At 38.6% G+C, this 72,089-nt stretch overlaps 2 protein-coding genes and 1 long non-coding RNA gene across 3 annotated transcripts; all 3 read right to left on the bottom strand.

Moving 5' to 3' along the window:
* Positions 1–24,887: 24,887 nt before the first annotated feature.
* On the bottom strand, positions 24,888–37,482 carry LOC124282057 (platelet endothelial aggregation receptor 1-like). Its single transcript, XM_046718026.1, has 8 exons — positions 37,408–37,482; positions 36,877–36,987; positions 35,974–36,213; positions 35,498–35,678; positions 34,433–34,570; positions 33,724–33,861; positions 32,089–32,255; positions 24,888–24,974 (listed from the first exon to the last, which is right to left on the bottom strand). The coding sequence occupies exons 4-8, from the start codon at positions 35,664–35,666 to the stop codon at positions 24,888–24,890; spliced, it is 699 nt and encodes a 232-aa protein (XP_046573982.1). The 5' UTR covers positions 35,667–35,678; positions 35,974–36,213; positions 36,877–36,987; positions 37,408–37,482.
* A 3,731-nt stretch (positions 37,483–41,213) lies between these two features.
* Positions 41,214–55,142, bottom strand: LOC124282070. Its single transcript, XR_006900041.1, has 3 exons — positions 55,131–55,142; positions 48,300–48,301; positions 41,214–41,333 (listed from the first exon to the last, which is right to left on the bottom strand). It is a non-coding gene; the product is annotated as an uncharacterized LOC124282070 (long non-coding RNA).
* A 6,046-nt stretch (positions 55,143–61,188) lies between these two features.
* On the bottom strand, positions 61,189–65,410 carry LOC124282056. Its single transcript, XM_046718025.1, has 4 exons — positions 65,215–65,410; positions 63,944–64,081; positions 63,102–63,216; positions 61,189–61,772 (listed from the first exon to the last, which is right to left on the bottom strand). The coding sequence occupies exons 1-4, from the start codon at positions 65,408–65,410 to the stop codon at positions 61,619–61,621; spliced, it is 603 nt and encodes a 200-aa protein (XP_046573981.1). The 3' UTR covers positions 61,189–61,618.
* Positions 65,411–72,089: the final 6,679 nt, after the last annotated feature.

The following is a 72,089-nucleotide window of genomic DNA, read 5'->3' as shown; positions in this document are numbered from 1 at the left end:
TGCAATATTAATTAATTGTAATGGTTAAAAGGATTTCTATTTCATAATTTTGAATGCTACATTTCATTTTTAAAGAGTTGCCAATTTTATGTCAACCTTAATAAGAAGGGTGATAACTTCAAATTGGGGTGGTCAAAATCACCATGTGGTTTGTGCTGCATGCACATGTTGGACATGGGGAAGAATCATGTGAGGTCTAAAGTAATGGTAAGCCAAAATTATTCACTAGTTTGTCAATTCATTAAGAGGAATTTGTTTGTAAATGCATTTTCTTAACTTGTACCATACATGATAAGATAAATTTTCATAATTTATGTTTTATGGCTGTTTTAGACTTGACTTGTGGAAATTGACTTTGACTTTGTTTCCAAGCATTCTTTTGGCTTAAAGTTGGATGAAAGATGTTTGAAACGTTAAACTTCCTGTTTATTCAATGCTATTGCATTGTTTTTGTGTAAGTTTCAAGCTTGTATGTGCTGCAATTTAAATTGTCCAATATATATGCCATTATGTTGTAGATGTGTAAATTTAGGGAACATGATATACTTAATTAAGTTCTTTCTATTTATTACAGTCAGTCTAATGTTTGAAACTTAAGACTCAAGAAAAAAATGAAGAAACAAGAATTTCATGTTGTTATCAAGACCGAGTTTTTACAATTGCACATGTGTTATCCTCGATGAGGGTACTTTTTAGCAGAGATTTAATACATATATGAGCCATATTTGGTTAATGAACATATGTTTAATGAATGTTGTATGTTCGTAGCTATAGCTTCTCTTTTGACCGGAAACCTATCGCATTAATTGATTATGTCCACATTTTTCACGTGCATGCAGAGAATGCAATTGTATAACTTGTAAATATTGTTTTTGCTTATATGTTTACCACAATAATCGTATTGACCAAATGATATATAAATATATATCCACTTAAACATTACTGAATTGTTATGCAATGACAATTTTTAATTGTATATCTGGGAACACGTACGCGGGTTGAATTGTAAGAGAACGAACGATTGTGTAGACATGATTATACGAACCAGTTCGTATATGTCAAAAGTGAGCTATCGGCCCATCGGAATATCCCATGTACTGCATCTCTACTGTAATTTTTCGTGAGCCCTGTAAAATAATAAGGGTTATCATATGCTTTGATGTTGATATATTCAGAGCAAAAACAAATTAATCACCTTTGATGACCATGCTGAGTTTACGATTTCATGACAATGATTTAACGATATAAAGATGACCTCAGTTTGAAATCGCAAGCTAAGAAGTAAGCATAATATCCTGTGAAATGATTGCAATGGAACTTTAATGTCGTACAACTATAAAAGCGATATGATAAAATTGGATTGTATCGAAGTATGGAACAGTATATGAGGAGAATCTATTTGAGAAATAATTCCATTAAGACATTCTAATATTTTCAGCTGTGATGTCTGTTTGGTTGGACTTAACGCATCACTCAGAAACTGAATCAATAATGATTAGTAAATAATTTCTTTAATAGCCCAAAACCAATACAACTATAGATAAAACTATGAATTAACGTACCAATGTATGTCGTATCAGTCGTGGGAACCAATGTGTTTAGAAATGCGTCTTCTCCAGAGTCTCGGATGGTGGTCAGCTGACTGTTTTTCGTCTGGCACATCTTTTGTGCCCTGAACCATGATACGTTCTTTGGATTTGACAGAGCAAGATGGCATCGCCCCTTGTAATACTTCCAGCCCCTGCTCTCCTCACAAACTAAATTACAATAAGCAAAGGTTATAACGATTTCAAAGGGACACGGCTTTTTGTTTGCAAGAACTGTAGTTAAAAAGCATTTCAACTAAAATATACAGCAAATGGCACGTTCGTGAAAATTGTAATACTCGTCACTTGGTAATAAGCGTATACTTTATAATGTAATGTGGCATTATTTTTAATGTAGAGTAAATGATGACAGAAGGACATATATGTCTTTCCTCTTCAAATCCAATGAAAGGTCTCGACACAGACAGGTTAGGCCTGCGCAAAGAGATTGGGGTGTGCCACACCAAGGGTTCCGAGAACAATTGTGAGTACTTACTCTAGCCACTCGCTCAATAACGTTCAATTACATTCATTGGGTTTATCAAGAAGGAACAGTACAGCAGTTTTTAAGCATAAATTTGACTCAGATTGTATATGATCCTGTTCCAAATTGTCATTTTTCCATCACACAATGTGCGATCTTTGTAGAACCATGGAGGAACATCGCCTGTGTCTATTAGAGAATTGAACCTGTCAGGTAATGGTGTTTGGACACAAGGAAACAGTTTCCAATACCAGTTTCGAATCCCATAAGGCACTGTGCTGTATTATATTTGGACATTTTGATAACACTTTTCAGGTTATCTGGTGAGATATAACTCTAAAATGCAAAAAACGGCCCAGTTTTGTCATGCATTGCATGATCGTAATCACGGACCCGTGACGTCTCAAGGTTGCAGTCGCCGGGTACAGACCACATCTGTTTTCTAGTTCCGGTTACTTTTACTTGAAACCAGTTTTTCTTCAATGTTTTAGTCGTAGCGTTAGATGTTTTTTCATTTGTGAAGTTGATCCAGAGTTCAGGCGACAGCACAGAACAGTTTTAAAGAAATAACTACATTAAGGCATTCAATTTGATTTTAAAGAAATAGCTCCATTAAGTAAATCAATTTCATTTTGTTTCTTGTTGTTTTTTTTCGAAAGATAAATACTACATATCCTCATAAATAGATTTAAATAAAATGAAAACAGGATTTTCAGAAAGATCTTCAATTATTTTAATTATGTTTTACAGATTTAATTTTAAAATGCAACATAGAGCATTCGGGTGATCCTTGCACAGTCAGGCTGGTAAAGCTCATCATCAGCTCAGGGCTTTTCTCCTCTCTTAAAACAATCCCAGACAGCGAATGGGACTTCTCCCAGGAAGCGCTGCATAGTCAACCCCACCAAGAACTTTCTGGAGAATATGTAGACTCGCCAATACTGCAGCCTTCTGCATTACCATGAGTGTCAGAAGGGCTGTGCTCCTGGTGGAGGCCCTGGCACTCTCCTGATCTGCGGCAAGAGATTTACCAAACCAAGGGCGCTGAGAACGGGGAGCCTGACAACAGCGTAGTTAGGATACAAGTGAGACTAGCATGTTTTTGCTGATTCCTGTCAATCACGTTGCTGTCAACACGGACAGAAAGTTCAACGATATAAATACATTCATTGGCTTTGTCGAAAAGGACAAGATCAGAGTTGTTGGCTGGAATTCGTTGAAACTGTATATAGGTCCATCCAAAGAAGTTTAAAAGCATCATTTTCCCTGAAATCAACCTGAAATTTCCGATTCTTTCCAACAACATTGGCATGGTTAAAATAGCTGTGCAATGACTTTCATCATGAATCTTGACATGCACCACCAGAAGATTATCCGATAAATATATATTGGCAAAAATACACAATAACAAAATCTATCATAAGGTGCCTCCACATGCAATCGAATTCCGACCTCCCGAATTGATTGGCATACATCAGCAATTAAGAGAGGGTGGTGGGCTCTGTTATCAGACAATCAGACTTAGTCCTTCTGATCAGGCGGCCAAGACTGGATATCTGCATATTTTGACTTGGCCATTTAGAATTAGAATGTATATGAAAAGCAAGATGTCAATTTCCTTATTGTGACTAACACACTTAAGAGGAAGTCCTGAAACTCATAACGAGATCTTAGCCAACATCCTGCTATCTTGATCCGATTCCTACAAGACTCCTACTGCAAAACTTGGATATTCTTCTACCGGTGATTGTCTCCCTTATCAATGCTTGTCTCCAATCAGGACTGATGCTGTCAGTTCTGAAAACAGCAATTGTAAAGCCTCTTTTGAAGAAACTATCTTTGGACTCTGACAATTTAAAAAACTACAGGCCTGTTTCAAATTTGTCATTCCTTTTCAAAACTTGTGGAAAGAGCTGCTGCTGAACGTCTCTCCTCGCACCTCGATCAGCATGGATTATTTGATGAGTTTCAGTCAGCCTATAGAAAGCACCACAGCACGGAGACAGCTCTGGTGAAGGTCCTCAATGACTTGAGGCTTGGTGTGGACAGAGGCCCTACTCGTGTTGCTCGATCTGAGTTCAGCATTAGATACAATTGATCACAATTGCTTGATTTCGAAACTTCGGACTGAATATCACATCGATGGACAGGCCCTAGCGTGGTTTCACTCATACCTCACAGAGAGGCAGCAATCTGTCCTCATTGATGGAAGTTTATCTAATCTCCAGGAACCGTGATGTGGAGTACCACAAGCTCGGTACTAGGCCCTGTGTTTTCTACTATGTACATAAAACCCATTGCCAGCGTTGTTCAAGATCATGATATTCTTCGCCATCAATATGCAGCTGATTCACAACTGATGAAGAGTGTCACTTCCGCTGCAGAAGTCCAAGAACAAGTTGAACGACTCTAAAACTGAATGTTTCCAAAGCAAAACGGAAACATACAACATACTTGAACTCTCTCACTTTTGGACAGTTCACCATTCTCTTATCAGAATCCGTCAGAGATCTTGGGGTCATCATTGATCCAGAGCTTAGTCTCAAAGGGCACGTCAACCGTCTTGTCAAAACGGCATATTTTCAACTCAGGAACATCTGGAGCATCAGAAAATATCTGACAGTAGACTCCACCAAACTTGTGGTTCTTTCCCTCGTCATCTCGAGACTGGACTTTTGTAATAATGTCTTCTTTGGTGTTCCTCTTTTCCTTACAAATAAGCTCCAGCGAGTGCAGAACACCGCCTCCAGAATCATCTCAAAAAGTCCGAAACGAGACCATATAACACCAATTCTAACGGATCTACGATGGCTTCCAGTCTCTCACAGAATAACATTGATGGTCCTTTGCCTAACCTACAAGTGCATCAACAATCAAGCTCCTTCCTATCTCTAGGAGTTACTCAACCACTATGTCCCTAGCCGTACTCTGCGTTCTAAATCAAAGCAACTACCTCAGTGTGCCTAAAGTCAGAACAACAATTTAAGGTCAACGTGCATTTGCCTTTGCCGCCGCCTCATGTTGGAACCTCATGTTGCAGGAACTCTCCAACTTTCAGATCTTTTCAGAGATCCCTGAATCTCGCGCGCTTTGAATGCATTTAACATAACTAGCAACTGTTCAACATATCAAGTGTATGTTTGCTCCTTCATCAAACCCATCTTTATCCTTTCAGACAAGCTTTTTATAGAGGTCATTTTCAATCCTGTCTTGGTGATCCACGTAACATTATGGGTGTAATCAACTTGACATTTGCACTCAGAAACTTTACACTCTCAATGACATTTCCACAGAGAAGTGAATTGGACCAAGGCAAGCAGTTTCAAACAGTAACTAAATGCGGTGGCCAGGGTTATGCAAGGTGTAACTGTTCTAAAAGCGGGAAACAGTGTTCGACAAATAAGTGTATATGTTATAAGTTATAAGTTATAATTTACTTCAATGTGTGTTACTGTTCTAAAAGTGGGCAGCAGTGAGCCACACGTGTGTTACAATTTGGGTTTATTGTGTAACAGCAGATGCTACTACTTCATGTCTGTAATTTACTTTGTAAATATTGATTTGAATTTTTGTGTTACGAAGCCTATTCTATTCTTTTTACATCATAACATCATGTGTTTTTAATACTGTTTAAAATAGAGTCATTTGTGCTTCAATTAATGAATATGTGCGATATTCGCCACTTATTCATTCAAACAAAACGAAACCCATGCTAATTTTGTCTTGTCAATAATCCCTGTTCAACAATCAGTCAATCTGTACAATAATTGGTTTAATTAATCAGGCAATTTACACGACGCCTGGAAATTTTAGACATTGTATACAATGACTGAGTGAATCAGGCAATGTACACATTGACTGGTTATTTCAGTCAATGTACACATTGCCTGAATGTAGACATTGACTGTAACATATATTCTCCCAACTCCCCTGCAAGTCTCAAAACGTTCGTTTAGCGCAAGCCTACACGCACCGACCAGTACATCCACAACAACTCCTGTCATAACACCCAGATCAAGCAAGCCATCGTAGCCATCTGCCATCCAGACTCCCTCAGATATGAACTACAACATCTATAAGGACATCTGTCAACAAATACCCTGTGGACCTTGTCACCAAGACCATCAACAAGACCCTTAACACCACAAAGAACAGCCCTAATCAGAGTGACATTTCCCTACTTTGGACCCGGGACCGCCTCCGTGGTGTAATGGTTAGAGCGTCCGCCCGGAGAGCGGAAGGTCGCGGGTTCGATCACCGACCGCGTCATACCGAAAGACGTTAAAATATGGTACTTGTTGGACCCTGCCTGGCGCTCGGCATTAATGGGTACAACAAGGACTGGTCGGCTCGGAGTCAGTATAATGTGTCTGAGTGGGGTATTCATACTTCACTGCGGCATGGTATCTCAGTTGGCTAGCACTATCAAACCAGCTTCAGTCTGGGCCAGTACAAGCAGCCGCACATACACATGCACATGCATGCACGTCGTCATATGAGCGAAATATTCTCAAGCACGACGTTAAACCCAATTTCACCTCACCTCACCTCACTTTGGACCCATCAGCCGCAAGATCTCCCGCCTCACCAAGAACAAAACAAGCATTAACGTCCCATGTTCTAGTGGCAAGACCCTCAAGAATCTACTCAGAGCCAACGGCAGAGGATCCAGCACTGCAAACCCTACCCCAAGAGGATGCATCTACCAGATTCGATGTACACACTTATCCGATACACATTCATCAGGCCACTTGCCTCGTGTTTGTATTGCATATCCACTGCTCTCCACTCCTCATGTTTGTACTGTATCACTGGCCTACTCGTGTTTGTATCCTACCACATCAATTACTATGTTGGTTTACTGTTTCCCTGGCCTCATATGTGTATTACACGTTTTCTTTGTGGTGCTTCAATGAATGTGTATACATATCCCCCTTATACTCCCTTCCATTCACCTGATGAGCAAGCATACACTCCAAAACGTCGTGTTATTCACAATAAAGAAGTTGAAAACCCTAAAACGTCCAACTATTTTGTCAAATCAATTACTCCAAAGGCACAGAAAAGGACTGGCACAGCAAACTCAGAGCTCCAGATGTTCTTTTAGCACGACTCATACTCAGCCCGGAATTTCTCTTGAATTTCGGCTTTCTGGAGCTTGTCTAGAACTTGCATACCCAAGATAGGTGTAGGCCTCATCTTCCATAAGATGCTCAATAACCCCTCCCCCTTGTAATTTGACCGAGCCATCATTAATTACCTCGCCACGTTTCAAATAAAGAGTATTACATTTGTCGAATCTAAATGTCATCATAAGAAAAGGAAAAAAAAGGTATCTCCTTTAGCAAGGAGCGCGTTGTCATCTTTGTAAAGGAGATGAGTAAGTGGTGTTGGGAATATGTGCTGAGTGGTCCGATTTGGTAACCCGCCTCTGTACTGAGCAGAAAGCTCAAAGGATTTATAAAAGCAAAGGACTGAAGGAACACCACTGGAATATTTCCCTTCAAATTGGAATTGATGCCAAAGACTGCACCTGCCTTTGCGAGCACATCTCGAGTTGAGTCAACTAGCAGCTCATAAAAGATTTCAGTAAATCAAGGAGCCAAGTGGTCAAGGAGCCAACTTAAACAAACATTTCAATAGAAAGCTTCCCCACAGAAATTGAAGCTATATCACATCGAAGCAGTATAATCTTGTATTTTATACATCTTATGCAAATATTGTCTAGTGTGTCCCATTAGCGATCTGGCCTGGTGTTTGTATATTCTATACTGGACAAAGCAAGTTAGGGATATTGGTATTTTTATCATTGATATTTTATCAGTATGTCAATGAATAAATAGATCATTATTCATAACTTTAAACTTTACATATCCCTAACTTTTTGGTCCAGTATATGTTCTTTTTACCATTGTCATCTTAATCGATATCTACATTCACGTGAAATTAAAATAAACTATGTTGTCTGTCTGTCAGTATAACACTATAGAGCTGCAATAGTCATGACTTCAATTTAAAAGCAGACTTACATAATACAAACGTTCTACAAAATGATGACATCTACATGTAAATTAACAATTCCTTGCAAATAGTCTCTCTTTAAGAAACGATCGTCTTTTTAATACCTTTAGAAATAACGATACCTGTTCCTAATGTCTGTTAACTGTTCCAAACATAAATTATGCTGATTGTGTCGATGTTACTGTGAATATGTATTGCATAGATCACGTAACATTAGCACTATGGTCACTATAACGACTGGCTTCGTCCAATTTTGTTATCAGGTATTTCAGATGTATCATTTCATTTTAATACCAGTAGGTGTCTGACACACTATATCATGTTTACATCGAAGACGCCTGAAACAAAGTGACTTATTTCACGAACATTATACCCACGTGTATATTTTAATCGAAATGCTTACAACAAACCATGGTTATAACGAACTTAAAGTTGTGTTTAGAATTCGTTACAGCCGTAGTTTATTGTATGTCCATAGAAGTTTAATGTCATCGTACATGTACCTTGGCAGATGGTCTGTAAAAAGAGCAGGACGTCAGTCTCCAGTGAGGCACTGTCTCGAACCCGAAATATAGATGTCGCATTCAAGATGCTCGTCTCCTGCTCCAGTGGAACCTCGTCGGAGTCATAACTGAGCACGATAGCTAGTAAGTGTACATCATTGCTTGAAGCCACCAAAGTCTTAATCTTAGTAAGTCTTCCATCATCATATCTTGACAAGTCATATTTAATCATGAATATTATTACTAGCTTAGCATCTCGTTTTCGTTCCTCCATAATGTTTTCTACAGCGAAACGTTTTCTATAATTCTTATCATTTTTACAGATTTTATCGAGATAAGGAAAGTATCCTGAGAAAGAGTTAGTATTGATAAATGTCGTCATTATTTCAAGGTGGTTTCTCCAAAGCAGCATCGCTGTTACTCTAAGATACTTATGAGAAAATGCTTTGACGAATTGATCAAATATACGCAGCATTTGTGAGAAATGGCTGCAGTCTATTGACACATCGAAAATAAGAATAATGTCCATGGATGGTCTGCATGGTCCGATCCGAAATCTTTCCTCTGTAAAATACATTAGAAATTGATACTAGCATATCATCATGCTGACGTTTTGAAACAGTTAATTGCGGTTAAATAAGATAACTATTTTAAAAACACATTATCATATTTTTTACTTAACAAAATTAAAAAGGAGACTTGTGTAAGCAAGAAACATGAATGAAGATCCATGGAACAAATCGTTGACTGACTGACTGACTGACTGAGTTTAGTTTTACGCCGCTTTTAGCAATATTCCAGCAATATCACGGCGGGGGACACCAGGAATGGGCTTCACACATCGTGCCCATGTGGGGACTCGAACCCGGGTCTTCGGCGTGACGAGCCAACGCTTTAACCACTAGGCTACCCCACCGCCCCAACAAATCGTTGAGGGACACTTAGAAGTGGAATGCATAAGGAGAGCAAAAAATATGGACGTCAATTTCTTTATTGAAGATATGCATTTTACATGTTTTCTGATTTCTTTGAAGTGTGTCAATGTATGTGTGTGTATGTAAGTAAATAGGTAAGTACGTACGTACGTTCGTACGAATGTATGTATGTCCCCCTGATACTCCCTACCATTCACCTGATGAAAAAGTAAGCATACGCTCCGAAACGTCATTTTGTTCACAATAGAGAAGTTGACATCCATAAATCTTGCTTTCCTGAAGGTCCATGGGTTCCAAATTGTGTATAGCTTGTCCAATCGATTTATGGAAACACCATTAATGAGCTCTACACAGACGATATCACTGCATATAACACATTGAGTTTCTAAAGCTGATTCTCTCCACTTGCATGTATGAGATTCACTGGTACGTTGCCTAGCAAACAATGTTTGTTTGTTTATTATTTAACGACACACTCGGCAATGAGCCAGCTAAATGACGGCGGTCAAATAATCAAATGTGGAACAGACAATTCAGTGATTCAGATCATGAGCATCGATCTACACAACTGTGATACGATGACATGCCTAAAACTCGATAATGTTAGTTTCCTCTTTCGACAAGCATAAAGACCAATTCTTACCCAGATCGACACGGGTTAGCAGAGAATTAACAGGAGTGCACACAATTAGTCAAATGCCAAGACCGTTATTATTATGCCTTGTCACTCTATGTGGCTTAATCGACTAGAATATACAGCAAGTGTCCCGTTCAAGACAATCGGGATACTCAACACTTCGTTATTACCATGTTCTGCATAAACAGTTATAACCATGTTCTTCATAAACATAGTTTACTGTACGTGTAATTCCGGTAATGTCGATAAGTTTGAGATTGAAAATTCACCTAGTAAAAACACAATAATACTAGTAGGTATCTATTTTTTTCGGTCCCTCCCACTTGCTGTATATTTTAATCGAAATGCTTACAACAAACCATGGTTATAACGAACTAAACGTTGTGTTTAGAACTTCGGTATAGCCGTAGTTTATTGTATATTCATAGATGTTTAATGTCATCGGACATGTACCTGGGCAGATGGTCTGTAAGAAGTGCATGACGTCAGTCTCCAGTGAGGCACTGTCTCGAACCCGAAATGTAGATGTCATATTCAAGATGTTCACTTCCTTCCCCAGTGGAATCTCGTCGGAGTCATAACTGTGTACGATAGCCAGTAAGTGTACATCATTGCCTGAAGCCACATGAGTCTTAATCCCATCAAGTCTTTCATCATCATATCTTGACAAATCGTTTTCAATCACGAATATTACTACGTTCATAGCACCCCGTTTTCGCCTATTCAGAGTAGTGTTCGTAGAAAACGCTTTAAAATAGAATTCCACGTTTTCACATTGGTCTATTGGAAGAGAAAAGAAATTTTCTAACTTGTCAGCATTTCTGTAAGGCATGAATCTTGTAAGACTGTTTCTCCAAAATCCCATCACTGCTACTCTCACATGGTTTCGGTGAAATCCTTTGACGAATCGAACATACAGATGTGCCAGTTGTGAGAAATGGCTGCAGTCTATTGACATATCCAGAATAAAAATAATGTCAGCGTACATTCCGCAAGGTCTGATCCAAAGACTATTACCTGTGAAATACATAAGAAATAGAGATCATAATCATCATGCTGACGTTTTGAAACAGTTATTTGCGATCACACCAGAAGATTAGATAACTGTATTTAAAAACGCATTGCTATATGTTTTACATAACAAAATCAAAAAGGAAACTTGTGTCAGCAGAAAAAATGAATGAAAGTCCACGGGTTTCCAAATTGTGTGTAACTGACTTTTGGAAACACCAGTAATTGTCTCTACACAGGTGATTTCATTGCATATTCAAACACATTGAGTTTTCTAAAGCTGATTCTCTTCACTTGCATGTATGAGATCCACTGGTACGTTGTCTAGCAAACAATGTTTGTTTGTTTCTTTATTGTTTAAGGTTGCACTCAACAACATTCCAGCAAAATGACGGTGGTTTGTAGGTAAATAATCGAAACTAGACCAGAGAATCCAATGAGCCGACGACATCATGAGCATCGAAATCTACGCAACTGGGAAACGATGAAATGTGTCAACCAAGTCACCGAGCCTGACTATGCGATCCTGTTAGACACCTCTCACAAGCATGGGCTGCTTAAGACTATACGATCCTGTTAGATACCTCGCACGACAAGCATAGGCTGCTTAAGACTATACGATCCTGTTAGATACCTCTCACGACAAGCATGGGCCACTTAAGACTATACGATCCTGTTAGGTACCTCTCACGAAAAGCATGGGTTGCTTAAGACTATACGATCCTGTTAGATACCTCTCACGACAAGCATAAGCCGCTTAAGACTATACGATCCTGTTAGTTACCTCCAACGACAAGCATGGGCCGCTTAAGACTATACGATCCTGTTAGATACATCTCACGACAAGCAAGGGCTGCTTAAGACTACACGATCCTGTTAGATACCTTTCACCGCAAGCATGGGCCGCTTAAGACTATACGATCCTGTTAGATACCTCTCACGAAAAGCATGGGTTGCTTAAGACTATACGATCCTGCTAGATATAACTCACGACAAGCATGGGCTGCTTAAGACTATACGATCCTGTTAGATACCACTCACGACAAGCATAGGCTGCTTAAGACTATACAATCCTGTTAGATACCTCTCACGACAAGCATTGGCTGCTTAAGACTATACGTTCCTGTTAGATACCTCTCACGACAAGCATAGGCTGCTTAAGACTATACGTTCCTGTTAGATACCTCTCACGACAAGCATAGGCTGCTTAAAACTATACGTTCCTGTTAGATACCACTCACGACAAGCATGGGCCGCTTAAGACTATCCGATCCTGTTAGATACTAATCACGACAAGCATTGGCTGCTTAAGACTATACGATCCTGTTAGATACCTCTCACGACAAGCATGGGCTGCTTAAGACGATACGTTCCTGTTAGATACCTCTCACGACAAGCATAGGCTGCTTAAAACTATACGTTCCTGTTAGATACCACTCACGACAAGCATGGGCCGCTTAAGACTATCCGATCCTGTTAGATACCTCTTACGACAAGCGTGGGCTGCTTAAGACTATACGATCCTGTTATATACCTCTCACGACAAGCATAGGCTGCTTAAAACTATACGTTCCTGTTAGATACCACTCACGACAAGCATGGGCCGCTTAAGACTATCCGATCCTGTTAGATACTAATCACGACAAGCATGGGCTGCTTAAGACTATACGATGCTGTTAGATACCTCTCACGACAAGCATTGGCTGCTTAAGACTATACGTTCCTGTTAGATACATCTCACGACAAGCATAGGCTGCTTAAAACTATACGTTCCTGTTAGATACCACTCACGACAAGCATGGGCCGCTTAAGACTATCCGATCCTGTTAGATACCTCTTACGACAAGCGTGGGCTGCTTAAGACTATACGATCCTGTTAGATACCTCTTACGACAAGCATGGGCCGCTTAAGACTATACGATCCGGTTATATACCTCTCACGAAAAGCATGGGCTGCTTAAGACTATACGATCCGGTTAGATACCTCTCACGAAAAGCATGGGCTGCTTAAGACTATACGATCCGGTTAGATACCTCTCAAGACAAGCATGGGCCGCTTAAGACTATACGATCCTGTTAGATACTAATCACGACAAGCATGGGCTGCTTAAGACTCTACGATGCTGTTAGATACCTCTCACGACAAGCATTGGCTGCTTAAGACTATACGTTCCTGTTAGATACCTCTCACGACAAGCATAGGCTGCTTAAAACTATACGTTCCTGTTAGATACCACTCACGACAAGCATGGGCCGCTTAAGACTATACGATCCTGTTAGATACCTCTTACGACAAGCATGGGCTGCTTAAGACTATACGATCCTGTTAGATACCTCTCACGACAAGCATGGGCCGCTTAAGACTATACGATCCTGTTAGATACCTCTCACGAAAAGCATGGGCTGCTTAAGACTATACGATCCTGTTAGATACCTCTCAAGACAAGCATGGGCCGCTTAAGACTCTACGATCCTGTTAGATACCTCTTACGACAAGCATGGGCTGCTTAAGACTATACGATCCTGTTAGATACCTCTCACGACAAGCATGGGCTGCTTAAGACTATACGATCCTGTTAGATACCTCTCACGACAAGCATGGGCTGCTTAAGACTATACAATCCTGTTAGATACCTCTCACGACAAGCTTGGGCTGCATAGAGGATGCGATCCTGTTAGATACCACTCACGACAAGCATGGGCCGCTTAAGACTACACGATCCTATTAGATACCACTCATGACAAGCCTGGGCTGCTTAAGACTATACGATCCTGTTAGATACCTCTCACGACAAGCATGGGCTGCATAGACGATACGATCCTGTTAGATACTTCTCACGACAAGCATGGGCTGCTTAAGACTATACAATCCTGTTAGATACCTCTCACGACAAGCATGGGTTACTTTAGACCAATTCTAACCCTGATCTTCACGCGTTAGCAGAAAATTACTGTGAGAACTATTATCACTATTATGTCTCGTCTCTTTATAAGGATAGCACCGTATTGCAAAAACCTTGACATTCCAAGGCTTCCAGTAATTTGTAAAAAAAATATGTTGAATAGCTTTATTTATTTTAGTTGTAATAGTTCTGTTTTGCCTGAGGGTTATAGGTCGGGGAATTCGGGTATCCTTAATCTTGTTAACAATTGCCTGTGACTCTTTCTGTACGTATCTAACACATTCCCGTTAGGTTATCCAGAAACACCTAAACTCTAAAACCATGTCGGAACATTTATCATACTAAGTAGACTGATGCCTGGCCTTCATCTCGCCTGCGTTTCAGTGTTTCAGTTGATATAACATACCTTTTCATGATTTTGTTTTGAAAATCTAGATTTGAATGTGTAATCTATATTCAGGGCCTATTGTTTTCTAAAAACTCTTTCTGTCACAAAATGCATGCAAGGGAATCCTGGGTATTATAACTGAAAACAGAAAGTTTGCATGGGTTGGGAAAACCATACAACAAAAAGATGATTTGACTCTAAAGTTGAACTTTACAGGCATATCTGTATATGCAAATACCCGATTGCCTCCCATTGTTTTCCCCTGGTTTGCTCACTCATTTACCCAGCTGAACGAGAAATAAAGAAAGATACCTCTCCCTTTATGTCAAACAATATTGCCACAACTCAAACCTTGTATACCTTTAAAAACTTTTGAGGTGCAATCGAGCATGCACTTTTTGTCATAAAGTGCGCAGAAATTGTTTGAAGACTGGCACAACATTCAAGGCCATAGAAAAGCTTTCAAAAAGATGTGTGTACTTTATAATAAAGAGCCACTCTGATGCAGTTCCCTATTTGACTGGTCATATACATGTTGAGATTTTTTTCATGTGCAGAATTGCCTAGCATTTGTATTTTCTGGATAAGACGGGTGTCCCCAGAACCAGCCCTCTCCACAGTACCATTCCAACCCCTCTGCTGGTACCGTAAATCAGACGACGTGGTCACCACCATAGCCCACCAGAACAACCCCACGGAACTCCTGAAGAATCTCAATATCCAGCACCACAGAATCCAGTTCACCATGGAGACCAAAATATCGTGTCCCTCCAAAACCCAGATGATGGACTAATAACATCAGTGTATTGCAAGCCCCTACACTCAGACCACTACAACAAGAACTCCTGTCACCACCACCCAGATAAAACAAGTTCCATCATCCATCAGAGTCACCATACCACAATGCACTGTCACACATCAGATGTCTCGCCTCATCAAGATGTCACCTTCTCTCAGCAAAGCAAGACACCTTCTCTAGCGGCAAGACTCTGAAGACCCAAGACCCATCTGCGAGCCAATGGCAGAGGCCCAAACAGCGCTAGCCTCAACTCCAGACAATGTATATCCAGATCCCCTGCAACTGTGGCCACCAATACATCGGAGAAACCCGAAGACCCCTTAACACCAGACTCAAAGAACACATGTCCTCTGTCGACAAACTAGATTTGAAATCCGGCATTTCTGCACACATCCTCAAGAACCAGGATCATCACATCATGTTGGAAGCCACCAACGTCCTGTCCACCAACAACAACTGGCGACAAAGAAAACTGCAAGAAGCCATAGACATCAGGAGACACTAGTCAGCCATGAACCGCGACCAGGGAGCCCTGCTCCTGGGATTTCTTTTTTCATAATTGTTTGATTGTTGTCCTTATTGCTTATTATTTTGTCCTGGCTTCCAGTTGTTTGTTCAGGCCTCATTTTGTCAATCTTTATTCGTTTATCAATTAATGCTATTATCTGCTACCTCCCACCTGCCCTTTGTCTATTCCCGATAGACCCGTGAAAGTCCGGGATAGAATAAACCTTCAGTAACCCATGCGTGTCGTAAGAGGCGACTAACGGGATCCGGTGGTCAGGCTCGCTGGCTTGGTTGACACATGTCATCGGTTCACAACTGCGTAGATCGATGCTCATGCTGTTGACCACAGGATTGTCCGGTCCAGTCTCGATTATTTACAGACCGCCGCCATATACCTGAAATATTGCTGAGTGCGGCGTAAAACTAAACTCACTCACTCATTCCCGATAAGTTAATTCCTGCTTCAACTGTCTACTGTTCATTACCTATCACAACTAATTAACTGTTAAGTGTTGGCGTCCATTCAGCGCTAATTAACTGTCAACTGGATTCCATTTGTTCCATTGTTTAGCCTCTATTTTTGTTGTCTTAATACTTTTGTTGTTCTTACATGTACATATATTTGCCTCATACTATTCATTCACCTGATGAAGGAATGAGGGTATTCTCCGAAACGTTGTGTTCCTCATAATGAAGACGTTGACATCCATAAAAAAGTATTGTAAAATTATTGTCCTCCTCAAAGGGTATGTTAGTCCCAAAACATTCAAAGTACAGTTAATCTCACCACTTTTTTAATCCTACGATATGTGTTTTTGTAATGAATGGCTAGTTTTGTCTAAATTCCTAACAGTTCTTTTAGTACATATTCTATTGTTGGGAATTATAGCCTGTTTTTTAATATCTTTTAAACATGCTGATACACTACTAGTTTTATTGTTCTTCGACAATAGGTTTTATGCCTCGCTTTGTAGAAAAAATACTATTCAAAAAAAGAAACGCATAACACAGAAATCTGTTGCGAAAATGTTGTATTTAAAACATGTATAACTCCTCCACAAATAGAGCTTTGTAAATGAGTTTTTACACTAGTTTAGAAGAAGTTAATGTCTTTTCAACCAAGTGGCTAATTTTAGTTAACGGTGACGTTGAGCGCGATGGCGACGATGTAGCACGGTCCCAGCGTCGGGTCTTTTGGTTCTCAGTCCAATCTCTCTAAACCTGTTCCGTACCGTTTGACCGGATATCCTCCGAAGTCCAGGCACCCTGACTGCTGTGCTCTCACCCATAGCAGTACGATCGCGCAAATGTAGTACCCAGATGTACCGATCTTGGGCTGCAGTGGTGATTCGAGGTCTGCCTGTACGGGGACGGTCATTTGTTATACCTGTTTGGTTGTAACGGGCCGAAAGCCGTGATATCGTGCTCATACTAACATTCAGACGCCTGGCAACAGAAGATTGATTATCTCCAGCGTGCATTCTTTCAATGGCGATGTCAAGACGAGGCGTAGTGATTTGACCTTGAAACTTCCTCAAAACGAATGTCAATTTCCGAAAGTAATCTGGATCTCTAAAGCCAGACAGTGCATGCTCTTTGCTTCACAATTTCAACTGGAAGGTGATTTCTATTGCGTTGTGGCGATGCCTTTTTATTCCTTGTAAGAAATCTCTTCAAAATCAACATTTTCAGGTAAAGTCGATTTTTGACTTGTAAAATTGTGTAAAATCATGTTATGAACACTTGTTACATATTTTGACGATTGTTTGAACACAATAGGTAATTAATAAATACAAAATGCCTATGCGTTTCTTTTTGGGGATAGTATATATATTATGTGTTCTCCCTTTACGAAAACCACAGTTTAATAGTTTTATGTATTTTGCAAAAATACTTGAGCATTTATTTCAATTTGGAAATATACTTCAGCTCGGAAACATTTATGAAAATCTCAAACGAAAAATCGAAAAATTATTTCCTACTTTGGGCTGTCCTCTCTGAGCGATATTCGATCAGTATCAAACGATCATCAGGTAACATTCTAAATTGGCCTTCAAAATGAAAACGATCATAAAACATGAGATGGCGCGATGTGTAAAAATACCATCGACCTCATGCTGACAAACAAAAGCATAAAACGGGTTCAAATCTTATATTCCGTTACTAAAGTAGATGCCTACACAAGATCGCTGATTTGATATGAACTGGATGCACATGAAAAAGAAACAGGATCAATGTTTTATCGTTTCTATTTGCTCGTTGGATATGTTCAATGTCCTAAAGAATTCAAACGAAGTTTCAAGCAGAACATGGAATATATGAAGCAAATACAATATTTTGAATTAACATCTGGTCCTTTCGGAATGATAGGGTTTCGTGTCAACAGAACAAGGTGATGTGGTAAAACATAGTGAGTGAGTGAGTGAGTGAGTTAAGATTTAACGTCACATCGGCAATATTTCAGCCATATCGTGACGAGGTAAAATATACAACAGCGTTTGAAAAACAGTTTAAATTTACCATTTGTCTTGGACTCGGTCACAGGAATCGCACAAAAGGTGCATGCAAGGATTATCCCCAACGTCCACATCCTGACTACTTTTGGTCACCACTACCACCCGGCACCAGCGGTTCAACTGCTCTGTCTGGCTGGTGTGGTAGCAGATACATATTGACGCTAAAATATTACTTCCCTTAAAATGACCAATGGACGTATTAGTGGATGTTTACATAAACGAAGATATTATTCAAGAGTATGGAAGGTGAGATGCTTTTCAATTTTGCCAACCAACAAATGACGTGAATCAGCGATACCATGTGATGATACATAATAAAACCCAAAAGACTACTTATGGTGATTTCGATGCTAACATATCACTTCTATGAGTACAAAATGACATTATAAGGCTATCCCTGTTTTGATGTTTCAATCGGCACTAAATATGTACAGCTTTAAAAACGTGTGTCCTGGAGTGAAAAAAATATATGACGGTTGCACAATGTTTCTATTCCGACGCAATGCGACTAGATCTTAGGAATAAATGTAATTGTTAAAGTGAGTGAGTGAGTTAAAGTTTGTAGTGACAGCGGCAGTATTTCAGCCATATTTCAGCCATAAAAATAGTTAGAAAATGCATGATAAATATATCATGACGACTGACTGACTGACTGACTGAGTTTGGTTTTACGCCGCTTTTAGCAATATTCCAGCAACATAACGGCGGGGAACACCAGAAATGGGCTTCACACATTGTACCCTAGTGGGGATTCGACATTCCAAACAAACACAGAGGCCGAAATGTCAACTTGAGACTGAGACCGAGAGAGTTGCATTCCGGAAGCGACGTTGGTTGCAGGTGAGTTTTAAGATGTAGTTGTTTTGGAGCAACATAAACACTCCAGTAGCTAGCTATATAAAGCAATAGTTGATGAACAAGTACGTCATAATTTCCGATCATGTCCTATTTTCGATCAGAGATATATTTTCACAGCCACTGTCACTGTTACTCAGTAGGGCCAAGTCATCTATTTCCCGAGACGGGTGTGTTGCGGTGTGAGTGTGTGTGGAGGTATTAGGATGGGGGCGTGCATGGACAAATGAGAACTTGCAACATATGGATGCAGTGGTAAGAGAGAGCACATAATTATTAAAACATAATTAAAAATAAGTCATATCAGATAATTATCCACCAGGGACTGGTCCCCTACCATGTTAAAGTGGTATGTGAATTGTGTGTGTGTGTGTGTGTGTGTGCGTGCGTGCGTGCGCATGTGCTTGTGTGTGTTAGGGCATGATTAAAATGTTGACTCTCACTCTTTCTCTCTTTAAGGCAATGTACAATAAATATAATGAAAATGACTGCTCTCCACTGGCATAAAACTTAGGTATTAATGGACCCCTTGTAAAAACATCATGGCAGCTGTATATATAGGTAGCTTTTGACCCACTTTCAAAAATGGGAAAACAGGGAAATATGTTCATTCAGATAATGCATTTCTTTTGAGTTTTGTTTTTGGCAAATGTAAAAATGCTACTTTAATGCTATTTTTTAGAATGTACATGGCAGCATTTCTCATCAATGAATACAGCCTAAATATCTAGAAGACTGGAGAACCCAAGTGGGCAATCAGCTACCCCATAGGCCTAAACCAAGAGGCCAAACCAGTGAACAAGAAACCAACATGTGGTAAATATAATTCAGACAATCAATAATCTTTTGTTGAACTGGAACTGTTCCTAATACTGCATATTTTTCCCTAACTAATGAGTCAACACTAAGTTTTGTTTGCAAAGACACTGGTTTTTAATCCTCATATCTATTTTCCCTCTCAGCACTTGTTAAGACAAAAGTACTTACATTTTAAGTGCAGATTTTAAGAAAATTATTATTATGGTTGCCAAAACAAAATATACTGAAATTGTGTTACAAAATGTCTCTAAATGAATGTAAAATATATTCACAGGGTATGTGGAATTCCTAGTCAGGGCCATTCTCTAGAGAAGAAACATGTTTCCTTCCTACAGACTTGCAGGACATAACAACCTATTTTTCCAGGATATTCTGCCAGACACTTTCATATATAGCCAATAAACAGGAACTGTTGAATTCACTGACATTAAGATATTAAAGGAAATCATGTTATGTGTCTAGGGTGTGAACTGAAACCAGTTGTGCCTGATGTCTTAAGGTCTATTGTATTCGTCTGTTTGAATTTTGGGACTTGTTCAGATGGTAAATGTTTCCAAATTGCAGTCACCACTGTGTCACATGGTCTTATTGGAGAGCAGTCTTGTTTTCTTTTTTTACCAGTCCATCCAGTTAATTTACACGCAAGCCTTTGCCTTCATGATGTCGGTGTACACATTGTATTCATTATTTTGTCATAAACAGTTTATATGCAAATAAATTATTTGCTTTAATTTTTGTGTGCTGGTTTCTGGATTTGATCGATGGTCTTTCTTTGGAACTGATCACACTTTACACATTACTACCAGAACACAATGAAGACTTTTCTTTTTCACTAGCTGGCAGTTAAAGGAAAGATAAGGATTTGTCAGTTCTATTTTTTCACATATATATTTATTTATTATATCTATTATCAGCTGTTAAGGAGGTTGCAGGTCCTTATCAATTTACCTTTTATGTACATCTTCCAGATTTATATGACTAAGTATCACGACATATAACCTATGCTTTACACGTGTATGGAGATAGAAAACTGATGTTTGATGCACGATATCAAAGACGATACCAAGGGCGGCTACAGCTTTTTGAGGAGGGGTGTGTGGGGTGGGGATGGTGCACACTACTGAGAAAAGGAGGGGTGCACACTTAACTTACACCCGAGTTTCAAAAAACATACACTAACGTCCTACAATAACAAACCTTCAACGCACATAAACCATACTAAAACTTTAGGGGCGCGCATTCAGTTATCTAATCAGTTTTTTAGTGTTTACCATGAACATGTATACCGATAGCTCAACAAGTGACTTGCCGTTATCATGATTGCATTCAGTACCAGCCTACAGTAAGTCTATTCAAAACATAGTCGGGATCGTACCACGGCTGTATGTTGTCAACTGGTGGAATCGTCGTCAATATTCATGTCGGTCTTGCCGCTAGAAATACTTTCAAATTGAAAATGTTGTATGTATGTGATATTATCTGTATATAGTATGCCATCCAAATCAAGGTTTCACTTCGAGGATTGATTTATTTGCTAAACTAGAAGCAGACCTCAGTAAGCGAACAGGCTCGGTACCACTGTATTTTCCGTGTGTTCATGTAGCGACTCTCGGGTATGACGTCACGCGACCACGTGACCATCTACCTCATTATCTTGCGAAATCGCAAAATGCTTTCGAGGGAGGTGCGTTTTAGATTCCTTATACAAGCTGTATAATGAAATATTTCCGTTTTTAACTGTATTTTGTGGATATTATATATACCAAGGGGTTCATTAAGAGCGAAACTAAACAATGTGAAGTGACCTTTTTAAAAATCCTTTAAAACTTCATGAACTATACAACAAAAGTTGTGAAAAACATTTTCTGGCATTGTTGTTTCCCTATCTTCCTGTATGTGTTGGACAGATGCGACACACCCACAAGATATAGATAGATTAGGAGTGGTCCTCTGGCCAATATACATCCCTTAATGTAACTTCCTTATATGATGGAAATATGCAGCGTGAATAATGTAACAGTCTAATGTCAGTCTGGTGACAACTCTAATGGATGAAATTATATTGTAATGTACGAATGGACTGTTTCGCTATGATGAAGTGAGTGAGGTTGTAAGTTGGGTTTACGACTGCTTCGAAAAGAATTTCATTTACCTAATGAATTCACAAACACAAACACAAACAAAAATACAAACCTCACACAAAAAATAAACATGTTTATAAACCAAATCAAAACAAAAATCAGTGTGTGCAATGGTGAGTGAGTGAGTGAGTGAGTGAGTGAGTGAGCTTTTAGCTATATCCTAGCAGCAGCACGTGGAAGGACACTTGACACATTCTACCCATTTGGGGAATCGAACCAGGGTCTTCAGCGAGACGAGTGGACACTTTGTGGTTTTCCTACCGCCCCATCTCTTCTGACAACAGACGGTCTGAAAATTGTTTCTCTCATTAATTAATGTAAGAAATGCGGTGTACTATCAGTATCAAACTTCACATGTCTGTATTCTTGGTTCCTGTGTCAAGCGTCATTATATCTACTTGGGCCTAATGCATTACGGACAATATTGTCGACCTGTTCTTATTTGTAGGACTGAAAATCACGTTCATTACCACACATTATAAGTTAACGAATCACACATTTTTCTGTGCCGTGTGTTGCAGATTAGTCCCATGAATAAGTGGGCTGTTGTTTTACGTCTGTTGAATAGAATACTGTAATGTTTTAAGGCACCGGGAGATAATGATGCTTTCCGATGAATTTAAGCGTAAGTTAAATCAATTATGACTTTTATTTAAAACTCAAACTCCCCTACACTTTCATAACTGTCTTTAGGATACGTTTATGCATGCTATTAGTTTTAGAAGTGAAAGCGTAATTTATCAGGGATTCTTTATGAAAACACTGAATATGTCTTATTAGTCAGACACAGTGTTCACATTACACTTCGGTTTGTTTTGGTTTGGTTGGTTGGTTGTTGTTTAACGCCGCACTCAGCAACATTCCAGCTATATGGCGGCGGTCTGTAAATAATCGAGTCTGGACCAGACAGTCGATGGAATACCAAAATGACAATCTGCGACATAGCCAGTCATACTATTTTCACCTCGACGATTTGAGTCCTTGTTCTAGATATCAACCGCTGTTTTGACTGGCCTAAATGCTATATACAACTATTAAAGTTGGTTCCAGCTATATGTCTGTAAATAATCGAGGCTGGACCAGACAATCCAGTGATCAGCATCATGAGCATCGATCTACATAATTGGGATACGATGACATGTGTCAACCAAATCAGTGAGCCTGCCAACTCAATCCCGTTAGTCGCTTACTACGACAAGCATTGGTTCCTGAAGACCAGTTCTATCACGGATATTAGCTAATTACGTGGTGAGCATAGTATAGTTGCATATCTAGTTTGAGGACAATGAAAGAAAGGAAAGCAAATGCCATCTGAAATGATATCATTAGAAATAATATGTGAATTTGGGTATATATTCAAGAAGCTGAATCCACAAAATGTTGGAAAATGACAAAAGAACACATAATCCCCACTTCTGGGAAAGTCAACAGAAGGTAATCTGTACAAGAAATTCTAACTTCAGATTCAGGTAGTTCGATGATCAATAATAATCAAACAGTGAAGAAGTTTAAAAATGGCATAAGAACACATAATGACATTCTTCACAGTTCCATCGTTGTCAGAACAGGTTTGATTCGGACATCATTTAGGCAAGCTATGCATAAAGATACAGATATCCAAAACAACTTTTCAGTTGTTTGATTAATGTTACATCATCCAAGTCCACAGTAGGCATTCAAAAAGTTTAATGGAAGAGAGGAAAAGGATCGTCATTTACAAAACTTGTACCAAATGTTTCTAGACCTTGCTTTGCATGCTTTCAGCGTCTTCACATTTAGATAGTGATTCATACACACATGCTCATCATATAAACGGGGTCGTGCTATCGTCCTCGCTGGGCAGAGCTTTCTTATCACTATGTAAACACATTTGTCGCTGTTATGCTACAAAGCGAAAGCAAGTCTTAGCCCAGATAAAACCTACACTTGATACAAAATTTTGGAGAGTAAAGACTGCATGCCTTGGTTAAGAATACATGATTATTGTGAATTCATTCAGCATTCATTGAAGTTGTTTCAGAGTCCTTATCACACGGATGAATTCATATATCTTGCGCCTTTTCTGTTATCAGCTATCTCTGTATAACAGGGTTCTGGCATTTCTTCCACTGTTGCCTGATCTAGAGGGGCGTACGGATCTCCACGTGTCGTTCCTAACGCTTTTATTTTCTTCCGCAGCCTGGAAGAAAATGATAAATTCGTCATTTCCATGCGTCTTTGCAATGGTAGAAGGTTGAACAGAAGGGAATAACTAGACAATCTACTTCTAGTTGAATAGATTGATCTACTTTAGCAACAACTAGAAATCGTTACAGCTGTTGCAAAATATAAAGACGCCACCTGAACTGTCGTCGAGGATTTGATTTTGAATGGCAACTGTTTCAGATTATTTGTATATAGTCTGAACTAGTAGGTCGTAACAAAAATATATATGGGGATTCAAGGACTGAATAGGTTCGCCAAAACAAATGAATGACGATAAAGTGAGTGAGTTGAGTTTTACGCCGCACTCAGCAATATTCCAGCTATATGGCGGGAATGACGATAGAAATGACCAGAGTGGCTAAAGTTATTCGATTTTTGCTGTCTCTCCAATTACGTGTCATCACTCCCTGGCTGCTCGCAACATTTTTTCTAATGCCCCTCACACGTATACATTTTCTGAAAATTTAAGTCTGTCTATCGGCCCACAAATTGTTTAGTCCATACGTGCTGAATTAAATGTTTCGCTGATTAATAATAGGTTTTAATTGGATATATATTGGAAAGTTGAGAGTGAGATTTAATTATACAAAAATTGAGAATGGAACTGGTTTTGTCGTTCAAATGTCATTTCCATAAATGGCATATACCGGCTACATGTCGATGTCTTGTTTGTAGACAAACAGTGAAAAGACAATGGATACATTTTGGGACAGTTTAGAGATGGGGCGTTTGCTGTGCACGTCAGAATGTTGAATAAACTCAATACGTATTGTAGATGTTGAAAGTAACACAAAAGAACATTTTAACAAACCTATTCAATAAATCCTAAGTACTAATAACAGGCCGATATAAGCTGTTGCTCACCTTCTGATGCAAAGAGAAGCCACCAGCACAATGATCAATATGACAGCTCCACATGATACTGCAACTGCTAACGTTATGAGATAAGAACATGGTTGATCATTATTTACAGCGGGGTGTTGGTAATTAACTGAAATGGAAACATATAACAGTGTTACATGCAAACTACTTCAAAAGACACAACAAACGGCAGAAATCGTGCAATGTGTTTATGAATTTGCCGCCTTGATTCATCGTTAAGTGCAATACTATCGGACAAAGGAAAACCTAAAATCATTGGAAATAGGAACTGTGAGTCACTGAAGGCATAACATTGTCGTATTCAAGTTGGGAAATTCAATCAAATGTGCACTCAGGAGGAACAGTCATAAAATACGAGAATGGTTAGTGAGTGAGTGAGTGAGTTTAGTTTTACGCTGCACTCACCAATATTCAAGCTATATCCGGGCGGTATGTAAATAATCGAGTCTGGACCAGACAATCCAGTGATCAACAGCATGAGCATCGATCTGCGCATCAGGGAACTGATGACGTGTCAACCAAGTAAGCGAGCCTGACCATCCGATCCCGTTGTCGCCTCTTACGACAAGCATAGTCGCCTTTTGTGGCAAGCATGGGTTGCTGAAGAACTATTCTATCCCGGATCTTCACGGGTCAGGATGGTTTAGTGTTATCTTCATTTGAAACTGTTCTTCACTGAGAAACTGCAATCGTAAATATAACATAAGTGATATATTCCAAAATATGAATTGAACAAAGTCTTTAACACATGTGTGATTGTCAGTGGCAGTCTCATCCTGATGATGAGACGTAAAATCTCTGTGGCTCACACCTATCTGATCTGTTCACTGCTCGGGAGTGGGCTAGATCTCAGGCCTTGTCGTGTAGCTTGTAGAGGTACATCTCTCCCATCTGAACGCCTGGTTCTGTCCTGTTGGTCAGAGCTCTCTTTTGGTTCCTCGATGAGTTTATTTCCTTCGTAATAGTAGCTGGTGTCTGGGTTATTTGATCTTAACCTGTTAAGTTCTTGCCTTTGATGTGGTGTGAGATCGTTGGCAATACCGATTCCTTTCTCACGCAAGCATCTCTCAATTTTACTGAAAGCCATTTATCCTCCCAGTGGCAGATTCTCACTATGATGGGTGTGGTCTTGTCCTGTCTGGGAGAGGATACCCTGTGAGCTCTCTCTATGTCTCTGGCTGATAATGGCTGGAGTGTCTTCACCTCCCTGGCACTGTTCAGGTTTTACTCTCAGTATATGCCTCCTTCCCTGTTTCTGATATGCCATACAACACCATGTTGTTTCTTCTGTTTCGTTGTTCTTGGTCCTCCAATCTGGATTCAAGATTACCCAGATAACTTTCCATTTAAACGGTTTTATCGTTAATGGCGTCAATATTCAGCCTCATGATTTCTTGTTCTACTTTGTTCTTCATTACATCTGTCTTCAACTTCGTTATGTCATCTTGTATTGATTTTATGTCCTCTTTAACTGAACTAATATGTATGTATGTATATAAAGTTTTAGGGCGACCTTGGGCCTTAAAAGGCCTATATGCGCCCAACACTTAACAAACTGTTATATTTTTGTTCAGTTAAATAACATCGTACTTACCCGTTTTAACGAGGAAGTCTAAAACAACTCTTTGTATGCAACCATACATTAAATTATTGCCAAGTATTGCGTTCATTGAAAAGGTATTTTGGGTTTTGTTAAGTACAGTGTCTTTAAGAGCCTTACGTGGGTTTTCATGAGCTGGACATTCAATGAGGTAGTGCTGAACTGTTTCTGGGCACTGTAAGTTACAGCTTTCACACAGAGGAGATAAGTCTTTATCTAAAATACTTCTATATGCCTTTAATCCACAATGTCCCAGCCTGAGACGAGTTAAAACAACTTCATCTCTGCGACAACGCCGACGAATTTTAAAATGTTTGTTTACTACAGGACAAGTAGAGTACATGTGTCTACCTGTAGTTTCATTATCCCATTTATTTTGCCAAGATGTATTTATTGAAGACGAAATGACAAACCAGTAATCTCTTGGAATGGGCTTAATTGAATGAATATCTGGCTGTGGTCTGTTGCAAGCCATCTTAGCAATTGTGTCAACTACTTCGTTTCCAGCTACACCAACATGTGCAGGAATCCAAACAATATCACAGCTGATGTACATGGAGTTTAAAACAGTATCAAGATACAAGATGTCGTATAGTATGTCACTGCGTGGACCTTGTACACCTGATTGAATTGCTTGTACAGCTGACAACGAATCAGTAAAAATTATTGCTTCGTGTTCATTATCTTTTACCCATTTTAAAGCTTGAATCTGAACTAATATATTTTGATACTAGTAATCGTTCTTCGGATTCCCTAATTTGGGTAATAATGCCCTTCTTGAGATCATCAAATTCCTTGCCAGAGGGACCAGGGTTTAACTCAACATCCCCTGCCCTGTGTATCATAGATGGTACATAAGCACTACGAGATAATGTAGATGTGACTAGACCGTCCGGTTTTCGATACGTAAACAAACATACCGTTGGTGACGAAACATTGCAAAAATCACCTTGGGCACACAAAGATGGTGGATGAATCAGTGTTGGTACTCTGTCTCGGGTCCACAGTGCTGTTAGGGCATCCTAGAACAGCCAGTGCCAGCAGCAGAGATCCACACAACACAAACCTGTACCCGTCCGCCATACCTGACGTCCATGTCGACATCGGGATGTAGGGCTCAACTGTTCCAATCTGTTTTGTACCTTTGGGGTGCATAGATCTGCCATTTCTGCTCCTCAAAACTTCCAGGGGAACCCCCATGTTTTACTTCTCCACTGTTCCGGTGGTTTCTCTTCTTTTTGAAAGATACTATTGACAATTTTTATCAGAGCTCAACATCAACTGTGTGTACTAGCAAGGGAGATAATTGATGACTTTTATGCATGCATGTATTTTCATTGAAGGTGAAAATGCACTGCATCTAAATATTATTGGTAATAACTAGCATGTACGTACGTGTATGACAGTTTGCGCCGCTGAATCCAGGAGTGCATCCACTAGAGCAGTGTCCAGTGATCTTGTCACATACTTCCTTGTTGTCCAGACAGTGACATTGTTTGTCACAGTCGTCACCAAACCAGCCGTCACTGCAAACTATATAATTAATTTGGTATAGGTCACTCCTGCGTGTGCGTTCAACACTGAAATACACATTGAAATTATATTCAAAGAGACACACCCCCATTTTGTTTACAACTGCTTGATCGTGTATCACATCACCCAGGATCTGTTTGATATATCTTGTACATATAGTGTAAGCGTTTTGTTAATTATGCTCCGGAACGACATCCACCCTTTCTTGAGACCAAATTGTTTCCATGAAAATTTAGAACATTTAACATGCCTAGAGACTGTAAATAGCAAAATGCACCACTTCAGGTTCTGCTAGATATATCAATCAATTTTATAACAATATTAAACGGTATTTAAGTTATGCTCCGGAAACGACATATATGCCCGGACAGACGAACAGGCTGACAGCCAGATGGACGCATTTTATGCTGGGGGGATAAAAATCAAACAAACCATTTCAGTTTTAGAGAACCCACAAGATGTTAATTCCGCTTTCTCAAATACGTTTTGTGGATATAGAAATGTTCCTTCCCTGATAGTATTAAAGAATATGGTTGATCTTTGAGCCTGGGGTTGGGTGGTACATTTGCTGGATCAAGCAAAATATCTCTCTTTGTACTCATTTATATTCAGCTTTGAAATCTATATGCCTTCTGGTTGCAGAGTCAAGCTATAAGTTAATAGCATTGATGGCTGATTTTGGCAGATTGCTTCCCCACTTACTGGCCACACGTGGCATTATTTGATGTCACTTTCTTTCAACAAACAATCAATGTACTGATATTTACACACAAAAAGTTATGTCATTTGAGGCTTTGTAAATCTGTCGAACAATACAACTGTTAATGAAATATGAACTTGTGAAAGTAGTTGGCATCACCTTAAGAAAAACAGTAAGATGAACATTTTTTTGGAATTAACAGATTTTTGCAGTTTTGGATGTTATCCCTGATGTTTGGATGTAATTGGGTACATACCAAATATCTGCACCTAACACAGAGTGAGAAACTCCTGTGGCGTCCGTATGGTTAACAGAGGTTCCTGACAGTGGCTGTCTGCAGGTGACGTCCGTTATGTAATCAGGTCGTCCACTTGGTGACCAATCGTAGCAGATCTGGTTGTCCACCAGGATCTCCATGCCATTATTTCGATCTAGCCCTGTAATTGCATGTATTTCATGATAAATGTCAGTGATGAACGGTATTGCCTAACTGGTAGTTATTTAGATGTTAGGTTTTGCTAAAGTCACAACGTATGTACCTAATTTGCAATTCCAGTTGAATCATTGGATGGTCTAAAGCATTCGTATCAGATCTTGCATTTATCATAATTCATTAAATGTTGATATAGACGAAACAACACTCACATGTTTTGCGAAGATAGAGTTTCATGTGGTGTATTTTATCATGGCTGCTTGTATTGAGAAATACAGTCCATGATGGTGTCATGTCTCCACCGTCAGTGTGAGTACACGGAGTGTCTTGACTTAATTGATTTGAAATGATCCCATCCACCGCATACTTTGCTTTACAGTCCATTGGCTGCGGGGTTACAGAAACTTCTTTGTAATCAGAGGACTGAGTTGTACGTCTTTTCAGTGCAACGTTTTCTGATAAAACAAAATCGTTAGAATAGATATGATATACATTAACATATGCATTGTTCAAATCTTAACTTGAATTTGTGGCATAAAGATAAAGCAACAAGTCATGCGAATATGGTTACGAGGGTAGAAGGAAGTGTTTCATAAACAGAAAACAAAACGAATATGACAGTAGTAATACAGATTACATTCAACATTAAGTTCTGATGCCGGCACACTTCCCTGGGCTCTTTTCCCCATTCGATTCCATGTAATAATTCATATCGAAACGATTGTACAATACTATCAGAACGTATTGCACTGGATATGTTTACGTGTAAGTCAAAAGGAATCCAAATGTAAATTCGAAAGAGAGAATGAGTGTGATTAAAGAAGGCAAACTGTATTAATTGATGATCTCGTGATGTCATGAGAACGTAAGTAACAACAAATAACGTTAGCACTTGTGCCTGACAGTGCATTCACTGCTGACTGATATCAAACTGACTCCACTTAACTAGAAATGCTGAACAGATTGACAGTGAGCCAGAGAACCTAAATCTACACATACAGACGTCTGTCGGTATAATGACTCCAGGTAATAAGAAAAACTGAATTGTAATCAAAATCCATGTCAGTAAATTTACATAAAAAAGATTTGTAAGATGGCACAGAGTCAGATCTTGTCTCCAGAAAATACGAAATGTGTATAAGGACACTGCTTGACTTCATTGTTGAGTTTGTCTCAATTAGCTTTTCCGTTTAACAATGAATAGTAAACAAACTAGGCATTGTCAGCACTGACTACTGTATTCGGAAAGTTTTATATTTTTTATATACTTGCTTGCTTGTTTCATGGTGGGATTGTCAGGGGATAAACAGAATACTCGTCCTCTTTCAGGGTTTTCTTCAGCTCAGGAATATCCTTGAAATACATTGTACCTTGTATATTGGATTTTCTGATTCAGTAAGTTACATGTACGTACGTGTCTGACAATTTGCGCCGCTGAATCCATCAATGCATCCAGTAGAGCAGTGTCCAGTCATCTTAACACATACGTCCATTTTGCCCAGACAGTGACATCGTTTGTCACAGTCGTCACCAAACCAGCCGTCGCTGCAAACTATATAACTGAGATAGTATTGATCCTTGGACTGATATTTCGAAAAGGAGAGTGTCATATATATTTTATCATTTTAGGTAACAATACACTGCTCCTGCTTTCATTGGTGATTCTGGGTAGATAAATTACATGTACGTACGTGTATGACAATTTGCACCGGTAAATCCAGAACGGCATCCACTAGAGCAGTGCCCAGTAATCTTGTCACATAGTTCCTTGTTATCCAGACAGTGACATTGTTTGTCACAGTCGTCACCAAACCAGCCGTCACTGCAAACTATATAATAATGAGTGAGTTGGGTTTTACACCGCTTGTAGCAATATTCCAGCTAAATCATAACAGGAGACACCAGAAATGGGCTTCACACATTGTACTCATGTGGGGAATCGGGTCATCGACGACACGAGCGAACGCTTTAACGACTAGGCTAACCCAAAGGCCCCGCAAACTATAAAAGAATGATTGTATTGGACTCATACATGTACGTTAAACACTGAAATACACACTGAGCAATATGTTCAAAGAGGCACAAGTCCAGTCTCTCTCTCCCTCAGTCGCGTGTCATATAAATGCTGAGAGCCCGTTGGACCAGCGTGGGTAAAACATCGGTGGCACAGTCTTGTTTCAATGTTGTTCCAACGTTTGATCACTGTCTATTTTATTCCTCAGTACCCGCAGTTAGCCTCAAATGTTTGTACCAATCCACCAATGCCATCCCACAGCATGCAATACATTCTTCAAGATGAATTGACGTTGAACTATATCCATGAAACAAGTTCGATTAAATGCCCCCTCCCTTACTTTGGTTCCCCTGAATATACAAAAAGGACATTTTTCCCTTGATGAACCCAAGCGCTGCACACGACACTCACTGGGAATTGGATTGATAAATTACGTGAAAGTAAATATGACGAACAATATAGCTTTTAAATAAATATGAATTTGTAGTACATGTAGTTGGCAAAATCTTAACAAGAAGAAAAAGATGAACATGACATGGGCATTTAGAGACTTCTGCACTCCTGGCTGCTATCGCTGATGTTTGGATGTAACTGGATACATACCAAATATCTGTACCTCACACAGAGTGAGAAACTCCTGTGGTGTCCGTATGGTAACAGAGGTTCCTGATAGTGGCTGTCGGCAAGTGACATCCGTTATGTTATCAGGTCGTTCAGTTGGTGACCAATCGTAGCAGATCTGGTTGTCCACCAGAATCTCCATGCCATCATTCCGTCTTGGCGCTGTAATCGTATACATTTCGTAGATTTAAGATACATTTTGGTGAGAAACAGTATTGCTTAATCGTGAGTTATTTGCATATTTCACTTTGCAAACGTCAGAGAGGTTGTTTTTCTTCAATGTCAATTTTACTTGAATAATTTGATGATATAAAGATATGTATCAGTTTAGATTTTGTATTTATCATGTCAGGAAATGTTGGTATAGTCGCTTCAATACGCACATATTTTGCTGAGGTACAGTTTCATGCGGTGTATTTTAACCGGCTCGCTTGTATTGAGAAATACTGTCCATGATGGAGTCGTGTCTCCATGGTCAGTGTGAGCACATGGACTGCTCCTGGCGAGATTTGAAACTCTTCCATCCACCGCGTAGTCCGCTGTCAGGTTAAGTAGCCGGGCGTTTTCGTGAGGTCCATAGTAGACAGATGTCTGAACTGCAGTTCTTTTCAGTGCAACGTTTTCTGATGAAAACATTTAGTTAGAATATATATTTTAAGTGATTTGAATGCCCATTGTCAATCTAGACGTAATGTACATTAACAGATGCTTTTGTTCAAGCGTTAACATGAAGTAGTGGTATAAAATATTAAGCAGCTTAAGAATGACCACGTATATATGGTTATCATGGTAGGAAGATAAACAAAAACCAAAAATGAACAAAACACTAATAAAACAAACTACATACAATACTGAGTCACAGTGCACAGTTCCCCGGGCACTCTTACCCCATCCGATTCCATGTAATACATCATATTCAAACGATTGTACTGCATGTAACAGTTTTCGCACTGGATACATTTAAAATGTAAGTGACAATCACAAGACAAGCGAATCAAAATATGACTTAAAAGAAACTTGCATTTTGAAAGAGAATTAGTGGTTAAAGAAAGGAAATTGTAATCAGTTGACGATCTCATAATGTCATAGGAAAGAATCAAATAACAAATGCACGTTAGCACTTGGTCTTCAAGTTGACTCCAATTAACTAGAAACACTGAAAACGTTAGAGAGTGGGCGAGAGAACATAAACTTACACATACAACAGCCCGTGGGTATGCAGACTCCATTAAAATAGAAACACTGAACACTAGTCACAACCCATGTGAGTAAATGTACATGGAGGTGATTTGCGAGGAGGTACAAAGTCAGATCTCGTATCCAGATTTTAAGAAAATACGAAATTCGTATAGGAACATCGTTGCATGTAATTCCTGAGTTAGTTCAATGTATTTTTCTGTTCACCAGTGCATACTAAACAAACTAGGTATTGTCAGCAGTGATTACTGTATTCGGATAGTTTCAGGTACATATACTTATTTGTTTGTTTTTCATAGTGAGATTCTCAGGTGATAAAACTAAAGATTTTACTCATATTCTGTCAGGATTTTCTTCACTGCTAGATTGTCGTTGAACTGCACTGCACCCGTGTTTATTGGATGTTCTGATTCAATAAGTTACATGTACGTACGTGTTTGACAAATTGCGCCGGTGAATCCAGGAGTGCATCCACTAGAGCATTGTCCAGCCATCTTGGCACATGCTTCCTTGTTGTCCAGACAGTGACATCGCTTGTCACAGTTGTCACCAAACCAGCCGTCACTGCAAACTATATAACAGAGACAGTATTGATCCCTTCGTATTTGTACCTTAAACACCGAAACACATGCTGATATAGTGTTAAGGACGCGTAAATCCATGGTCCGCCTTCACGCGAGTATATCATGACTAAAACTCAAAAATAGTACTTTTTACATGTGAGTGACTGAGTGAGTGAGTTAAAATTTAACGTCACATCGGCAATATTTCAGCGATATCGTGACGAGAACAATTAATTTTATACATAGTAAGTAATGGTAAACTGTAAAAACCTGTCAACGAAGGACAGTAAAATAACTAGATTGTCACAGATTCGAATTTAAAACTAGTAATTAAATCTAAAACATTTCAACTATAGGGGACAGCACAATATGAAAATAGGCTATAGATCGCCAACAACTGAAGGTAGATCACCATACTAGGGACCATGGGGACTTACAGTACCTTTGCTACGTGCATTTTTAAAAATGTACTTATGGTACTTAAGGGAGTTTTTCCTATGTCATCTTGTCGTTGTACATGTAGTATAAATAAAGGGCACTTCATTGGTGATTCTGGGTAAATAAATAACATGTACGTACGTGTCTGACAGTTTGCGCCGGTGAATTCAGGAGTGCATCCACTAGAGCAGTATCCAGTGATCTTGTCACATACTTCCTTGTTGTCCAGACAGTGACATTGTTTGTCACAGTCATCACCAAACCAGCCGTCACTGCAAACTATATTGAAAAAGTGGTTTTGGTCGCATCATGTGTGTACGTTAAATGCTGAAATGCTCACTGGAATAATTTTCGAAGAGACGCACATTCACTGCCCAATCACTCGCGTGTTGTATACCTCTGCTGTGAGTCCATGGTGTACAGCCATTGCTTCTCGTCAAGTTGGTCCCTATCTGTGATTTGTGTGATTGTGCATAGCATCTCATTTCATTTGTTCAGTGACTTGATTCTCCGGACTTAATCATTAACAGGTCACTGCGATGTGCAGAAACATTACTGTTTATGGAATAAACTAGCCTGATAACAACGTTGACAAAACACCTATGGTCCAACGTCAGGTTTATTCTTCAACTATTGCTATTAGACACAAAAAAAAGAGTTAAATGCACACTCTCTTGGCTTGATGCCTCTGGAAATAATAACATTCACTCACGTTCTACCCACGAGGGACCCACAGACAGACGCTGCATACAACACTCACTCGGAGTCGGATCGATATATTTGGTGAAAGTAAATCTGGCGATTCATACAGATTGTATTGTTTTTAAATCAGGAAAGAAGTTGGCAAAAGGAGTAAAATTGAGTGGAGTAAAATGAGTGAGTGAGTTTTATAGTTTTAAGCCGCACCCAGCAATATTCCATCCATATGGCGGTGGTATGTAAATAATCGAGTCTGGACCAGACATTCCAGTGATCAACAGCATGAGCATCGATCTGCGCAATTGGGAAACGATGACATGTGTCAACCAAGTCAGCGAGCTTGACCACACGATCCCGTTAGTAGCTTCTTACGACAAGCATGGGCTACTGAAGATCAATGTTCTAACCCGGATCTTCACGGGTAAGGAGTAAAATGAACATTATTATTAACATATTTTTGGAGTTCTGGCTACCATTGCTGACATTTGGATAGAACAGTCTACGTACCAAATATCTCTACCTCACACAGAGTGAGAAGCTCACGTAATGTCGATATGGTAACAGAGGTTCCTGATAGTGGCTTCAGGCAAGTGACATCCTTGGCCTCATTAGGTCGCCCAGGAAGTGACCAAGCGTAGCAGACCTGGTTGTCTACCAAAATCAGTATGCCCCCCATTTCGACTTGGCGCTGTAATCATACCCATTGAACAGCATTGCCTAATTATGAGTTATTTAGATGTTCCACTTTGCTAACGTCACATCGTTTACTTGTACTTTTAAAGTTTCACTAGAATAATTAGATGATCTGGGAAAACATCATTTTCAGGTTTTACATGTATCATATTAATAAGATAAAAGCGACAAAACGCTTTCCACATCCATTAGAAATAAAGTTTCGATTGTATAATTGTGACTATGTCGTGAGCATATATTTGTTTCATAAATAAGTAATAAAATGTTGCTATGGGCGCTACAATACTCACATGTATATTTGAGATACACTTTCATGTGGTATATTTTGTCATGGCTGCTTGTATTGAGAAATACTTTCCATGATGGCAGTGTGTCTCCAGTGTTAGTTTGTGCACACGGACTTTCATTGAAGTAACTTGAAATTATTCCATCCACCGCATAGTCCGCTGTCAGGTTTAGTGGCTGGGCAGTTTCATTAGCTTCATAGTAGTTGGAGGACTGATTTGCAGGTTGTTTCAGGGCAACGTTTTCTGATGAAACAATTTAGTTAAACTACATGCATTTGAATCAATATCAGTCTCGAATAAAACACATTAACAGATACATTTGTTCATAAGTTAACATAAAGTAGTTTTATAAAAAGGTTACGCAACTTACATATAACCAAGTAAAGGTGATTACTTTACGATGGCAGGACAAAAACAAAACAAAAATGAACGTAACATCAGTAAAGCAGACTATATACGACATCATTACTCGCCCGTGGAAGATACTGCAGTGTGATAATTTTTACGGCAATATTACACTAGTGTAAAACCGGTAGACGTTTGACGTCATAGTGGTTCACAGTTATGAAAACTGCAATTTGAAAGAGAAATTTATAGTGGTTAAAGAAGAAATGTGTTTATTGATGATGTCATGGGATGTAACGACTAGTAACTGCACGTGGGCACATGGCCAGAGTTTCTTCAAACTGATTCCGCTGAACTAGAAGCAATGAACAACTTATATTATATTCACACCCCATAGTTAGGTTACATGGAGGTGATTTGAAAGTGAACATAGTCGGACTGGTAGGTGTGTGACGTTTGTGATCAACGTATTGCGGAATAGACTGCAAATGAGTTATGTTTGAAGAATAATGGGTATGTCTCCTTCCCCTACGTTCTAAATATGGCAACATCACTGCTCACGTTTCTGGCAGGTCGGACCGAACCATCCCTTAATACATCCGCCATGGTTGCGACAAGTGGTTGCCGGAGATGCTGTGCAGGTACTTCGATTGTAGCAATGACATTCTCCAGCTGCAATAACAAAAATGTTTCACTGCAGATTTAAGATACAAAGTGAGTTACTTCTTTAGTACAGTCCTCATTATTTTAGTAGTGTAAAAGCGGTGTCATATCATACGGTGTCATATTACGGCCTCATACAAAGATCAGAAATATACGTGAGTGGTTTTATCGTAGCGGCACTGGGCCAGTAATGTTTTATATGCAAAGAATGACATTTTATTATCATCAGTATGGTATCTGTTATACGTATAACTATCACATAAAAATAAATACAAAGCTATTGACAGAGGTGCCACATATAAATACAGATTGCCGTGCGAAACATTAGTATATTAGAGGGGTAGGTCCTGAGCAATACGTTCCGCTGCAATTGCTTAATATTACAGTGGAATTAATGCGAGTTCAAAATGAAATAATTTTATATCTCACCAACTGCTGTGAACAGCACGAACAGCTCAAACACAAAAGAGCAGCCACATTGCTTTAGTCCTTGTAGAGCCTACATAGATGAGAAACAAAATACCTCCATTCAAAAGGCTAATCAAGTTTTCTTGTATGTGTACATGTTCTAACAGTACTTGTTCAAAAACGTAAAATGTCTTCCCAGAATATTCACATATAACTGCACGGATAGTCTACAGCATCTTCTATTCTCCTGATAACTGTTGATCAGGTGACTTTAACTTTTTATGTAATTCCCAATGTTGTCGAACTCAGGTATTAACTCTTTTCAAGTTAATTGGTTTTACTTTTACATGGCTCCTCCTGGGTATATAAATATTTGTTTGTTTATTGTTTAACGCTACACTCAGCAATATTGAAGGCTATAAGGTCCGGACACACCTGACCACCAGATCAAAAAACATGGGAAATCTACACTGTCTATTAAACCCTTTCGAGTCCCTCAAACAATATGTCTTCCCCACTGAACGGGAAAGTATCAAATGGAGCAATTGTAGATTTTCTTCTTGGTTCAGCTGTGAATCTCCTTCTCACTGGGTCTTCTATTCAGTTTAAGTGCAGTAATTGCTTCTACCAAAATTAAACATATTTATATATTTTTAGAGACTGAGCGATAGTCTACTCATCTCCATTTAACATTGATACATTCACCATGACGTGCACAATCAACAAACTGTCACAGCGTTTGGTGTCAGCAAATGATGTCATACCCGAGTGAATATGAACTATATCATGACTGAATACACCATACCATTTAGAAAGTGATCGACTGTAGCGTATGTTATATTTTGGATTACACTTTCTGAGCAAAGTACAGATTCTAGTACTTTTTGGGTTGAGCCCAACTTGGGATTCGAACCCACACCCTCAGAGTCAGGCATCTAATTGACAGCACACAAAGTCAGCCAACCCGCTCAGCCACCGCTCAGTATAATCCCAAATATAGCATATGTTACATTTGACCTCTTTCTTAATGGCATTGTGTAATCATAGCTTTCGGTCGTGGGATCCGTGCCAATTAACACATCCGAGGGGCACACAAAGTCTGTTTTTCCATCTAGACTACCAGTTGTTCGACTTCCATTTTTGTATAAGTCGCAGTGTGGGTTCGAATCCCGGGTAGACTCAACCCCAAAAGTACTAGAAAATGTACTTTACTAAGAAAGTGCAATCCCAAATATAATATACGTTATTTCATGATTGTCAAGTTTTGTAATCTTTCGTAAGCGACACTCTTCAAAGAAGGTAGGGGAACCTGAACATTCAATTTGGATAGGAAGTATAAGCGTTAACAAACTTTTCAAAGACAGGCATCTTATGTACCACGATTTCTCTGTATCACCTCCCCTCAACAGCACGCATGGGATGCACGTGCACAGCACAGTAGCCCCATACACGTGATGGGGTGTCATTCTTGATTTTGACGGTTTTCAAGATGGTCGATAAATCACCGTAGACCATTGATTTTGGCAATCAACTAGCATCACACAGTCCTCGGTGTTTGTTTTAAGACGGTGCTTATGTTTGAAATGAAAATCGCACACATGCAAATTTCATGCGTCATACACCAACAATCTAACAAGAGCGATTACCGTACAAAAAGCTATGGTCATTAGTGCAAGTGGTGATGCACTCTGAAAATTTTCATTATTATCATACCAGCATTGATTGACTCCGATATATCTCCCAATGTTTTCAATCATAAATTAAAGATGACGTTCCCTACTTTTTAGAAGAGCAAATAATGATAAATCTACTTCAAGTTAATCAGACTTTTTGAATTAACTCAAACCATTATATCATTATACAGTTTTAGGTTTCAACAATTCTGTCTTCTCACCCATATAAGAAAATACCCTGATGTTCTGGGTAGTCATGCATGTGTATGAACTTGATTATTTTGTAACTGTTAATCGTCAACAACTAGTCTGGTCCAAAAAAAGACTTTTTTTAATTCATTCCATAGTTACATATATACAAACATATTATTGCAACAGAAGTGAGTGAGTGAGTATGGTTTTACGCCGCTCTCCGGAACACTCCAGCAATATCATGTAGGGGATACCAGAAGAGTGTCCCACAGACAGTACCCATGAGATAGAACCCGGCGTGACGAGCCAAAGACTTACCGACAAGGCTACTCTGCCGCAACAGTAACAAAAGCAATATACAAATAAGATAGGTTGACACATACTAGCTTCTAAAGGATGGTTGGACAGTCAGTGATTGAGAAATGGGATGAAAGGAAACCATTTATTCCAAATTTTCTACATCATTGTTTCTTTTAGATAATTTTTTTTCTGCAAGAAAGATGAATTCTAAAGTTTTCAGATAGTTATTTAATTTGGGAATTGTTTTTTGATATTACATAAATAGATATGTCTCTTTGCAGAGAAAATGAAATGGTTTAGTATTTTGTTGGCTTGTGAAGTACTAAACCAAACTGGGTATTTTGATATTTTGATTTCTTTAATGAGGTATTTATTGATCCAGATCTCAAGCTCATTTAAAAAAATCTTGGTTTCCTTACAATTCCAGTATACATGACAGATTGTTTCCTGTAGGTCGTTACAAAAATTGCACTAGTCAAAATCTACTCGTTTCATTTTCTAAAGCTCCCTTTTGGAATATATTACTCCATGTAAGAATTTAAACTGAAAATCAAGAAGTTTAATATCTTGATCCTTTTGAAGCTGCAATGAGGCTTTTGTTACAAAAGGCCATGTTCATATTGTTGAGAGGTATCATCCTGATATTTCTAATAGTTTGAATGATATAGGCAGGGCGTGTATACATAATTGTAATTCAACATTGTTCCACTTATATTACACATGTGTTTTAATGTTTCAAAAGGCATTAATCCTGAATTATCACATATATCTCTAATAGTTAAAATTCCTTTATCAGCCCAGTGTTTTATGAAGTGATGAGTATCTTTTAATCTGTGATTAAACCTTAAAGGCTGTGCGAGAATATCATCAATGTTTTCTGCATCAACTTCAGTCTTTTCACAATATCTAGTCCATGCCTTTGGAACATCAATCCAATAAGGGTTTTGGATATCAAATTTGAATATATTATTGAAGGGTATATTACATGGATTATTTGCCGTGATTTTCCTACAATGTAATCTCAAAGTGGAAATTTTTAAAGGTTCAATAAAAGTTTGTATATCAACCCTCTTTTCTCAATCTTTTCATAGTTTGTCTGTTAATTTTATCGTTTTTTTCCATTCCAAATAAATTTGAAGAATATTCTTTCAAGTGAAGTAATAAAAGTGTTGGGTGGATTTGGTAATGTGTTACAAATATGGACTAGTTTTGAAACTGCTAATGTCTTGATAACTGTAATCTTTCCTATTAATGTTTAATGCCTTTTTCTCCAGACGGCCAATAGTCTGTTAATTTCATCAAGCCTTTTTCTAGTATTAATCACCTATAAGTCACATAGTATTGAAGTAAATTTGATACCTAATACCTCAAATTCATCTTTGTGCCATTCTATATTTATATCATTACATAATCTTTCCTCACTACCCGCTTTTGATCCTATCCAGATTGCTTTAGTTTTATCAATATTTTCTTAAGACCCGACATTGTGTAAAAGGTATTCAATGTATTGATAGCAGCATACAGGCTATCTTCTGAGCCATCAAGAAATAATTCTATGTCATCAGCATACTGTCCAAGGTTATATTCTTTATCATATATAGTAATTCCTTTTATGTCTTTATATGCTCTTTCCATGCAACCTAAAATTTCAGCTAGAAAGAGAAATATGTAAGGGGATATGGGGTCTCCTTGTCTGCAACCTCTTTCATTTGTAAAAAAATCTGATGAATAGCCATCTTGAATTACACAGGATGTTGTGTCTAAAGTTAAGAGGTCCAGCTCCTAAGTTGAGGGCCAAAACCAAATGTTTCCAGGGCTAAATCAATAAACCTTTTGGAGACAGTATCAAAAGCCTTTTCGAAATCAATCAAAGTTTGTAAACCTGGAACGTTTCTTTTTTTGGGTTTCAAACATAATATCATATAGTAGTCTTGTGTTTTCACTAATGGTTGGTTCTGCCTGGAATAAATCCAGTTTGATTACCATGAATAAGTAAATCTAATGTTTTCTTTAACCGGTTTGTGATACAAGTGATGATTATCTTATAAAGGACATTTAAAAGAGTTATTGTTTTCCAATTTTTTTTAGAAAGGTCTATCTTTATTTGGTTTAGGGATACAAGTTATAACTCCCCTTTTCATAGCCAAAGATAATTTCCTTTTAGTTGAGACTTCTTTAATAAATGTAAAAATCCAGACGTTTAATTCATTCCAGAAAAAAATGAAAAAATCTTTTGGAAAACCATCAATTCCTGGACTTTAGTTATTTTTCATATTTCTGACTGCATAGGTAATCTCAATTAAATCAATATCCCTTTCAAGTGTGTTTCTCATATCATCATTTAGTGTGGGAGTTATAAAATTCTGTAAACCTTCTTCTTCATTCAAGTTTTTGTTTGATGTATATAATTTCTTATAAAAGGATTTGACGTCATTCAGAATTGAAAAGCTGTCCTTATCATTATCTGTTTTAATTTTATTAATTAATTTGCTGACAAAATTTCTGTTTTCTAGGTTACAAAAATAGTTAGTTGGTTTTTCACCTTCTTTATACCATAATATTCTGTTCCTGATTGGTATTCCTCTTATTTCTTCTTCCTTTAGTGTTTGTAATTCTATTTGATGTTTGAGAGTTCAGAAAGCAGATTTTCATCAATATTTTGATAACTTTTCCTCATCGTATCTTCACAATCCTTAATTTTAGTTAATAGTTCAGTTGTCCTGTTGTTATTTTTCTTTTTAAGGAATGGGGAAAAAGATATTGATTTTCCTCTGACTTTCATTAAAAAGGTCTCTAAAAATAAGCTGTCATAAATTATTCAGTTTGATTCCACTGTAATCAGAGTCATTATAGTTATCCGTTATACTCAGTTTCTGAGTATTCTTCTAATATTGTTTCTCTTAAAATGGATTTTACCAATTTTCCGTAATCAGGATGAAGCAGTAATGAAGTGTTGAATTTGCAGTACCCATGCCCTCTTTCCCGATTAGCAATCCGTTTCGTACCACGACCCTACGCATAAATTCCACATGCTGTAACTTACTGTTTCTACTTATGCGTGTGCAGACATCTTCGTGAACATTATCCTTGTATGTAGATAAGCGCCTAAATTCATGGGGAAAGCAACACATTCACTGCAAGGGACATTTTGACGTTCGTTGAATACCATGTGAAGGAACTGAAGCTTGAAACGATGTTGATTGGTTGGTTGCATTCAGCAATATTCAAGCCATATGTCGGCTGTCTGAAAATAATCGAGTCTGTACAAGACAATCCAGTGATCAACTGCATGAGCATTGATATACGCAACCAATTGTCAACCAAGTTACCGAGCCTAACCACCCGTTCCCTTTAGTCGCTTCCTACAAAAAGCATGGGTTGCTGAAGACCAATTTTAACCCGGATCTTCACGGGTTTGAAACGATGTACACATAGATAAAATGTATAATGAAAATAGCCGTCATGTTAGAAAATGATTGTGTCAGTTTGTAAATCTGCTTTCTGGAATGTTGGCTTGTCACTAGATTGTACTGTGATCCGCTAACTGTCGGATGCAATTCGTGTGAAGTTTATGACGGTCCTGCGCACACGAAAGGATGTACCACAAACACCAAATAGCAATACAAAGTTCAAGCTCCATACATGAAAGCTTCATATCGCATCCGTGCATCAGTTGTACAGTGACCTACAGTCCTCTTGTTCAGGGATTGTTTAACTACATGTTAAAGCCTTACAAGTTATATAAATAGCAATTGTCCCTTGTGCTTGCTTATTAGAAACCTCTGTTTGAACAATTGCGAGTTGTTGTAAATGTATTGCTTTCTCCGATGTAGAATAGTTTGTTTTTGTTTTAATATTCAATATTTGAGAACTATTATGCAAAAACATATAATAACACTTCACAAAGCGCATATCTGAAAATCTAAAAAATCAATGAATAATCATTGTATTATGTGTACGTTTTAAATTTGAAATGGTGTATTTTTAAGAATAACATGTTTTTGATATTTCACATCCGCTACACAATGGAAGCACAAACTGTTCATGCGTGACATATATGAAAAAATATTTTTTGTTCATATACCGTATGAAATAATTTGGACAGTTCACTATTTCAGACCTTATCTAAAACGTCAGAAATATATCACTGCCATTATATTTCCATATAAAGAACTTTAAAAGCAATAGTACAATTTTAAACAATTTGCGCAAGTTTGGCATAAAATGGAACAGGTCATCGATACGTTTGGAATACTTAGAGAATGTCAAATCAGTTACTTGCGTGTCATTGTATTCCCTTTATGACTATATGCAGACATCAATGCTCAGTGAAACCATGTGAAATATACATTGTATTGGAAATATAAGTATATTTCAAGCGTATTTCATCTCAGCAGGATCTCGGTCTCCCTGCCACGTCTGTCAACAAATTCATAGCACGTTAAGGGTGTTAAATGCAGTAAAACGTGGTTGTATGTCGCCCTGTGGGTAGAGCTCAGGTCACAAATCAGTTGAAGTTAAACAACGTTGAGCGCGGAGAGTTATTCAATGGGTGACTGTGTTTGGCAGCTTGACTTCTGTGAGTTTCCAGGACATTAGTCCTGTCCCACAACGAAGCACATGTGATACATGTCACGCAAGTGAGTTTGTTCAACATGGCATCTCTTCACCCAGACAGTAGTAAATGGGTACCCGGTGGGATAAGCCATGAGACCATTAACCTTCTATCACCTCACTGGCAGTTTGGGTTATCCGAGGTAATAATGATCAGATTGTGTAGCGCATTGAGCATGTGCCTTGTACATGGAAAAGGTGCATCATAAATTCACACGTATTATTATTAGAGTGATATCTAGTTGTTGGTGGACAAGGGGCATGTTTGCTGGCTGCTTTTATGGATCCTAAACCCATAAATATGTCTAGTCTCCATTTAAGCAATAGTTAATGATATTTGAATTATACAAGACAAGCTACAAAACCTGTAATACTCGTCAACATATGAGCCTATAGATTGTCATATTACTTCATATGTGGGTGCTTACTTTTGCTTTTCTGTTTGTTGTTGAAAGCCAAAGTCGGCGATATTCCCTCGGCATGTATATGACAGAATCTGGAATAGACAGTCCAGAGACTGACTCTATGACTAACCCGGATTTGTATACGTACAGCACATTTGTGAATGTATGAGAAAGGTTAAACGGTAGATGTCAAAGTTAACCTCTTGGTAAAGTCCCCGGTTGGTTGTAGGTAAGCCCCAAAGGTTAAATTGCATGATATAATGACGATTAACACAATGCATGCCGTCAATAGCAGCTAGTTTCTGCATAAGCTGGTTTAAGTATAAGCTAGTTTCTGCTTACAGCGGGAAATGTTGACAAAACTAAAATTGTTATATTTGGAAGTGGCAAGTAATAAGCTATCGTTTCACTGTGACACAGATGAAATTGAAATAATTGATAATTATAACTACTTGGGCTTTAACTCTCACAAAAATAAGAAGTTCTCTTTTGGTATTACTGTAATAGCTACACAAACTAAGACATGTATGTTTGTTGTTATTAAAGATGGCAAGAAATAATGAGTTTCCACTTGATTGTGTATTTAAAGCGTTTTATTTAATGATTTACCTTAATTTGTGCAGCTCTGAATTTTGGGTTCATGGCAAAATAGATATGCTTGAAAACGTACATACCTGCAATTGTTTAAAATTAGCCTCTGGTCTCAGAATGTCTACACCGAATTATTTCTTATATGGTGAACTTGGAAGATATCCTATCAGTATTCATGTATCCAAAAGAATAATTAGTTATTGGCATAAACTCACCACGCCCCTGTCCCAATTCAAATTGTCGCAGGTAATCTATAATTTCAGGTCATTAGATAGTGTGGTAAATGATCATTCCTATTCTTGGCTTAAATTTGTTAAAACTTTCCGAAACTCATGCGGGCTTAGTAATGTATATTTATATCTGTCCAGGTACTTTTAGTCGAACATACCTGCTGAATATGGTAGAAAGTGGGACAAAAGATTACTTTTATCAAGAGTGGAGGGATGCCATAGAAATAACTCCTAAGGGACAATACTATAAATATATTACGACCCTGCCATCACTTGACGCCTTTCTCTTATTTCCGAAATATAGTAATAACCCACTATTAAATTTCAGAACATCTAATCATTGTTTACTAATTGAGACGGGGCGTTGGAATAATAGAACTTGTAAATTATGTGACTCGCCAGCAACTGCAGACGAGTTCATTTATATATTTGGCAGTCCTGCATTTCATGAATCTGGAAGAAAATTTATACCAACCAAATTGCTCAAACACTCAAATATTGTATCTTATAGAATTTTGTTTACTACCTCAGGGATTTTACTGTTTTAAAAACCTAGCAAAGTTTATAAATGTTATCTTTTCTACAATAACATAATATAGATACTAGACGTGTTATACCAACAACTGATTTTCTACAATACATGTGTTATACTCCGCCGCCATTTCGACTGCATGTAATAATTGATGAATGTACTCATATACCACCATTGGGGGTCTATTGAGAATGACTTAAAGCGAAAAGGGAATTGCAAAAAAACGAGTCAAAATTAAGAAACGAATTTACAAACCCTGTTTATACATCGACATTTGCACATGTGTGTATTTTTGGCATACGTGTAAATTTGCTTACGTGAGTATATTCGGTCCTTTAAACGCAATTACACATATGCAAACTTTACTTCCTCAAGCAAAAATACTCCTGTCCTGGACCAGGTGCAAATGTTTCATTACCGGTGAGTAAATGCTTATTTGTTGCTACCCTAAGCAAATGTGGTCGTATGAACGCATAGGGTGAGCATGGTTTTAGCAACCCTTTTCTTTACATCCAATGGTTCCTAGACTGTATGATCAGAGGGAAAGAGCTCATCTTTCAGTCGAATGCAGATCAATTCATATGTTTCTCGTCGCATCCTAAATTTTCCCAACCATTCGGCATCAGTGATATGATTACCAACAACTTCAGCATACCAAACATCCAAGTATCAGACCAACACTGATGTAATATGGGAAATAACGTTGTTCTCCCAATAGTCAGACAACCCATTTGTTAGACACTTGGAAAAACCTAATTAAACGGTTGAGTTAACAAATTTATGAAGGCTGTTACCCATTGGGGAAATGGATTAACTTATATTTACCCTTTTTCAACATCTTTTGTAAGTTTCATTATATTTGTCACTGTCATAATATCATATGCATATAAGTAACATCGTCATATTCACTAGAACTACAGGCATAGTTTGGAGCTGCAAAGTCAAATTCAGCCAAGCATCACGAGCTTTTCGACAGCTTCCAAATACTGCACTGGAGTCGTGCTTCCTTGCTCCAGCTGCTCTCTCATTCGGCCTATTTGGTGGTTGAGGATTGCGCAGGAGCTGCACCGAAGTCAATCTGGGTGATCTTCAACTTGTCGGCATTCTAAATCTTCTTGAGAATCTCGATCAGTCTGAAGACATTCGGGTGACGACTGCTGGCATTCAGATGGCTGTTAAATCTTTCAAGGCAGTTGTTGGTCCTCGGGCTGAAGGTCTCATGATAGTTCCGCGAGGACAGCTTGAACAGAGTCATCGTCACCCTGGGAAACCTGAGTTGAGAAGTCTGTCTCAGTTCTTTTGTTCTTTTGTAGTGATTTACTCACAATAATAATTAGGCCACCTTATCTACTATGCACAAGAAGACTCCTAATGTTATGTGAGTGGATCAATTAAAAGGGATTAAACTTTAACCGCCAAGCTGACCTATGGGAGTTTGATTTTATTGTGCAAGAGATGAGCCATTGAGGCCTATTTAGGACTGCTCCGTTATGAATGTAGGTGAGCACTTGGTCCACCCCAGCTCTACTGTCTAACTTGTGGGGTGTCTGACTATTGAGGTATCACCGGAAAATGCCAACATCTTCTTGATATCTCACATCTTACGCGATCAATTTCTAGGGAAGAAATTAACTATTATCAAGATTTACTACAACTTTGCTCAAAGAACTTAAAGTCTCTATGAACGCACAGCAAACTGCACACCCTATGTAGATTTACTTATGTAGGCAAATTTGCGCGTGTATATTTTCGGATACCAGGATACGAGGTAGTGCTTTGCACGTAAGGAGCGAACTGCGGTATAGAACTAATAAATATTTTTTGAAACATAATATATTTTTATTAAGTCGAATAAAGTCTACGAAACGGATGCAAAACGACATACATTCAGCTAGTTTTGTGGGAAAGATTCACCTAAAAGAAGGCAGGATAACGCTCACGAATTCTGAACATACATAGTCACAATCTGAACAGTAAGCAAATATTTATCTGACTACGTTACATTGGACAAGACACACAACATCGAGAGTTCTGTTTAAAACTGTTTGTAGGTGTTCTGTATATGGTTTAACCTTGACGAGCATACTGCTTCGATTTAGCGATTCCGTTACTCTAAAGCATCTGCTTTTAACTGGTTTACAAATACCAAGCAATAACAATATCGTAAGTATTTTACCAGAGTTATAACTCACCCAAAGATCTATGAAAATTGCGTGACTGTTTTAAATCTTTAAAAATATATTACATGTCTATCAATAACAAATTCATGAACATTCCATTCCGAAAACATATATATGTATGTGTGAGTCACAGACCAACTTTGTCCGGTTTGGTAACATCCAATCCATCTGTTCGCTCAGTGCTGACTCATTTATACGCCTCATGTACTTTCGTTAATACATTCATGTGCGATATTTGACTACCTCATTGGCGCCTGGTGACTACATACATTCATTACGTATGAGTCCGCAAGAGATTTTCACACAAGCAGTTTAATTAGGTCTTCAGACGAAAGTCTGGAAGACCTACTGTTTTTACCCGGATTATTATTCTTATTATTATTTGTACGTTTTTTGTGACAGCTCTCCTGACCTAACCGCTTGGTCGATTTGCATGAAACTTTCAGGGATGATAGCCTCTGTGCTGAAATTGATACATAGTCGAAAAAATCCCGACTTCCGGCTTCCGGTAAGGGCAGAGAACCCAAAATGTCGAAATCTTTGCACCTGAATAACTCAAAAACTATAAGAGGTAGATTGACCAAATTTTCACTCAATGTAGACAACATCATTCCCCGTCGATTGAACACATACCGGAAGTTGGCCGGCAGGTCAAATTTTCCGCTATTTTGAAAAAACTGATTTTTTTGCCGATTCTCACGATTTGACGGTGCCTGTCTTTGAAAATCTTCTTCTCCAGAACGGCATATAGTACAATCATGTTCAATACGCCGTTGGAAAGCCCATACTCTGGACTACTTAGTTTGCTCAAGGCATGTCGATATCTTGAATGGCTTTGGAGTTATCGCCCTTGGAAGTTGGTGATTTTTCTAAGACGCATTTTCATAGGGTTAAGAAAAAGGTCTCAATTCTGCGAAAAATCTATGTATTTCATTTTTCTAAGTACCATCCTCTAGGTAATTGGATGGGAAACATTTTTGCTTCACATCATGATTATGAAAAAATCAATAATAACGTCACCATTACGACACAAAGACAGCCTTCGCGATTTTGCACATTTCCGCACTTTTTTTACGGTGCCTGTGTTTAACAATCTGCTGCTCCTGAACGGCAAATAGTACAATAGTGTTCTATATATGGTTTTAAAGCCCACACTCCGGACTACGTAGGTTGTTCAATGCATGTTGATATCTTGAATAGTGTCGGAGTTATTGCCCTTGGAAGTTGGTCAATTTTTGGCAAAACGCATTTTTATAGGGTTCACAGCTCTGCGAAGACACAATGGATTTCATGTTTGAAGGTACCAAAATGTAGACAATAAAATGTAGAACAATTTTGCTTCACATTATTATTATGTAAAAGTCAATAGTTACGCCACAATTACGCCACAAACTGTGAGGGACATGAGGATTTCGCATTTTTTCAGTTGGGACATAACTAACTGAAGGAAGCAGCGAGTGTTGCTAGATTTTACTGGCGCTTCCTTCAGTCAGTTAGTTAGTTATCTCATCTCACAGGAAGCGCCAGTAAAATCTAGCACTGCCCACGTCCTGGTTTACCAGTGCCCACAGAAATAGTTCCCTTTTTAACAGTAACTCCGTTGTTCTTAGGTCTACATTCAAAAGAGTTAGTGTTCTGGAATTGGAAGGATATAATCTCTCAAGAGGCATGTCCTTTGCTGTGCTTGGCTGTGCGTTCCTCTTTGTTTTTCTGCAGTTTGTGTCAGATGCATTGAATCAGCACCAAATTAGGGCGTCAACATTTCACATTAACTAACATTTACTTTCTAGGTAATTCTATCTCAGAAACACTGTAATGGGCGATCCAGCTGGCGTCCAAACAAACAGGATAAGTAAAAGTAGCCACGGGGTGTATATGGGGAAGTCTGAAGACCTACAGTATTGCCCAGGAGGCAATCCTAGTTTAATTCTGATATTGGTTTCCCAATAGATCCGCGTTAGAGTTGGTCTTCAGCAACCCATGATTTTCATTAGAGGCTCAGCCACCGCGACTTACACATGTCTGACTTACGCGCCTGACTCTGAGTGTGTGGGTTCGAGTCCCGCATTGGACTCAACCCAACAAAAGTACTAGAATCTGTACTTTACTATGAAAGTGTAATCCCAGATATAATATATGTTTCATTTGACCTCGTTCTAAGTGGCATTTGTATGTTGTAACAGTTTGTTTTTTTCTAAATTGAATTAATCATTTAAACATGTAAACCAACTTAACCTGTAATGAACATAAATTTACGGGCATATGAAGATTTTTATTCCTTTAAGGCACTTTATCACACCACACTTCTCGAAAAATAAATAATGCATTTCTCTAAAGGAAAGCTATCATATAATTTATTTAGAAAATACGCATGGTAACGTATACAACGTTACATTAAATTGACTCTACCGCCCTCTACCGGTCGAACAATATTTCAAGCGAACCCCATAGCGTTATATCCCTTGGAGCGCACTTTACGAATATGTGACTGAAACCAGTTCAGCCAACACCGACACGTGCGACAGTTCCCGATCTACTGAGCAGTTGTTTACATTCCATATATGGCAAGTATTCTCTGTTTGGAAGATGTTCACCTCGAAGTTTCAATTATCGATCTCAGGCCAGTCGTAAAGGATAATACGTCTTTTATTGCATCAATACGAAGCTATAGTGGGGTGAAGGTGAGGTGAAATGTGGTTTAACGTCGTCCTTAAGATTATTTTGCGCGTGTGATGACGTGCATGCGTGTGTATGCGTGGCTGTTTGTACCAGCCCAGACTTATGCTGGTTTTATAGTGCTAGCTTACTGAGATACCATGCCGCAGTTAAGCGTGAATACCCAACTCAGACACATTATACTGACTCAAACACCGCCGACCGGTCCTTGTTGTACACGTTCATGCTGTATGCCAGACAGGGACCAACAAGTACCATATTTTAACGTCGTTTGGTATGACGCGGTCGGGGATCGAACCGGGCGGACGCCCTAACCACTCCAACACAGAGGCGATGGAAGCTAAAGGGAGTGCATATGCCCCAATATATAATATAGGCCAAAATATTGTCGAAAATGTGTGACATTGTGCCTTTAACGAATCTTTTATCATTAAATAGAAATCTTCCTGTGGTTTCTACAGGTTTTTTAAGGGTTGGTGTTCTTTTGTCTTGTGTTTCCATGCGTTTTTAAACAATCACACAATGCCATACTGGATTTAAGTGTTGTTGTTGTTGTTTCTCTCCTTAACAGCACAAGTACTATCCGTTTTCTGTTGTTTAACCGTTACTGAGCTTTGTCCATTTCTGAATATTCTGAACAATATTCTCACCCTTATCATTACGTTATTAATGGGAAGTTTGCGTCACAACTACCAACAGATGCGACGGATTGGATCCCTACATGCTGCAAACAATCTGCGGAATCGATCGTGCGGAGAGCAAGGTATTAAACAAACCGCATGCGCAGAACGGCAGAATTCAACACATTCAACACTTCCGCTCAACATTTCCGCGTCGAGCTCCGGACTGTAGTCTGACACGAGTAGGTGACCAATGAAAACTGAGAAGTAGGAAAACAGGTAGGTGTTGTTGCTTGATTGTCAACGCCAGTCAAGAAACGGAAGAAGTGCAATTACATCGTTCGCTCGTAATGTATCCGAAGTCATAAAACGACGTTATTTGGACGAAAAAAGGATGCCAAGAATGCGTTTTTCCTGCACTGTCCATATACAGAAGAAACAATGTTTTCATGCTAGCAGTGATTACCCATGATTACCAGCCTAGGCCTATTGAGACTTGACCACTGTATCAGCAAAGTGAAGGTTATTATCACTGCCTTATTCCTATAACCACTTCTTTTATTGTCTATTGCCATTGTATTTGTACTGCCATTGTAATCGTTGTAATTGTGTTGACTTGACCAGTGACACATGAAGTGTTGTATTTATCATATGCTCCAATTTTGTTTTAACTAAAAATAAACTTTATTCATTTGAGAAAAATCGATTAACGAAATCTAAATTTTCCCACCTGTAAAGTAAATATTGTTCAATTCCTTGTTGAGACACACATATAGTTTGGTGTTAAAAACCAAAAAAACCATCGAGACAACACATATGTGTATTAGTTGCTCTGTATTTTTTTATTGTCATTGTTTAAAACAAAATCAGCACTTATAATAATATTCATTAAAAATCCTTTTAGCTTTTTTTAAGCATAGTCATAGCATTGATAAAACATTAGAACCACACACAAACATGGCGCGCAGAGAAAAAAAAACGCGACTGAGAATAAAATATCAACTATTTACACTGTCGATCTAGTAAAATAAAGTCAAAGTCATCTTTAAAAATTATTTAAGCTTTTTACCACTAAAAAGCTGGATTACATTGCGTACGTCTAACCACCGTCTATCAGTTGAGGTCGGCCGTTGGAATGGTGTACCTTTATAGGAGCGTAGATGTCCTCTCTGTAATACCTCTATCGGTGATGAATATCATGCAATTTTACAATGCCCCTATTTTGTTGATTCTTGAAACCAATTTATTAATCCTTACTTTACGAAAGACCAAACTCTGTAACATTTTGTCAATCGATTCAAAATGAAAAAGATGGTCAACGACGAAGACTTTGTACTTGTTGTAACACTGTCATGTTCAGGTACAAGTCACTGTGAAAGTGAATTATAAAGTAAATTTTATTTATTTTTTCTGTAAAATGTATCTGAAAATTTAGATGGAAGTCCTCCGTGTAAACAAAAGTACTATGTACTACTATTTATTATGTGTATGTTATATGGCTTATATTACTACCAGCCCTATCACCAAAATGTCACCAAACTGTATATGATCATTGTGATCTTCATATGCTGTAAGCAATAAAGGTCGGTTCTGTACATAAAATGATAGTTTTAAAGAAAACTCGTACGCAGCGAGGCGTTGACGCGACACAACACAGTCAGGTAGAGTTATTCCCCGCTAAGTGTGGTTGCGCTGATCGGTGCAAACTTTGGTTGGTTATTGAATGCAAACAAGACGTCCTTTGTCATATATTTACATTTTATTTGAACCATTGAATGGACTTTTACCTGTGAAGGTCCGGGTTAGAATATTGATCTTCAGTAACCCATGCATGTCGTAAGAGGCGACTAACGGGATCGGGTGGTCAGGCTCGTTGACTTGGTTGACACATGTCATCGGTTCCAAATTGCGCAGATCGATGATCATGCTTTTGGTCACTGGATTGTCTGGTCCAGACTCGATTATTTACAGACCGCCGCCATATAGCTGGAATATTGCTGAGTGCGGCCTAAAACGTACCTCACACACTCACTCATTTGAATGGACATTTAGTCCCCAAATCAATATTATAAAAAGTTGGGCCAGTGCCACGCGAACGCAATACTCCCAATACAGGCGTCATGTATACTCTAACTGTGAGCGTTCACGTAGAGGGAGCATTATGCGGATGATATCGAAAGGCTTTGCCACATGAAAAACGTACCCATATAATTCGCAATAAGTCACGTGCCTTAAATCCAGTTTTACAGCACTTTAGGGGGCGGTTGGGTAACCTAATGATTAAAGCGACGTTCATCACACAGAAAGCCCGGGTTCGATTCCACACATGGTGCAATGAGTGAAGCCCATTTCTGGTGTCCCCCGCTGTGATATTGCTGGAATATTGCGCAAGCGGTTAAAACCATACTTACTCACTACCGTACTACTGACCAAGCTGACCGCAATGTTGACAATGCAGTGTTGTCCCACCACGTGGACAGATAATTTTCAGTCAGTGATGCAACTAACATGGTGAGCAATGGTACTTTGTTTTCATAATTCTGTGAATTTGTATCGCACCAATTCTAATCCGGATATTCACGAGTATGTAATCGACTGACTATTCATGGTTTATGCAACATTTACAGAACTGTAGATGAACATTAAACATGCTATGCATGCTATACAACAACGGTTTTTAAGGGCTCGCTTAGCATTCAGATGAAGAAACCACGAATGAAAATGTATGTTACTTACCCACATGTGCCGTGTATTGGTGGACGTGATACGTCGAGATGGAGTTACCTGACATACACCTCGTCTAATGTATGTGTTGTCATAGTGACGACAAGACTCAGGTTGAACTACTGCAAGCCCCTTCCCTCAACTGGTGAAGCTTGCTCAGCAGGATCTACATATATATGTCCTATAGGAGAGTGAGCGAAGAATCCGGGTTCACTCCGTTTAGCATGTGACCATTCATTTGCACAAAGTCCTCTTCAACAATTTACAATCACGTGTGGAGATATTAGTGAGTTTAGTTTGAAGCTGTTGAATAATATTTTAATTTTTTGATGGTGTGTCAGTTTGATGTGGGTGAAAAGCCGGATACCAAACCTTACCCTTGTTCCAGTATGGTGAAACATGAGAGGACGAGAATGGCGTAAACAAACCTTGAACCACAATCATTGTGAATTTTGGTTCAGACTCACGAGACCCGTGAAGATCCGGGATAGAATAGGTCTTCAGCAACTCATGCTTGCCACGAAAGGCGACTATACTTGTCTTAAGAGGCGACTAACGGGATGGGTGGTTTTGATTTAAACATATTTATTCAAGAGAATGGATTGGGTACAAGTTATGCCAACTTAGTGAAACCCTCTCCTATTTACAGTGCTTACATGCAAAAATGAAACAAACTATATGTACAGGGATAGAAAGATATATACAAAATGATATATACAATACAATGAATACATGAATTATTTAGATCATACACATAATATCCAATCACTGAACATTTTGGATTTTGATATATATTTTTGAACTTCAGACTCACGAGACCCGTGAAGATCCGGGATAGAATAGGTCTTCAGCAACTCATGCTTGCCACGAAAGGCGACTATGCTTGTTGTAAGAGGCGACTAACGGGATGGGTGGTCAGGCTCTCTGACTTGGTTGACACGTGTCATCGGTTCCCAATTGCGCAGATCGATGCTTATGTTGTTCATCACTGGATTGTCTGGTCCAGACTCGATTATTTACAAACCGCTGCCATATAGCCGGAATATTGCTGAGTGTGGCGAAAAAATAAACTTATTCACTCACTCAAGACCGCTGGAGGATGGCTTATTTACTAAGGGAAGTAAATCTGTAAAGCCAACTCTGCCAAAATGGAAAGGAGCGTGGGGTGATATATGGGCAAAGCCCTCGCAGAGTTTATTTAAATAAATTTCCTTGTAAGGGTGATTAACCTATACATATAAATACAGAGAGATGATTAGTTGTGTCTCGCATAATATTAATAGGACTAAAATATCGAAGTTACACACAGAGGCTAGGCTCATTCCACCTGATGTATGGAACTTGATTACATACACGTTTTAACCTTAAAAATCTGAGTGACACCACTTTTAGCAACATTCCAGTAGTATCATCAGAAATGGGCTTCACGCAATATAGCCAAGTGGGGAATCGAATCCGGATGTTCGGCGTGACGAGTGAGCGCTCTAATCACTAAGCTACCCCAGCGCCTCTCATTTCGGTAAGTAGATGATGGTCGTGTGTTGAAAAACCAACGTAATGCCCGCCATGAGTTCTCCCAGCTCGTCCGTCAGATCATCAACATTGGAGGGAAAGGGTACGTACTATAGTCTCTCTAATGACCTTTCCACGTACTGTCAACTATGTGAAATATGGAAACTAAAGATCGATCAGTTATGTATCGTAACCCTGTTCATCCCAACATCCATATCCGAACAAAGCTGCTTCATTAGACAAGTAGTCTGTCTCACAGTCCCTGAACCACATTAATTTCCCTACTGCCAAGCCCTCTCGGCAGTGCTAAAGCCCTAAATCAGCAAGTCTAGATTTCCTCAGGTTCAGGTTCTATATCTCTGGGCTCCTTTTCAATATAAATGGGCTTGTTTGTTACTATCAAAATTATATATATTCAGAGACTAAGCCTTAGTCTATTAGACAAGCTTCCACAGAAGATGAGTAGCAGTTTGGTACACGTTATATGACAAGTGGTTTACTTGTTTAATTCAAGAGGTTGGATACCGTGGCTTGTGGGCATACCGTATGCGACCATTCGTGACCAACTCGTGTTATTCCGGGACAAGCCGAAAGGCGTTCTTGGAGGTTACGGAAAGTAGCGAGTGGTGACGAATGCGTATGCGACGGGATGTGACAGTAGGAGTGCGTATTTATGTTACGCTTTATCTTGCTTATAATCATACTTCATGATATTTTGGCCACACAAACATGTATACTGCGGTAAACCTGGGCAAGAGTTATCTCCCTTTAACAATTTATCTTCTTTTTCATTGATGAATCAATTTTTTTTTATCCCTCTATTTTCAGAAGTTAATTAATGTGTCAAATCCTACATGCTGCCTTGAAAATTGATTTTCCTGCTTTATTTCATATCAATACTGAAATGTCTTTATCAAAAACACATATTGAATAATAAAAGTAAACAATTTACTTTTGAGAAAACTTTTATTGACATTACTTTTTACAGATGGTGCCACAAGGGGGCGCCACTTGTCAAACAAATGCAGTATTTTTATTAAATAATTAGATTCGGGGCACATTTTCCAACAAAATGATACCAAATTTAGCAATTTCTTGACATTTTGATTTAGGTATCCAACCCCCTTACTAGATTAAATTGATAACCATTTAAGCAATTCAGTCGCGATGTGCGTTAATGGTAGCAGCGTATTACTTTGTTTTTCTTTTTTTTATAAAATAAAATGCTAAAGTATTAACTGTTCTAGTCACGATATAGCTGAAATATTGCCAAAGTAAGTTTAAATTTTAACTCACTCACTCACTATGTTATTGTTAATGTGTTTTATTGTATCAGGTCGGAGAATGTTTCACAAGAATAACTCGCCGGTATTTCGGAACTGTTGCCCGACGGCTTCAAAAACAAAATGATGGCTTATGAAGCATTGTTAAGGAATGTATATTGGCGACAAACCAGCTAGACGACTGTCAACAAACTGTTGTCATACTTCCCTATGTGCCGCAAATATCCTATTTCTATGATAAGTGTGCCTGCTATATTACATGCAGAGTGCCTGCTGTACAATTACAGATATCGCTGGTCGATCATGTGTCTTGCTTAACACATAGTTATATACGTTAAAACGACATCACTCTTCATATAGACACCATCACCCATGGTGTAAGTTACGCACATTTGTTTATCAATTTGACAGTCTACATCACAGAAAAAATAATCTGACTTAACTCTACACTGAATAGTCGTTTCCGCTTTTAACGGAGTATCTGAACCTGCGGGGCAGCCTATGTTTGTTGTTAGAGGCGACTGCATGGATCAGGTCGTCAGGATCGAGGTCTGTTTGACAGGATATAATTGAATACCAGTTGCGTTCATCGCTGCTCATGGTTTTAAATACTGGATTGTCTTGTGCAGAAACGATTATGTACAAGCCGCCCTGATATCTGAATATTGCTGAGTGCGGCGGGAAAATGGATTTTTGCTCCTTAAAGACCCGTCTAATATTCAAGAAACACAAAAAGCAGTTGGAAACATTTGCATGTATCTGAACATATTTTACTTGAATTGGTCAAGTCCGTAGATAGGATGAAAGCATCTCCAATAAACAATGTCAAAGCATTATCTCAATATTCATCTGAACAGTTTACATGGGCTCTTTTTGGATCGACTCGTGACCAAGACTTATCAGGTGAGTAAACCAAACATGACATTCAGCGCCTGATTGACGTGTAATGTCATCGTGCACACCAGTGACCAAGAGCTTGCACTAACACGGAAAAACGTGATATTCAGCATCTGACTTAGATATAGCTTCATCGTGTGCATCAGTGACAAAGTCCTCGCACTATATGATATTCAGCGTCAAACCGACCTATAACTTTATCGTGAACATCAGTGACATTAAACTCGTGGAAAAGCGAACATGATATTCAGCGTCTCACTGACGTATTACGTCATCGTTTGCATCAGTGACAAATAGCTTGCACTGTCGCGGAAAAAAACATGACATTCATCATATGAACGACGTATAGCTTCAACGTGTGCATCAGTGACAAAGAGCTTGCACTGTCACGGAAAAAAACATGATATTCAGCATATGAACGACGTATAGCTTCAACGTGTGCATCAGTGACAAAGAGCTTGCACTGTCACGGAAAAAAACATGATATTCAGCATATGAACGACGTATAGCTTCAACGTGTGCATCAGTGACAAAGAGCTTGCACTATCACGGAAAACACCATGATATTCAGCTTATTACCGACGTATAGCTTCAACGTGTGCATCAGTGACAAAGAGCTTGCACTATCACAGAAGAAGATGACATTCAGCTTCACAACTTCATCCTGTCATCAGTAACAAAGACATCAGTGTAAAATCGGGGTCAACTAAATACATGATTATGAAGTATAACTCATGTGCTTGATATAACAAACTCACTGTCTCGGTTAACAATCGATATCGATGGACTGTGGTTGATTTCACGGATATGTTTTCCGAATTTTTGTTGCGTGCATCTATAATAAAAGGTTCTTTGCTTATTAAATTTGCATTCAGATTATTTTGTTTAAAGGTGTCCATTAGGCATATGTTTTACCTCGTAGCAAAGCACCAAAGTCAAAGTAAGAGCTACAATGTGCAGTGCACGTCCTTGACAACAGGACATAGTCTAAATTCATGAATTTGTCATAACATAAAAAAAATATTTGAAAAAAAAGCAAACAAATAAATGATGGATGTATTCATGAGACGACATTTACTGTACTCGGACACACTTCCCATGCAGAACTTACGTACCGCTGCAGGGTTGTGCTGTTTTGTGGGCCCATTAAGAGAATCATAGGCACCTTTTCTGTGCCCATGTGTGTGTTATCGACCATACGCAAATGAATCCCCAGTGAACATAATATACGATGTCATAACGTATGTTTTACTTTGAACTTTATGCAGCCATAAGACGTGGCTACTGAGATTTTATCAGCACTTCAGTGCGTGAATGAACTGTCAAAGATATCGGACAGATTTCTCATTTTAAGTACGCTTCGCTATTATATTTGGTAATTTGAACCCTGAGAGTTCACTGCTGTCGTTTTGTTGTCATATGAGTGGTTAAAGGCATAACTATAAGCTAATCTACAAAATAATACAACAGGCTATAATCAATGATGACAAAACAGCAAAACCCAGTCGACCATTAACGTTTACTAGTCCTAAGGCCAAGGGACGTAACCAGCCCGACCATAAATAATTTTTAACGCTTAAGAGATCAACGGGACTGACAATTCATATTATGGCTTTTGATTTCCTTTAGCAAACGTTATCACATAAATAATTGCAAAACAGTGCGGTACACTGCATAATCCTACACTCATTGTTTTATATATGTTATATGTGTGTATATCAGATGTCAGAGAACATATGGTGTGTCTTATCTATAAATAATCATTTCTTTTCTGTAATGATGAAAATGGCAGTCATGCGTACAGTCATTTTGTCATATAAACACGTATTCATGAAATCATGATCTTCAGTCGTTAGGATTTACAATATGCTGTTTCCTAGGTAACAATAATTTCGATGCTTCCTATCAGTGGTTTCTTAAATATTGTCCCAGTATCTGTTTGATATTATTCCCCATAGCTGACTAGTTTTAACACTATTTCTTAACGCTATCAAAATAAAATAAAAATTGTATTAAACAATTGTAACATAAGTGAAAAGAGTGGTTAAATATTCCGATATTCCATTAGTCATAAACACTCATTTTACAATTTTACAACTCATTAACAAAAAATATAACTAACAATATATTGCAACCAACTGCAGTGCGTTACGTACGTGCCAACAAGTCATGCTTATGATATAGATGTAGTTTTAACATACCCCTTTTAGTATTAACACATCTGCATTCAAATATGAATGACTATCTCACTTACCATAATTTGTCTGACTGTAAACCCTTATACTGAAAGTGTTGTTTTACTATGCTAAAGCTGCCGCCATGTAGCGGGAATATTGCTAAGTGCGACGTAAAACTAAAATCACTCACTATGCTAAAAATACATATCCAGATAAGAGTAATTGTGTATCTTAATGTATTTGTGTAACCATGTTAGATGGGTATATTTTCAAATAAGTATTTTTCCTACATTTTTAAGAGTGGTTTGGTCTAACATACTTGTGAATAACACACACACACACACACACACCACACCACACCACACCACACCACACCACACCACAACACACAACACCACACCACACCACACAACACATACTCACTCACACAACGTCATTACACCTCTAGATATGTACAGTGGCATTGCTTGATCCTTTAGTTAATAAAGGTGGTGAGCATAGGTACACTTACATATCTAATTTAGGAGTTTCAGACAATGGAAGAAATGAAAGCAAATGTCATATGAAGTTTATTGAGAAATAATATGTGAAGTGATATAGTTTAATAACATTAATAACATCTCTGAAAAATGAGAAGTAACATGTGGACAAGAAGTATGCATCCCAACTGCTGCAAAAATCAAAAGAAGGTAATTTGCAAAGTTTAACAAAAGCCTCAATGCATATTGATTGTCTGTTATCGTTTGAATAACTTCACATAAGGCACACTAGTGAGACCTTCTCGTGTGTTTAATAATGAGATATATGCATAAAGAGTCAGAGCGACAAAGAAATCTCATCAAGACTGTGATACGAGAGGGATGATTTTAACTTTCCAGTGGTCAAGTATGACCAGCAATATCCTGCAGCCCAGGCCTATATTTCACAACTTTTAAAATTCAATCGAGATTTCAAAGTGCGCAAAACTATCACGCTCAATAGTTGTTCAAGCAAGCTTCCAAACGTTAAGGCTTCAGTTAACATTTTATGGTAGATATGTGGAGAACATTTCAAAAGCTGACGCATCGGTTACAACAATGATTATGGATACACTTACGTCTTTGGCTACAGAGGTTCAGGGCAGTTTGGCAAAGGTCAAGGCGAATATCATCAGATGTCATTTGTGCACAAATGGATTTATTTCGAGTGCTATCATTCCGCAAATAATAAAAATAGTTCAACATGATTCATATCAGCCAATTGAGGAAGAAAATACTTTTGTCTATTGTTGTGTTTTGATGCTGTTGTTTTTTTGTTTTGTTTTGTTTTATGCATAAACAACCTAAGCCTGACATACGTCGTTTTGTATGTATCCTTTTTCGGGTGAACAGTTGAACTTGCTGTACATGCTTTAAGCATTATTACCATTTGATAGTGTTTCATTTTTATATACATGCCAGCCCGTGGTATATCGGAATCGTACAGTCGATCCTGCTGTTGGCAGAGATTTGTAACAAGTTGCTATTACGCTATAAAGTGGAAGCAACACAGACAGAGAACAAGGGTAGAGTAAAGACTGCATGCTTTGGTTAAGAATAAGCGATTATTGTGGATCCATTCAACATTCATTGAAGTTGTTTCAGAGTATTTATCGCACTGATGAATTGATATATCTAGCATCATATCTGTCCTCAGCCATCTCTGTATAACAAGTTTCTGATATTTGTTCCACTGTGGTCTGATCCAGAGAGGCGTACGGTTCATCACGTGTCGTTTCTAACGCTTTGATTTTCATCTGCAGCCTGAAAGGTGCAAAGTTAAATATTAATTCAACATTTCCATGCGTCATGAAATGGTAACATGATGAGCAAAAGAGAACTCTTTCGTTAAACTAGATCGTCTGTTTGCATTTGCAACCAGCAAGGGTTGCAGGTGATGCAAAACATGAAGTCACCACCAGCGATGTCGTCGAGAATGAGGTTTTGGATTCATGTCAATTAGGATGATAACTGTTTCAGATTATTTGTGTGCAGTCTGATGTCATAACTAAAGAACACATACATTCGAGGACAGAATAGGATCGCTGAAAGAACATATTTCAGTTAGGAACGACTGAAGTGGATATTGGGTGTTAGTTGCCTTATGTTCTCTCTCCGATTACGATGTCACCACTCGGTGGTTCTATGGACAGCTGTTCACAACATTTTTCTAATACTCTTCAGTCTTCACACTCTTCACATACTCTAATAATCAACAATTATAGTTCTGTCAATCTTTCCACAATCACAACACATTTCTTTATTCTATACATGTCATACTACATGTCTGGCTGATAAATAATCGGCGTTAAGTGGACATACATTAGATATACAGGGAATAATATATATTCATACAAAAATCGAAAATTAGGAATGGAACTGTACTGAACTTAATTCCAAGGGGTAAAGCTGAATAGGGCACTTCGCGAGACCTTAGTATTCCCGCACATTTGGTCCGCTCTAGTAAAGTCATATTAGGCGGTCGTGCAATTTGAGACCAGAACCTGTTCTTGAATATACGCTTGTCACAGGAAATCTCGTACCGGAAGTAAGCTGGATTCCGTCTCTCACATCGCAAGTTGGTGCCGGGAACCGGCTTAGTATCGGAAGTAGCGCCGCGCGAGACTTACAGGCCCTGTGGACATTGCTGTTCAAATGTGAGTGAGTGAGTATGGCTGTACGCCGCTTTTAGCAATATTCCAGTAATATCATGGCGGGGGACACTAGAAATGGACTTTACACCTTGTACCTATGTGGAGAATCGAATCCGGGCTTTTGGCGTTATTAACGAACGCTTTAACCACTAGGCTACCCCACCGCCCCTGTTCAAATGTCATTTCTGTCAGCGACATGCACCGGCAACATGTTTGAATACGGCTTGTCGACAAACAATGAAAAGACAATAGATAGTATCATACATTTTGAGATAGTTCAGAGATAGAGGAATTTCCTGTACATTTCTGGACATTAGATAGACTGTACACATGTCTTTTTTGTCCCGTATTATAGATCTTGAAAGAAACAGAACATTTTATCTCTCCCATTCAATATACGCTCGGTAGTCATAAGTGACAAATCTAAGATGTTACTCACCTTCTGATCCACAGAGAAGCCACCAGCACAATGATCAATATGACAACTCCACATGAAATTGCAACTGCTAAAGTTATGGGACTAGAAGGTCCTTGGTCAGTATTTATGGCGCGGGCTGAAAATGCAATGTTGACAATTAACTGATTTGCAAACATGTAAGGACGTTACATGCAACCTATTTCCAAAGACACAACAAAATGTAGTGGCTGGGCAAATTACGAATTCTCACCCTTGGTCAATCGCCAAGTTCAAATCTATTGGAATTAGGAAACGTAAAATATTGAAATACACAATGCCATTTGGAAAGTGGTGAAATGTAACATAGTGTAATCCCAAATATAACATATATTATATAAAATATTGAGGACAATCCCTCAAATTTGCACACTGTAACAATCGCCATAACAATACTGAGCAGTTTTAGTGGAATCTATGCTTGAATGTGCACTTTACTCAGATGGTTAAATATAAAATGGTTTAATGTAATATTTATGAAATCTAGATAAAACATTTAGTTGATATAGGGACATTGCTTCATTAATAATACGTTTTCATCTCCAGATATTCAGAAAAAAGTTTTTGTACAAGAACAAATTTAATTTTTTGTTGGCCTAATGCGTGCTTTTGCTTAACAAAGAATAATAAAAACCATCTGCGTTGTTGTATTGTCAACAATGAATGCTATGTTCGGAAAGTTATATGATCTGATACCTGTAAGCTTGGTTTTTACGGTGGGATTGTCAGGTGGTAAAATTAAAGAAATACTCATCCCTTTTTACGATTTTCCTCACTTGTCGTTGAAAATACACTGTATCCTTGTTTATTGGATATTCTGTACGTACGTGTCTGACAATTTGCGCCGAGGAATCCATGACTGCATCCGCTAGAGCAGTGTCCAGTGATCTTGTCACATACTTCCTTGTTATCCAGACAGTGACATCGTTTGTCACAGTTGTCGCCAAACCAGCCGTCACTGCAAACTATATAAGAAAGATGGTATTGGTCGCCTCAATACACTGAACTAAACACTGAAAAATAGTGTTGAAGATCCACTCGCCCTCTGTCGCGAATAGGAGGAGGTCCCTATCTGTTAGTAAGCTGGTTGTATATCGTTTGTTCTTTGACTTGATTTATAAGACTTATTCATCAACAGGCCACTGCGATGAGCGGAATATTGTTGATTGAGGCTTAAAATTACAAAATTGCATTCCAATGTTGGGCTAGAGTGTGCAAAACATCGTTGGCCCAGCGAAACATCCACGAACAATTGAACTTCAAATCCACATGGTATTAATTCCGCTTTCTCAAATACTTTCTGGGGATATAGGACAATTTCTGCCTTGATAGTATTGAGGATCATGGTTAATCTTTGAGACTGGCATTTTAGTACATTTGCAGGACCAAAATTATATCTTTTGGTACGAATGTTTGTGTTGCTTGGTAATCCAGTACATTTGAGTGAGTGAGTGAGTGAGTTAAGATTAACAGTCACATCAGCAATATCACAGCCATATCGTGACTAAAAGGACTTTTAAATTCACCATAAATATACGTAAGTTATGAACAGTCTGTCAACAAAGGACAGTAAAAACCACTAGAATATCACATATATGAATCTAAAAGTAGTTTTAAATCTGAAGCATGCTAATTGTAGAAAATACAATATAAGGACAGGCCGTATATATTGCCAACAACTGAAGGTAGATCACCATACTAGGGACCATGAGGACTTACAGTACATTTGCTACCTGCGTGGACCCTAATAATCCAGTCCAAACGAGGAATGGACATGTCTTCACCATTTAGAATCAAGCCAAAAGGTACTAGCACTGATGAATGGTTTTGGAAGATTAATCCTCAGTTAACATATTGGCTTTACATGAGGCATTTGTTATGTCACTTGTACCAAATTCAAACAATGTATGCAATGACGTTTACATAAAATGGTTATGTTATTTGAGGCCTGGTTTACAATATAAGTTATTTATGAAATATGAACTTGTGAAAGTAGTTGGTAACACCTTAAGAAGAGAAATCAGATGTACATTGTTATTAACTGATTTGTGTAGTTATGGATGCTTTTGCTGATATTTGGCTTTAATTGGGTACATACCAAATATCTGCACCTCACAGAGAGTCAGAAACTCTTGTGGTGTCCGTATGGTAACTGAGGTTCCTGATAGTGGCTGTCGGCAGGCGACGTCTGTGACATAATCAGGTCGTTCAGTTGATGACCAACCGTAGCAGACCTGGTCGTCCACCAGAATCACCATGCCATCATTTCGATTTGGCTCTGTAAACACACACATTTCGTAGAGTTAATATGATAAAAGTTTGTGATGAGTTATTTAGATGTTTCAGTTTGCTAACGTCACAACGTTTATACTTTATTGGCAATTGGACTTGAGATATTGGACGATCTCAAAAAGCATCCATTTCAGGTTCTGCATTTATCTTAATTCTTACAATGTTAATATAGACCCCACAGTACTCACGTGATTTGCGAAGATAGAGTTTCATGTGGTGTATTTTATCATGGCTGCTCGTATTGAGAAATACAGTCCATGATGGAGTCATGTCTCCACCGTCAGTGTGTGCACACGGACTGTCATTGAAGCGAGTTGAAACTATTCCATCCACCGCGTAGTCCGCTGTGAGGTTCAGTGGCTGGGACGTTTCAACACGTTCATAGTAGACGGAGGTCTGAGTCACAGGTCTTAGCAGTGCAACGTTTTCTGAGGAAAGAATTCATTTAAACCAGATATATTTGAATAATTTAAATGACCATTATCAATCTAGAGACAATATACATTAACAGATGCATTTCTCATGTATTAACATGAAATAGTGGTATTAAACGTTCAAGCAACTTAAGAATAACCCTGTGAAAATGGTCACGTTCGAATGGTAGGAGAACGTGTTTGATAAACAGACAACAGAAAATGTACAGGACATCAGTAGAACAGACTGCATAAGACACTAATTCTTAGTGCATGCACATTTCCCAGGGTCCTCTTACCTATGCTATTCCGTGTAATACATCGCATTGAAAAAACTGTACGATAATGTGTATCTGATGTAGATCATGTTGTTAACAACTGATTTGAGCTGGATATGTTTAAACTGTAAGCTACTATCATCATAGCAAACGCTTCAAAATCGAAATTCGAAAATATGAGAAATTGGATTTGGAAAGAGAGAATGCATGTGTTTTAAGAAGACAAAATGTGTTTATTGATGATGTCAACATCACTGCTCACGTTTCTGGCAGGTCGGACCGAACCATCCCTTGATGCAACCGCCGTTTCGGCCACAATTGCTTCTGCAGGTACTTGCATTGTAGCAATGGCATTCTCCAACTGCAATAACATAAATGTTTCACTTCAAACTCAAGATACAAAATGAGTTACTTCCCCTTCCTTTAAAATGTAGAATCTATGGTACTATAGTCTGTTTACAGTGAAAACGTACCGATGAATTTCACTCTAAACAAAAAGGTAAATCGAATAAAGTGAAATTAAGATTGCGAATCCTCATAATTTTACCTTGCCAATTGAACATTCAAATCTCAGAATTTTATTCAACTTAGGATAAAAGTTGTTTAACAAACGATCATAGTTTCAAATCGCTATTATTGGTTTGTATTACAAGGGGTATGCACTTTAAATGAAACATCAAGAACAAGTAGGGTTGGTGTAAGTTAACGCTCATCACGTACCGCACGTGCATTTGTTTCACTGTTCCATCTACTGCGCTCACCCCCTTGTAATACAAACCAATAACAGCTATTTGAATCTATGATCGTTTGTTAAACACCTTTTATCCTAAGTTGAGAAAAATTTTCATTTGGCAAGGTAAAATTATGAGGATTCGCAATCTTAATTTCACTTAACTTGATTTACTTTTTTGTTTAAAGTGAAATTCATCGGTACGTTTTCACTGCAAACAGACTATAGTCAGCATCATGTTAAAAGTGTTGAAACGGTGTCATATCACGGCACATTCAAAGGTCAGACATAGAAGTGAATGGTTTTATCGTGGCGGCACCGGGGCAGTAATGTTTTATGTGCAAAGCATTATACTTTATTAACATCACTATGACATGTGTATTTTATACATTTAACTAAGACATAAGTTAAGAGAAAGCTCTTGAAAGAGTTGCCACATATACTGAAGCACCTTGAAAACGCAAAGAGATTTTTTTGGTATATTTACATAAAACAAAAACGCTCAACAAACGTGAATGAAGTATCTAACATTTGGGACCCGGATTCGATTCCCACACATGGGTACACCCACTTCTGGTGTCTCCCGCCGTGATATTGCTGGAATATTGCTAAAGCGGCGTAAAACTAAACTCACTCACTCTAATGTTTAGAATGTTTATTCAAGGCGTGTTTTAGACCTATTGTCCGAGTATAAATCCATTGCCTGTATTTTTTACGCTGACAGAATCGCTAAAACATACCTTCCCCACGTTACATTGACAACGCTATGTGATCTTGAAAATAGAAATGCACGTGCATTGCCTGAGGTCTCATGCATTTAAGGCAATTGCATCAATGGGACAGAAGCGATTTGAAACAATGCCACGACTGAATTTACAGGAACGGGAACGTGCTTTTGGACTGTTCGGTGCAGGGACTTCACAGACAGCCGTTGCCAGGCGTTTTAATGTCAACCAATCAACCATAAACCGTCTTCTCAGTAGACATCAACAAACAGGAAGCGTTGCAGAACTGTCTTCGACCAGGTCAATTTCCGGTTACAACAGCTAGACAAGACCGACAAATTCGACTGGCGCACCTCCGAGATCGCTTCAGGACGGCAACAGCAGCGAACACAATTGGCAGACATGGGAGACCAATCCACCCCGTTGCAGTCAGACAGCGCCTTTGACACCCGGGATTACGATCCCGACGCCCCTACCGTCAGGGTCGGCGCCGATTTGCGCAGCAGTATGGACGTCGACCACGGCTTTTCTTCCGTAGAATTATGTTTTCGGACGAGTCGAGGTACTAAGTTTCCTTTGTTGATGGAAGAGAACGAGTTAATCGGCGACATGGTGAACGTTACGCCAATGTATGTGTCAGACAGCGAGATCGATTCGGTGGTGGCTGCATGTGTGATGGTTTTGGTAGCAAAGAGCGCACGTTTTTAGGAGCGATCTTCACGCTAATCAGGACAATCGCACAGCACAGCGCGATGTGGATGAAATTCTCACGCCTGAATTCCATTGCTGAGCCGTCACATACGTCCAGCATGATAACGCCCGCCCCCATGCAGCAAGAGTGGACCAAACCTTTCTTTAGTAAACTGGAATCATTGTGATAGACTTAAACCCTATTGAACACTTGTGGGACGAACGTGGGAGGCGAGTTTACAGACGTCAGCCACCGCCAGCCAACGTTGCAGAATCGACCTTGGCTCTGCAACAAGAATGGAGGAACATTCCTATGGCCTTTATCACTCGTCTCTTTGACTCCATGGCCCAACGTATCCATGCCTGTGCCAGAGCTGATGGAGGCCACACGAGATACTGACTGTGATAACGGGGGTGCCTCAGCTTGGAAGACGTGTGCGTCTCCTGCCGACAACATTCCATTTCTTCTTCAACAGGCTGAATGCTTATTCCATGTGCTTTTCATAAATAATAACAACTGTTTTCATCTTATGTGTTGTTTTATTTTGTTATCATATCAAACTCCGTTATGCGTTTTCAAAGTGTCTCAGTATGCATGACACGTTGCCATATTTGCATTATAATACAGTCGCATGAAATTCATGTTCAAAATGAAAAAAAACAACAATTATCATATCTCACCAACTACTGAGAACAGCATGAACAGCACAAACACATAGAGAAGCCACATTGCTTTTTGTACCTGTAGAGCATACATAGATGAGAAACAAAATACTTCAATTCAGGAATCTCAGTCACAATTCAGTTGAAGTTAAACATCGTTGAGTGCCGAGAGTGGTTGGATGGGTGACCATGTTTGGCAGAGTTTCTTACCTTGTAGTGCCCCACAACGAAGCACATGTGATACATGTGGTCTCACCTTAGGTAAGTGGGTTTGCTCAAAATTGCCTCTGTTCACCCAGCTGGATATGGGTACCCGGTGGGTTTAGTGACTATTAACCTTATTGCGCCTCACAGAAGCTTGGGTTATCCGGGGTAATCATGCGCTTTATAAATGGCCATCATTAATTAAGAATCTAAATCAAATCTTATGTTTGTCACAACATACTAGTACGTATATGCTTTTGAACACTTGGTTGTGGTCACTCTTAGCGTAAACAGGGTGCAAGTACCATTGAAAAGTCGCCCTATACAATAAACAAGAAGTTGTAATCCATAAAGTCTTTTGTGTTATTATTGACTCACCAACTTCCAGATTGCCGACCAAACAATTCGATATACATGCAGCTGCTTGTTACTATCAAACAGCACATTTAACGGAATCAGATTTAATCATACCACGGAGCACAACCATCCAAACCATCCTGGAAGTCTAAAATTGTTTCGCAAGTCTAAATCAAGAAAAGAGAGGAGATAACATCGATCTGTCTCAATGAATTAGGATATCCAATAACGATTTTATTTGGACAAAATTCCGATGACAAAAAAGCGCTATGGAAACGTCGCATTTGCGTCGAATGTCCATATACAGTGAAAAAACAATGTTTTAGACTTTACGTTCTATTGCCATTGCATTTGTACTAACATTAAGTGACGTCATAGCAAATTTAAATCATAATGACGTCATAATTTGTCATAGTCATATATATGTCAGAAATGTGAAGGTTCACATAGACAGTGCTAGTGGTTAAAGCATTCGCCGAAAACCCGGGTTCGATTCCCTACATGGGTACAATGTTTGAAGCCCATTTCTGGTGTTCCCCGCCTTGATATTGTTGGAATGTTGCTACATTGCGGCACGAAATGACGAAAGTCACTCACTCACATCACGTACACATTTGCTAATGTGTCATTCTGTAATTTACCATAAATGTTGAGCAATGGTACTTTTTGATTTCATAAGTCTTTGATTCTGCTACTACAAATATTCCTGAAAAATCAGTTTGATATCTGATATCTATACATATACATACAACCAGAGCATTGGGAATGTGAGTGGCCCTGTGGCCTCCACTACAAGAAATAAAGATTGGTTGATTGAACGAGAGCATTTCACGGACTGAATGACCAATGAATGAAGGATCACGTTACTCACCTACATGTGTCGTCGAGCGATGTTTGTGGTAAACTGCTAAATACCTGTCTAAATTAAATCCCAGCCAGGATTGCCCAACTGATAGAGAGGATACAATGATACTGCATGTTATCTTTTCAGTGAGGAAGGTGATAGGGTATGTCCTTGTCGAACTTAAGGCCGGAAAAATTGTTATCTATGTTATCTGACATTAACAATTATGCGATGTGAGGAAATGTTTTATGACAATCAGTCGACCATGCATTTAGGTTAGTAACTGTAACGCGAACCACATTGAATTTACATATGTGACTTCCTCGGTCGATGGTCACGTGGGGACATAAAATATATGTTTTTTTTACGGTATATCGTCAGTATGTTTGATGTTTATTTTCAAAAGCCTTAAAAAATGCACCACCTATATTCCATCATGAGCCCGGGTCCTGAGTAGGGCTGCGTAATATAACCGGTTTATCGGTATTTACCTGTTCAGACATGAAAACGATACGTATTGCGATACGCTGATCGAAAACCGGTATTTTGACATGCAATCGGAAAACTTCGTAACACTCGGAAATCTTCGGATATTTCCTTTTTTCATTTGTGCCAAATATTATTCACATTTTTATTTTTAATCATGAATAAAAGTTGTTATTAAAGCTTAATCAAGCATAGTGATTTTGCTGTGTATTTGCTCTATAAATCAAGCATTACCTCGATTATAAGTAGTTTTTACTTCACGCAATATATTGCAATACATGCTTTTGCATCGCATATCACAATATGAAAATTCTCTGCAATACCCACTCCTAGTCCTGAGAAATATTTGCAGCAGCATGTATTATCAATTGTTATGTCAAGTTATTTGTAGACACATTTCAAAAGGGACACCGTGTACCAGGATCTTTTATTAAACTACTATGCCTCAACACTCATGTAAATTACACGGTGATACATATGTAACTGTATAATTAGGGACCGTTCATAATTTATGGCTGGGGGGGTGATGATGATTTTTATGGAGAAGCATGTACAATGTGAATGACCCCCCGTAAAATTTATGTACAAAGTAAGTGACCCCTTGCATGTCATGTAAAAAGTCAATTACCCCCCTCCCCCTTTCCATATTTTTAAAGCATATTTTTAAACTAATTTTATGTACAAAATTGCTGACCCCCTAGAAACATGTGTACAAAATCATCATTCCCCACCCACCCCTACCCCCACCAACCCCATTCCACGTATCATGAACGGTCCCTTATTGGCATATAATTTACATCGCTGTCAGTTAAAATATACGTACCGCTTTCCGTTGCTTTTCCTCTACCTATGCCTATGGTACGAGGTGACTAACACAAGTGCAGCAACCAAAATAGTACGATCTAATGAACCATATCGTTCGTCTATTTGGTTTGTTTTAGTTATTTAGTGTCTTTCTAGGCGCGTCCCTTAAGATGAATAAATTTGATCAACCAGTATATGTCACATATGCCTTTTAGCAGAAAATTCTTGTGTCTCTTTGGCTGATGGTCTTCTTGTACCTATTGATGGATATAACTGCAGCATCTCCATGTTGATGTCGTATCAGATCTTTGAATGAATTTTAGAAGTGATGCACATAAGGCAGAGAGATTGTTTGGATGTCAACTTATTTACTATGAGGAACACAACGTTTCGGAGTATATCCTTACCTGATGAAGGAGTAAGGATGTATTCCGAAACGTTGTGATCTTCAAACGTCACTTTAAGTAAAATGATCACAAACAAATTG

Source organism: Haliotis rubra, unplaced genomic scaffold (genome assembly GCF_003918875.1).
Source record: "Haliotis rubra isolate DU_JTF1 unplaced genomic scaffold, ASM391887v1 Scf292, whole genome shotgun sequence".
Classification (NCBI taxonomy): Eukaryota; Metazoa; Mollusca; class Gastropoda; order Lepetellida; family Haliotidae; genus Haliotis; species Haliotis rubra.
The sequence above is the reverse complement of the archived record's forward strand: the minus strand, read 5'-3'. Positions and strand labels throughout refer to the sequence as shown.

What these genes read in the sequence shown, in the direction of transcription:
- LOC124282057 (XM_046718026.1), bottom strand. Translation starts at nt 35,666, where the DNA reads ATGGGGGGCATACTGATTTTGGTAGACAACCAGGTCTGCTACGCTTGG. An exon ending in GTGTGAGGTAGAGATATTTG is followed by an intron (nt 34,571 to 35,497) that starts GTACGTAGACTG and finishes TTTTCAATATAG; the next exon opens with TTTGCAGTGACGGCTGGTTT. An exon ending in AGTTTCTCACTCTGTGTGAG is followed by an intron (nt 24,975 to 32,088) that starts GTACAGATATTT and finishes TCTACAAACAAG; the next exon opens with ACATCGACATGTAGCCGGTA.
- LOC124282056 (XM_046718025.1), bottom strand. Translation starts at nt 65,410, where the DNA reads ATGTGTGTGTTTACAGAGCCAAATCGAAATGATGGCATGGTGATTCTG. An exon ending in CTGTGAGGTGCAGATATTTG is followed by an intron (nt 64,082 to 65,214) that starts GTATGTACCCAA and finishes TTTCTTATATAG; the next exon opens with TTTGCAGTGACGGCTGGTTT. An exon ending in CGGCGCAAATTGTCAGACAC is followed by an intron (nt 63,217 to 63,943) that starts GTACGTACAGAA and finishes TTGCATTTTCAG; the next exon opens with CCCGCGCCATAAATACTGAC.